Below are 72,089 nucleotides of genomic sequence, written 5' to 3'. Positions count from 1 at the left end.
TGTCTGCGTACTGTGAGCGTGCATTTCTGCGTACTGTGTGTGTATGTCTGTGTACTGTGTGCGTGCATGTCTGCATACTGTGATACTGTGTGTGCGTGCATTTCTGCGTACTGTGTGTGTGCGTGCATGTCTGCATACTGTGTGTGTGCAAGTCTGCGTAATATGTGTGTGTGTGCATGTCTGCGTACTGTGTGTGTGCATGTCTGCGTACTATGTGTGTGCATGTGTATGTCTGTGTACTGTGTGTGTGCATGTCTGCGTACTGTGTGTGTGCGTGCATGTCTGCGTACTGTGTGTGTGCATATCTGCGTACTGTGTGTGTGTGTGCGTGTCTGCGTACTGTGTGTGTGCGTGCATGTCTGCGTACTGTGTGTGCATGTCTGCGTACTGTGTGTGTGCGTGCATGTATGCATACTGTGTGTGTGCGTGCATGTATGCGTACTGTGTGTGTGCGTGCATGTCTGCGTACTGTGTGTGTGCATGTCTGCGTACTGTGTGTGTGTGTGCATGTCTGCGTACTGTGTGTGTGCGTGCATGTCTGCGTACTGTGTGTGCATGTCTGCGTACTGTGTGTGTGCGTGCATGTCTGCGTATTGTGTGTGTGTTCATGTCTGCATATGTGAAAGATGAGGGTGCAGCCTGGGCCCTGTGTTGTATACCTATATTTCTTATCTGTGCATCATGAATGGTGGTATGGATTAAAGGGGCCACTGAGACTTTTTCGCCAGGGGCCCATGAAAACCTGGAGCCGGCCCTAGTTGAAAGCAATGATGGAGGAGAGAGCGTCATGTGACACTCCCCCATCGTTCCTCCTCTGCATCTGACGCGTCATCACACCGCTGTGTCAGACAGTAGACCTGACAGCTGTTGAGGTGATGAGAGAGACGCGCTGCAGAGACTGAAGCAGCCGGGAACGAGAAGCGGTAAGTATGTATTTATTTATTTATTTTTGTAAATCAGTGAGTACTGATAATACTGGAGGGGCTCCATTTTATCCTATGTTGGGGGCGGCTTTTTACCCTATGGGGGGCTGCATTATACTGTGTGCAGGACCATGGGGAGTGCATTATACTGTGTGCAGGACCATGGAGAGTGCATTATACTGTGTGCAGGACCATGGGGAGCGCATTATACTGTGTGCAGGACCATGGGGAGCGCATTATAATGTGTGCAGGACCATGGGGAGGGCATTATACTGCATGGAGGACCATGGGGAGCGCATTATACTGCATGGAGGACAATGGGGAGCGCATTATACTGCATGGAGGACCATGGCGAGTGCATTATACTGCATGGAGGACCATGGCGAGTGCATTATACTGCGTGGAGGACCATGGCGAGTGCATTATACTGTGTGGAGGACCATGGCGAGTGCATTATACTGTGTGCAGGACCATGGGGAGTGCATTATACTGTGTGCAGGACCATAGGGAGTGCTTTATACTGTGTGCTGGACCAAGTGGAGTGCATTATACTGTGTGCAGGACCATGGGGAGTTCATTATACTGTGTGGAGGACCATGGGGATTGCATTATACTGTGTGCAGGACCATGGCGAGTGATTATACTGTGTGGAGGATAATGGCGAGTGCATTATACTGTGTGGAGGACCATAGGGAGTGCATTATACTCTGAGCAGGACCATGGGGAGTGCATTATACTGTGTGCTGGACCAAGTGGAGTACTTTATACTGTGTGCTGGACCAAATTTAGTGCATTATACTGCGTGTATAACCATGGGGAGTGCATTATACTCTGAGCAGGACCATGGGGAGTGCATTATACTGTGTGGAGGACCATGGGGAGTACTTTATACTGTGTGCTGGACCAAGTGGAGTGCATTATACTGTGTGCAGGACCATGGGGATTACATTATACTGTGTGCAGGACCATGGGAATTGCATTATACTGTGTGCAGGACCATTGCGAGTGATTATACTGTGTGGAGGACCATGGCGAGTGCATTATACTGTGTGGAGGACCATGACGAGTGCATTATACTGCGTGGAGGACCATGGCGAGTGCATTATACTGCGTGGAGGACCATGTGGAGTGCATTATACTGTGTGGAGGACCATAGGGAGTGCATTATACTGTGTGAAGGACAATGGGGAGTGCATTATGCTGTATGGTGGACCATAGCGAGTGCATTATACTGTGTGGAGGACCATGGTGAGTGCATTATACTCTGGAGTGTGGAGAGGTGTGGGGAGGGGTCACAGTTGGGGGATCATACTGTGTTGGGGGTCACCATACTTTGCCCTGGGAGTTGAGGTGGGGTACAGTAGGCAGGGCTGTGGATTCAGTAAGACAAACCTCCGACTCAATTTCTATGACACCGACTCCAACTCCAACTCCCTCCAACTCCATACACGGCTCCTGTTTAAGTGATAAATTTACTGTAGCACAGATTCATCTCAGATAAAAGTCTAGACCCTTAGATCAGGAATAGGACAGACATTTATAGGACATTTCAGAACTTTCCCAAATTCTTATGAAAAAAATATTCCCCACAAACTGCATTGAACTACTTTACCCAATGTATTATATATAGTAGGAGTCGGAGTCGGTCCATTTTATGTTGTCTTCGACACCGACTCCACAGCCCTGACAGTAGGTTCATTATACTGTGCATGTAGAGGCTAATGAGGAGGAATGCTCCATGGGGGTATCATACCGTGTTTCGTGTGGGGTGGCACTTTTCTTGGCATCACATTTTATGGGGCAATGAAAGAGGAATCTAGGACTTCAGCAGGAAGAAAATTACTATGTAAAGGCTGGAAAGTTGTGAGATCTGCTCTTCTGTGACCCCGACAATTATTTACATTTTTTTTTTGGAGGGTGGGGGACCCAATTAGAACTTTTGCTATGGGGCCCCATGATTCCTATGTACGCCCCTGACCTTGGGTAATGCAGAACTGGAGATTAGGGGTTGTGTGGAGGGGGCTTGGTCCTGTGCGTAAGGCAGACCTGGGGGGGCAGGGCTTTGTGCAGGGGGCTTGTACCTTGGGTTATGCAGAACTGGAGGGAAGGGGCTGTGAGCAGGGGGTAACACCTGTGGATAATGCACAACTGGAGGGCAGGGACTGTGTGAATGGGGCTTACACCAGTGGATAATGCAGATCTGGGGGGCAGGGGCTGTGGGCAGGGGTTTGTACCTTGGGTAATGCAGAACTGGGAGGCAGGGCTATGTTCAGGGGGGTTGTAACTTGGGTAATGCAGATCTGGGGGCAGTGGCTGTGTGCAGGGGGCTAGTACTTGTGGGTAATGCAGAACTGTGGGCAGGAAGCTTGTACCTTGGGTGACAAGTTCAGGGAGAAGGTCTACAGCTCCGGCCATATTACTCTGCCACTGGATCCAGTTGCAGAATCTTGTTCTCTCTCTTCTGCTTTTTCTCTTCACACACTTCTGACTATGAGGCCTAGTCTGTCTCACTCCCTGTCACTGGCTTCACACTATCCAGAAAGTAACTCTCATCTTACTGCCAAACACACCTCTCATCTGCAGAACGCCCATTCCCAGGAGACTCCACCCATTACATAGATACCACGCCCCCCGAGTTCTCCATGACAACACGTCAGTGACTGTTACAGTGAGAAGCCACGCCCTGCGCACAGTCTTCTCCCATCACCGCGGATGTCACCAAATTGCTGAGGACGGAGGAGCAGAGCCAGCAGCGATATGACCGCTCACACCGGGGGTCTGAGGTGGTGAGCGGGGTCTGTGCTGCCGGGTGGTGGAGCCCCCGGCTGAGGCTGTGCGATGTACGAGCTGTGAGCATTGTGTATGTATGTGTGTCTATAGATAGCAGTGTACATACATACATGGAGGATGGTGGTCTCTGCACTGCTGGGTTATTCTGGGGGATTCAGCTGACACCAAATATATAGATACGATATTACTACTAATGGAATAAATGCCCTTTAACCCCTTCCTGACAGCTCTTATTTCCGCACTGTTATGTTTCCTCCATCGGCCATAACTTTTCCTTCTTCTGTCGGCGGATCCGTACGACGGCTCGTTATCTGCTGAGTGATTTCCTCTTATTAATGACTCCATTCACTTGTCCATATAATGTGCATCCAGGGGCCGAGGAATAAAGGAAAAAAGAACAAATCGTTGTTTTTGGGGGTTTATTGGCCGGTAATAATGTTACCAAACTGATTAGTAGAATTTCCTGCTTTTTCCCTTCACTTCCCGGCGATTATCAGTTCTTGCGTTTTCGCTGTTCTCCTCCCTTCTTCCCAGAGCCATCACTTTCTGATGTTTCCGCTGACATCGCCGTATGACGACTTGTTTATTGGGGGACGAGTTCTGCTATTGAATGTCACCATTTTATCTTCTGATAAATTCCAACTGCAGTGAAAAAAGCGCAATCCCACAACTCTGTATTTATTATTTACAGCGTTCATTATATGGTAACAATGTCCTGACAATATGATTCCCGGGTCAGTACGATTTCAGCAATACCAAACATACATAGTTTTTTTCCTTAACCACTTCGCGCCAGAGCCTGTTTTTGCCTTCGTGACTGGGCCAATTTTTACAATTCTGACCACTGTCACTTTATGAGGTAATTACTCTGGAACGCTTCAACGGATTCCCCTGATTCTGAGAATGTTTTTTCATGACATATTGTACTTCATGATAGTTTAAAATTTCTTCGATATCACTCGCGTTTATTTGTGAAAAAATTGGAAATTTGGTGAAAATTTTGAAAATTTTGCAATTTTCAAACTTTGAATTTTCATGCCCTTAAATCAGAGAGATATGTCACACAAAATAGTTAATAAATAACATTTCCCACATGTCTACTTTACATCAGCACAATTTTGGAACCAAAATTTTTTTTTGATAGGGAGCTATAAAGGTTAAAAGTTTTCCAGCGATTTTTCATTTTTCCAACAAAATTTACAAAAACATTTTTTTTAGGGACCACATCTTATTTGAAGTGACTTTGAGGGGCCTTTATGACAGAAAATACCCAAAAGTGACACCATTCTAAACACTGCACCTCTCAAAGTGCTCAAAACCACATTCACAAAGTTTATTAACCCTTCAGGTGTTTCACGGGAATTTTTGGAATGTGGAAGAAAACAATGAACATTTAATTTTTTTTCACAAAAATGTTACTTTAGACCCAATTTTTTTATTTTCACAAGGGTAACAGGAAAAAATGGAATACACAATTTGTAGTGCAATTTCTCATGAGTGCGCTGATACCCCATATGCGAGGGAAAACCACTGATTGGGCACACAACAAGGTTCGGAAGGGAAGGAGCGCCATTAGACTTTTTGAATGTAAAATTTGTTTGAATAATTAGCAGACGCCATGTTGCGTTTGGAGAGCTCCTGATGTGCCTAAACAGTGGAAACCCCCCAAAAGTGACACAATTTTGGAAACTAGACCCCTCAGGGAACTTATCTAGATGTGTGGTGAGCACCTTGAACCCAAAGGTGCTTCACAGAAGTTTATAATATTGAGCTGTAAAAATAAAATTTTCACATTTTTCCCACAAAAACGTTTTTCATCCCTTAATTTTGCATTATCATAAGGGTAACAGGAGAAATTGCACCATGAAATTTGTTGTGCAATTTCTCCTGAACACGCCGATACCCCATATGTGGAGGCAAACCACTGTTTGGGCGCACAGCAGGGTTTGGAAGGGAAGGAGCGCCATTTGACTTTTTGAATGTAAAATTTGCTTGAATAATTAGCGGACGCCATGTTGCATTTGGGGAGCCCCTGATGTGCCTAAACAGTGGAAACCCCCCACAAGTGACACCATTTTGGAAACTAGACCCCTTAGGGAACTTATCTAGATGTGTGGTGAGCACCTTGCACCCCCAGGTGCTTCACAGAAGTTTATAATATTGAGTCGTAAAAATAAAATTTTCACATTTTTCCCACAAAAAATGTTTTTCATTCCCTAATTTTGCATTATCATAAGCGTAATAGGAGAAATTGCACCATGAAATTTGTTGTGCAATTTCTCCTGAGTACGCCGATACCCCATATATGGGGGAAAACCACTGCTTTGGTGTACGGCAGGGTACGGAAGAGAAAGGAGCGCTATGTTGGCTGAGATAGGTTGCAGACACCATGTCACATTTGAAGAGTCGCTGACATGCCGAAACAGCAGAAACCCCCACAAGTGACCACATTTTGTAAACTACACCTCTCAAGGAATTCATCTAGGGAAGTAGTAAGTATTTTTTAATTTTTAAATTTATACCATTGGGCAGTGAACAAAACATAATTATATTTTTACCACAAAAAAATGTTTTACCCTCAGATTTTACATTTTCACACGGCAATGGGTAAAAATGGTGCCGAAATGTGTCACACAATTTCTTCTAAAAGTGGTAATTGTTATGATCTGCTACAGGGACTAAGGAAAGACAGGAGAACTGTCCCTACAATAGAACTAAACTAGATCCCTACGATGTAACGGGGAACCTGATCCTGCGATCAGACCCGCTAAAGTCCTCGGCTAGTCTGAACGAAGACCTATAGATGTGAGGGAGGGATCCCTACAAGAACTAGGGACTGGGATAAGTTGGACACCTCCTAGCAGAAATAGTAGCAGTCAAAGACAAACACACAACAAAAAGCATAGAGGTCAGAAGACCTAGCAAAACTAACAGAGAACGGCAACAGAGCACCAAGCTAGCTCAAGAGTAGTAAATACAATGAAGTCCAGCAAGACCAGGAGGGCGGAGCCGGATTAAATAGGCAAAAATGGTCATGTGACCAGCAAACTAAAAAAAACCTAACAGGAGAGTTCTAACAGTACCCCCTCTTCTAAGAGGATCCTCCGGATCCCCTAGGCCCAGGCTTACCAGGAAACCTCCTGTGAAACGCTCTGACAAGTCTGGAAGCAGAAACATCATCCGCCCTCACCCATGAGTTATCCTCAGGTCCGAAACCCTTCCAAGCGACGAGATACTGCAAACTCCCTCTATACCGTCTAGAATTTAGGATGTGGGAAATTTCAGATTCCCCGTCCTCCACCACCGGAGGAACAGTGGCAGAGGCGTCACCATCAGACACATCAGCTTTTTTCAACAGAGAAACATGAAACACCGGGTTAATCTTCCAGGACGTAGGAACCTCCAACCTAACAGCAGATTGGTTAACTATCTGAAGCACCTTAAAGGGCCCTACGAACTTGGGACCCAATTTTTTAGAAGGAATCCTCAATCGCAGATTCTTAGAGGACAACCAAACCATGTCACCAACAGCAAACAAAACCTCTTGCCGTTTCCTATCAAAGTACCTCTTAGATTTTTTGTTAGCCTCCTGAAGATTACCACGCACATCCGTCCAAACTCTCTCCAAATCACCGGAAAAACTCTCCTCCTCAGGCACAGCCGAAACCAATTTGGAGAATGACCCAAAAGACGGATGTCTCCCAGAACAACAAAAAAAAGGCGAACACCCAGCAGAAGAGGATGTATGGTTGTTAAGAGCAAATTCAGCAAGTGGCAGAAACTCAGACCACCCCTCTTGATTGTCTGCCACAAAACAACGCAAGAACTGCTCAACATCCTGGTTCTTCCTTTCTGTCTGGCCATTAGACTCAGGATGATATCCAGATGAAAACGACAAATGAACTCCCAACCTGTCACAAAAGGCACGCCAAAAACGAGCCACGAACTGAGGTCCCCTATCAGAAACAATGTCAGTAGGAACACCATGTAGTCTGACAATTTCCTTGACAAAGGCCTTAGCGAGTGTCTTAGCGCAAGGCAGTTTGATGAAGGGAACCAAGTGACACATCTTGCTAAAACGGTCCACGACCACCCAGATGACCGTGAAACCTTCAGAGGGGGGAAGGTCAGTAATAAAGTCCATAGCCAGATGTGTCCAAGGTTCACTAGGAACCTCCAGAGGGCAAAGCAACCCCGCAGCAGGAGCATGCGAAGACTTGGATCTAGCACACACAGTACATTGGTGCACCCACTTAATGACTTCCTTCTGCCATCCAGGCCACCAAAAACTGCGACCCACAAGTCTCTTGGTCTCAGAAATTCCTGGATGACCTGCCAACCGAGACTCATGACACTCAACAAACAAATATCTCCTAAGGGTCCTAGGCACAAACAACCTCCCATTGGGAGTGTTAGATGGGGCATTCTCCTGAGCTTTAAGAATCTCATCCTCCAAAACGGAGTCCAAAGCAGCAATCACAACACCTTCTTGTAAAATGCTCTCCTCTTCCTCCTCAACACCGACCATGGGAGAAAAGCTGCGAGACAAAGCATCCGCTTTAACATTCTTGGTACCCGGGATGTAAGTAACGGAAAAATTAAACCGCGAGAAAAAAAGTGCCCACCTAGCCTGACGGGCATTCAAGCGCTTGGCAGCATCAAGATAGATCAGATTTTTATGATCAGTGAAAACCTGAATGGGAAATTCAGCACCTTCCAAGAGGTGACGCCAGTGTTCAAATGCGAGTTTAATCGCCAGCAATTCCCGATTACCAATATCGTAATTAAGTTCAGTCTCAGAAAATTTTTTTGAAAAAAAGGCACAGGGATGTACTCCATCCTTGTTTTCCTGAGACAACACCGCACCGACCCCCACCGAAGAAGCATCAACCTCAACCAAAAACGGCTTAGTCACATCAGGCTGCATAAGGATGGGAGCAGAGGTGAACCTCTCCTTTAGAAACACAAAAGCTTCAATGGCCTCAGAAGTCCACTGAACAGCATTAGCACCTTTCCTGGTGAGATCGGTCAGCGGTTTGACAATAATAGAAAAAAATTTTACGAATTTTCTGTAATAATTGGCGAAACCCAAAAACCTCTGTATCGATTTCAAACCAATAGGCCTAGGCCATTCCTGCACAGCTTGAACTTTAACCGGGTCCATCTCAAAACCTTCACTGGAGATAATGTAGCCCAAAAAACTAATTCTCTGTACAGCGAACTCACATTTCTCCAGCTTAGCAAAAAGCGAATTGTCCATTAATAACTGTAATACCTCACGTACGCTCCGCCAATGAGACTCCAGATCAGGCGAATAAGTCAGAATGTCATCCAAATACACAACCACATTTTTGCCGATTAAAGGTCTAAGGATGTCATTAATAAGATTCTGAAAAAATGCTGGAGCATTGGTAAGACCAAAAGGCATAACCAGATTCTCAAAATGACCCACAGGAGTGTTAAAAGCAGTCTTCCATTCATCACCCTCCTTCATGCGCAACAAATTGTATGCCCCCCGGAGATCAATTTTAGAGAACCACTTGGCCCCCACTAACTGGTTAAATAAATCAGGAATCAATGGCAGTAGGTAAGGATTGCGTACAGTAATTTTATTAATCTCACGAAAGTCCAGACAAGGACGTAAACCGCCATCTTTTTTTTTTACAAAAAAAAATCCAACAGCCACAGGAGACTTGGAAGGCCTAATGTGACCGGCGGCCAAGCTTGTCTGTATGTATTCCTCCAAAGCCTTTCTCTCAGGAATAGTAAGATTAAATAAACGACTTTTAGGAAGAGTCGCTCCAGGGACAAATTCAATGGTACAATCATAGTCTCTATGGGGAGGCAAAATTTGTGACTCCTCCTCAGAAAAAACTCTCCAAAAATCCTGAATAGGTACAGGCAATTCCCCTTTATCCACAGCAGCAATACGTCCGTTACAACACTTGTCATAACACTTAGGGCTCCAGGACTTAATTTCATTGGTAGACCAATCCAGTACAGGATTGTGCAATTTTAACCAGGGTAACCCCAATATTACTGGAGAAGGCAAATTATCCAATACCACCAAATCCAAATTTTCTTGGTGAATACCATTAATAGTGAGGGGAAATTCACAGACCTTATGAGTAACACTCTTCAAGGGAGAGCCATCAACAGAAACCACAGCAATAGGGGATGACAAAGTTTTAGGTTCTAATCTAAGTTTTTCCAAGAATCCCCCATCAATCACATTCAGAGTAGAACCACAATCCACAAATACCCGAAATTCAATTAATTCATCCTGAGCAGCAGTAGTGGCAGATAGGAATACTCCCTTAGAATTTAAACAGGCAATACGGGCATAACTGACCATTTTTTTTTCTTTCTTCAAACGAAGCACACAGTTCTTAATAAAATGACCAGAATTTCCGCAGTAGAAGCACAAGCCTTCAGAAAGCCTGCGATCTTTTTCCTGAGAGCGGGGTGCCATCGCCCCAATCTCCATCGGCTCTCCATTGTCAGCACAGACCCTCTCAAGACTCGGAGCTGACATAGCAAAGGATTTGCTCTCATTAACCCTTGCACGCAGTCTCCTGTCCACCCGTATAGCTAATTGCATTGCCTCCTGCAAGTTTCCAGGTGTGGGATAAGCAATCAGTAAATCCTTAACCCTTTCACCTAGCCCTGCAAGAAACAAGCTTTTCAAAGCTGAATCGTTCCACCCCACCTGGGCAGACCACCGACGGAAGTGAGAACAATATTTTTCCACATTACCTGATCCCTGCCTCAAACGTCTCAATTCAGACTCAGCAGATGAGAAACGATCAGGATCATCATACAACAAACCCAAAGCAGAAAAAAAACTATCCACTGATCTAAAGCACGGATCACTAGGTTGGAGAGAGAAGGCCCATCCCTGAGGATCTTTGCGCAAAAGTGACATTATGAACCCTATGCGCTGTGATTCATCACCAGAGGATCCGGGTCTCAAACGAAAATACAATAAACAAGCATTTTTAAAAGAAAAAAAATCTTGTTGTTCGCCAAAAAATAAATCAGGCAGACGTACCTTTGGTTCCACAAAATGTGCTCCAGAACAGCTACTCACGTGTTGTTGGAGCTTGGCCACCTCCAGAGAGAGTCCCTGCAAGCGTTGAGCCAAATCTTGAACCGAGACCATGATGGAAATCTGTAGGTCTTTCCTTAGAGAAATTTTTTTTTTTTTTTCTTTTAGGGCTGGACTTACTGTTATGATCTGCTACAGGGACTAAGGAAAGACAGGAGAACTGTCCCTACAATAGAACTAAACTAGATCCCTACGATGTAATGGGGAACCTGATCCTGCGATCAGACCCGCTAAAGTCCTCGGCTAGTCTGAACGAAGACCTATAGATGTGAGGGAGGGATCCCTACAAGAACTAGGGACTGGGATAAGTTGGACACCTCCTAGCAGAAATAGTAGCAGTCAAAGACAAACACACAACAAAAAGCATAGAGGTCAGAAGACCTAGCAAAACTAACAGAGAACGGCAACAGAGCACCAAGCTAGCTCAAGAGTAGTAAATACAATGAAGTCCAGCAAGACCAGGAGGGCGGAGCCGGATTAAATAGGCAAAAATGGTCATGTGACCAGCAAACTAAAAAAAAACTAACAGGAGAGTTCTAACAGCAATACCCCATATGTGGCTGTATCGTACCGCTTAGCCATACGGCGAGATCTGGGAGGGACGGAGCGCTATTTGACAATTGGAGAACAAATTATTGTAGAATAGGCATTTTGATTTGGTAGCACAAAATTTTCTGAATTTCTTTTGGGGGGCAAGGGCCATTTCACTTTTACAGAGCCTTTCTGCTACCAGTAACTTGGAAGTCCCTTATATTTTTAACAGATAACTGACCTAAGTGGGGACTAGCTTTTTTTGAGGACTGAGTTGAAGCTTTTATTGGGAACATTTTACGTAACATTTATCCGGCGCTCTAGGCTGAGCACTTACATCGGGGTTTCCATCTAAATTTCCAAGTGATGTAATTCAGATGAAACCCCTGCGGGATCCATTCACTGTAATGAGGCAGCAGAGTTACTCTGGACTCTGTCTGGCCTCTGTTTAGCGGTGTCCTTTTTTTCAGAAGTGCACAAAACTGTGGCCAACTGCACTTTTATGCACGCCTAAAAAAACTGACACCGTGGGATCACAGGCCAGACGGCATCCACAGTGGCCTATATCTGCCTCATTACAGGGAATCTTCCGTCATGGGTTCCGTCTGAATCATGTATTTCAGAGATTTACACGGAAACTCTGGTGTAAGTGCTCAGCGCAGAGCGCAGGATAAATGTGAGCAGAGCCTTACTGCGATTTTTGGGAGACATAATAAACAAATCTGTAGCAGGTGAAGAATTGGTTTTATTAATTTTTTACGCCGTTCCTCGTGCGGTATAAGTGATGAGATTACTTTATTCTTCGGGTCGGTGCGATTACAGAGATACCAGATTTATATCGGGTTTTTATGATTGACAGCTGTCACACACTAAAAGACGCTTTTTTTGCAAAATCTAGTTTTTGCATCGCCATATTTTGAGAGCTATAATTTTTTCCATATTTCGGCCGACAGAGTCATGTGATGGCTTGTTTTTTGCGGGACGAGCTGACATTTTTATTGGTACCATTTTTGGGTACGTGACATTTTTTGATCGCTTTCTATTCCGTTTTTTGGGAGGTAAAATTAACAAAAACCAACAATTCAAGGAATTGTTTTTTGACGTTTTTTTTTATGCCGTTCTGCTTGTGGTAAAAGTGATAAGGCAGCGTTATTCTTCGGGTCAGTACGTTTACAGCGATACTACACTTACTGTATATTTTTTTATGTTTTGGCGCTTTTACACAAAACAATTTTATAGAAAAAATATTTTTTTTGCATCGCTTTATTCTGAGACCTATAACTTTTTTATTTTTCGGCTGATAGAGCTGTATGGCGGCTTTTTTTTTGTGGAACAAGATGACGTTTTCAGTGGTTCCATTTTTATTTCCATTTTGCTTTTTGATCGCATTTTTTTCCACTTTTTGTTTGGCGATATGATGAAAAAGCATAGTATTTTGTTCCTTTTTTTATTTATTTTTATTACGGTGTGCACAGAAGGAGTAACTTAGTGTGACAGTTTTATAGATCGGGTTGTTTCGGACGCGGTGATACCAAATATGTGTACTTTTTTTGTTTTTGCCTAAATATACGGATTTATTGGTTTAATATTTTATTTATTTATTTTTATTTATTTTGTGATTTTTTTTTAACAGTTTGAAAACATTTTTTAGACTTTTGTTTTACATTTTTACTTAGTCCCTGTATGGGACATTAATTTTTATTTTTCTCATCACTGTTCTCATGCAATGCAATAGACATGTATTGCATTGCATGAGAACTTTGCTGACAGTTTCACAGTCAGTGTCTCCTCCTGCTAGACTTCAGCTGCAGGCTAAGTCTAGCAGGACACCATATATGGCAAATCCGGAGGCGGTCATGTGACCTCCAGCTGCCATGACAACGGCAGGTCCTGTCAGACATCAGGGGGCCGTCGGAGAGGTAAGTGGACGACCCCCTCTCGTCTCACTATCTTCTAAATGCCGCAATCACTATAGATCTTGGCATCTAGAAGATAGCAAAGGGTTAACATCATTGGGACCTGATCCAATCAGATCCCGATGATGTCCCCTGTCAGAGCTGTCGCTCTGCACCGCACCCTCAGCGCTTGCAGGACCCTGGGGGTCCTGAGGGCTGCGGGACCACCGACCGTTCATAAACGTCGGCGCTGCACAGAGCCAAGGCAGCGCCGACGTTTATGTACAGTGGGCGGTCGAGAAGCGGTTAAGTGTAGAAAACAAATCATAAATTTCTAAAAAAAAAAAAAAAAACACTTGTGTTGTCATTTTTTGAGACCCGATAGGTTTTCAAGTGTTGGTGGATGGGGCTGTGCGAGGGATTCGCTTTTTGCGCCTGACTTGATGTTTTTGTTGATACAATTTTGGGGTACATATGATGTTTCAATCGCCTCATGTTGCATTTTTTTCGCATTACGCCGTTACTGATCAGATTAATTTTATATTTTGATACTGAAATCACGATACCACACTATGTGTAAATTTTGATTTTTTTTATTTATTTTTAATGGCGGAAAAGGAGGGTGATTGGAACTTTTATTTTATCTTTTTTTATATTTTTTTCTTTTCATTGTAATTGTTAGTCTGATCTTCTGATCGCTTGTACTTCATACAGCAATGCCGCTATATTGCTGTATATAGAAAAAAATCACTGTCTCCGATCTCCTATGAACGCCAACTAGAATCTGGCGTTAGATCATGGTTAATAGCTATGGGCGGAGCTCTGCTCCATTCCCAGCTGTTAGAGGCAAGTGATGGCTGAATAACACAGCCATCATCTGCTGTCAAAAATATAGGCTCAGCTTGCCCGCGTCAAAGACAGGGAGATGGGGGTTAAGAAAGCCAGAATCTTGTAAAAATAAATTGCCTTGTGTCGCCATTTTCAGAGACCAATTCATTTTTTTTGAGCTGTATGAGGACTTGTTTTTTTTCCAGCGTAAGCTATTGGTTTTAGTAATACCAAGGTGGGCTGCTTACGGCTTGTTGATTGCTTTTTATTCCAATTTTTGGGGCTTTTACATTTTTTTTTTTCATTTACAGGGTTTATCATATGTGTTACAAATGCAACATTACCAAATGTGCTGTTATATATATATATATATATATATATATATACATATATATATATGTATATATATATATAAAATATAATAAGGCAGCACTACTGATAAATTCAAGGCTTGAGAAAGGTTCTATGAACCGAAACGTCGCCATTTGGGCTCAATAAAGTCAATTTTTTCAAAAAATGTAATTTATCTGGAGTGCTGCCTTCTTATATTTTTCTATTAAGATGCAATTTGGACAGGTTGCTTAGAGGCCTGGCACCCACAGTGAGTAAATGTGAAATGGTGCTGTTCCAGTATGTTTCCTATATACAGTACAGACCAAAAGTTTGGACACACCTTCTCATTTAAAGATTTTTCTGTATTTTCATGCCTTTGAAAATTGTACATTCACACTGAAGGCATCAAAACTATGAATTAACACACGTGGAATTATATAGTTAACAAAAAAGCGTGAAACAACTCAAAATATGTCTTATATTCTAGGTTCTTCAAATTAGCCACCTTTTGCTTTGATGACTGCTTTGCACACTCTTGGCATTCTCTTGATGAGCTTCAAGAGGTAGTCACCGGAAATGGTTTTCACTTTACAGGTGTGCCCTGTCAAGTTTAATAAGTGGGATTTCTTGCCTTATAAATGGGATTGGGACCATCAGTTGTGTTGTGCAGAAGTCAGGTGGATACACAGCTGATAGTCCTACTGAATAGACTGTTAGAAATTGTATTATGGCAAGAAAAAAGCAGCTAAGTAAAGAAAAACGAATGGCCATCATTACTTTAAGAAATGAAGATCAGTCAGTGCGAAAAATTGGGAAAACTTTGAAAGTGTCCCCAAGTGCAGTTGCAAAAACCATCAAGCGCTACAAAGAAACTGGCTCACATGAGGACCGCCCCAGGAAAGGAAGACCAAGAGTCACCTCTGCTTCTGAGGATAAGTTTTCCAAGTCACCAGCCTCAGAAATCGCAGGTTAACAGCAGCTCAGATTAGAGACCAGGTCAATGCCACACAGAGTTCTAGCACCAGACACATCTCTACAACAACTGCTAAGAGAAGACTTTGTGCAGCAGGCCTTCATGGTAAAATAGCTGCCAGGAAACCACTGCTAAGGACAGGCAACAAGCAGAAGAGACTTGTTTGGCCTAAAGAACACAAGGAATGGACATTAGACCAGTGGAAATCTGTGCTTTGGTCTGATGAGTCCAAATTTGAGATCTTTGGTTCCAACCACCGTGTCTTTGTGCGACGCAGAAAAGGTGAACGGATGGAATCTACATGGAGCAGGAGGTGTGATGGTGTGGGGGTGCTTAGCTGGTGACACTGTGGGGAATTTATTAAAAATTGAAGGCATACTGAACAGGCATGGCTACCACAGCATCTTGCAGCGGCATGCTATTCCATCCGGTTTGCATTTAGTTGTACCATCATTTATTTTTTAACAGGACAATGACCTCAAACACACCTCCAGGCTGTGTAAGGGCTATTTGACCAAGAAGGAGAGTGATGGGGTGCTACGCCAGATGACCTGACCTCCACAGTCACCAGACCTGAACCCAATCAAGATGGTTTGGGGTGAGCTGGACCGCAGAGTGAAGGCAAAAGGGCCAACAAGTGCTAAGCATCTCTGGGAATTCCTTCAAGATTGTTGGAAGACCATTTCCGGTGACTACCTCTTGAAGCTCATCAAGAGAATGCCAAGAGTGTGCAAAGCAGTCATAAAAGCAAAAGGTGGCTACTTTGAAGAACCTAGAATATAAGACATATTTTCAGTTGTTTCACACTTTTTTGTTAAGTATATAATTCCACATGTGTTAATTCATAGTTTTGATGCCTTCAGTGTGAATGTACAATTTTCATAGTCAAGAAAATACAGAAAAATCTTTAAATGAGAAGGTGTGTCCAAACTTTTTGTCTGTACTGTATATACATATATTTATTTATTTATTTTACATTTCTTTGCTGAAAACGAGGAGACGAGGTTATGATTTGAGTTTTTGATTTTTTTATTCTTTTAATAACTCTTTATTTTTTTAACTTATATATTTTTCCTTTAGGGGATTTCAGCATGCAAATGTTTTGTAATTTGTTTGGTGATATTGAACAATGTCAAAGCCAGTAGCACCCACTATTTTATTGTGCGTGGTGGGGGCTGGTAGCAATAGTCGCCCATAGTTTTTCTCCACACGGTGCTATTTTCAGCAGCACCTGTTCAGAGGCCGGTGCCATCTGTATAACGCAGCCAGCACACACCCTGTAACGAGTGGGCCACGTACACAATCACCCCACGTACGTCGTACAAGTGCGTCAGAAATCTGGAAAGGGAAAAAGTATATATTTTCTTTGGCATTGATCTTTTAAAAATAACAAACAAATGTGCGTCCCCCTGCTATACTCACTCTAGATACAAACGATGACTGAGCCGCCCAGATGTGACCGATGCTGAAGCCTGAGATTGACCGGACAGGCGTCTGAACCAGTGTGTCATTAGATCTTTCCTGACCTGTGCAGTGAATCAGCGATCAAGTAACATCTGGATGACGAAATCATCACTTCCGGATCTGATGCAGACCACCGGAGCGTTCTCCGCTTCATCCATGGGGGTGATGACTGGTATGAACTTTTCCATTTGGTTATTTATATAAAGATCCATGCCTAATTTTTTTTTTGTTTTTTTTTCTGTACAGAGGTACAGAGTTTATAATGCAGTATAGGTAATATATTCTGGTGGATTTTTTTTTAGGGTGAGGCCAAAATGATCAATAATAGCAATTGTGGTGTTATTATTATTATTATTATTATTATGCCATTTTTCAGTCAGGATAAATAATGTGATGGCTTTATAGTTTGGGTAGTTACAGATGCTGCAATATAAATTACCATAGGTTTATATTTTTTTGCTTGATTTTTTTTGTCAAAACACGTTTTAATGTAAAAAAAGTTATTTTTGTGGTTTTCACTTTATTTTTTTTGTACTTCTGAATACACCATTATTGCGCATTTTAGAGATACTGAGAGAAAAGGAGCTCCTCCCTATGTCTATCCACTTAGATACCGTGCTTGTTTTTCACCATTTAAGGAGTTAAGCAACTGTTATCCAACATTTAATGTATGGTGTGAAGATCCAGGGTCTTCAGTGGGCATAATGCTACTCAGACAACACAGGGGTGAGGGTAATACAGCGTGGCAATACTTTATTGAACCACAAAATAGGACAATAAACACATAGAACAGTCCCAGCAAATACCCAAGATGGTACAACATTACCCAGTTTCACCCTTCCGCTCCGCCTGCCTGGGATAGAACAGCTGCGACTTTGAGACTTCCACGGTCAACTACCTCAATCAGTGGGCCCCGGCTACTGGCGGGCCCCCACATAGAAAAGGTAGCGGCAAGCTTAGGAAGTTAGCAGTCCATCAAGGTACAAGGCCAAGAGACCTGAGGGTCACACCCTCGCCTCTCCGAGAGTTTCCATGGGGCCAGATGACTGGTGAGTCCCAATCGGGCTTTTACGAATGTCTCCATAAGTTCCAGGCGACCAATGGGTCCCTCCTGGCAACCCCAAATCTGGCTCTCTTTAGGTAAAGCTATACTACCAAGCTGATGTTCTCAGAGAATCTGAACCTTGACTCTCCCTGTAAAATCTCTTTCTAATTTCTGTTCCAAGTCTCTTTCAATCTCTGTCCCATGTCTCTCCTACTGAAGCACATGTCCCTTAAAATAGTCACAGTTCTCCATGCAAGTACACATTCACAGGTTTGGGGAAAGGGCAGTGCTCAGGTCTAAATGTTTGAGCATTTAATGAATTTGCAAAGTTTGTCCTCCTGTCTTCGGAGTCAACAAGCCACAGTGTCCACACAAAGCTTAATCAACATTCATTGTTCCACAGACTAATAGAAGACAACAATCAGGGTTATACAAATACTGGTCTGCCCTTGACCAGTAACAGAAATGCACATACATAACAAGTCAACAGAAATACAATAGTGTATTTCTCTTGGATTAACAAATCTAATCGTCAGTCTGTGTGGCATTTGTCAGGAATCCAGTATAAATGCTAACATGCCCATCTGTTCTCCATTGCCATTATTATATTACTAATCAAATTGTTGATGCAATTTTTCTGTCCAACAAAAGCATTGGAAACGGGGTATAGGAGGAATATATATATTCTTATATACGTAGATGACCTATATCATGATATTATATTCTGTACCAGTAGATGCTTTGGTGTCACACGGACGTCGGTCCATGTGCTTCGGTGGCATGTGGATGTCGGGCCTGGTGCTTCACTGGCATGCGGAAGCTGAGGCATGTGCTTTGATGGCAAATAAATGCCTGGCCGTGTGCTTCAGCGACATCCAGACATCGGGGCTTGTGCTTAAGTGGCACGTGGATGCCGGATCTTGTGCTTCGGTGGCACTTTGATACAGGACCGTATGCTTTGTGGCACTCAGATATGGAGCCGTGTGCTTCGGTGGCACCGGTACGCAGGGCTTGTTCTTCATAGGCACCCGGACACAGGGCCGTGTGCTTCGGTGGCACCTAGATGCACGGCCATGTGCTTCGTGGCACCCGTATGTGGGGCAGTGTGCTTCAGTGGCACCCGGATGCCAGGCTGTGTGTTTCGGTGGCACCCGTATGTGGAGCCATGTGCTTCGGTGGCACAGTGGCACCCGCCAGTCCGTGTGCTTCGGTGGCACTGAGAAACTGGACTGTGTGCTTCGGTGACACCCGTACGCGGGGCTATGTGCTTTGGTGGCATCCATATGCGGGGCCATATGCTTCGGTGGCACCCGTACTTGGGGGCAAATGCTTCAGTGGCATCCGTATGCAGGACCATGTGCTTCGGTGGCATCAGTAACCGGGGCCGTGTGCTTAAGTGGCACCCAAACACGGGGCCGTGTGCTTCGGTGGCACCCGGACGCGTGCTTCAGTGGCACCCGTATGCGGGGCCTTGTGCTTCTATGGCTCCCAGACGTGGGGTCATGTGCTTTGGTGGCACCCGGACGCCGGACCGTGTGCTTCGGCGGTACCTATACGCAGGGCCATGTGCTTCGGTGGCACCCGAGCACGGGTCTGTGTGCTTCAGTTGCATCTAGACACGGGGCCGTGTGCTTCGGTGGCCCTCGTATGTGGGCCGTGTGCTTCAGTGGCACCTGGACGCGAGGCTGTGTGCTTCGGTGGCACCTAGACACGGGGCTATGTGCTTCAGTGGCACCTGGACGCGGGGCAGAGTGCTTCGGTGGCACAAGAACGGGGGTCTGTATGTTTCGGTGGCACTCAGACACGAGGCCGGGTGTTTCAGGGGCATTTGTACGCGGATCCGTGTGCTTCGTTGGTACCCGGATGCCAGTCTTTGTGCCTCGGTAGCACTGAGAAGCGGGTCCATGTGCTTCGGTGACACTCGGACGCGGGTCTGTGTGCTTTGGTGGCACCCAGACACGAGTCTGTGTGCTTTGGTGGCACTCGTATGTGGGGCCGTGTGCTTCGGTGGCACCTGCACAGGGAGGCTGTGTACTTCGGTGGCACCCGGACGCGGGTTTGTGTGCTTCGGTGGCACCTAGACACAGGGCCATGTGCTTTGGTAGCACCCAGACTCTGGACCATGTGCTTTGGTGGCACACGGACGCGAGTCTCTGTGCTTCGTTGGCACCCTTACAGGGAGGCCGTGTGCTTCAGTGGCACCCGGACTCGGGTTTGTGTGCTTCGGTGGTACTCGTATGTGAAGCCGTGTACTTCGGTGGTGTTAGAACCTTGCTCTTAGGTTTTTTCCTTTGCTGGTCACATGACCTTGTTGGCCTATTTAATCCTGCTCCGCCCTTCTGGCTTTGCTGGACTTCATTGTATAACTACTTTCTAGCTAGCCTGTGCTCTGTATCCAACTCTGTTAGTTTGCTTGGTCTACGGACCTCTATGTTCTATATATTTTGTTTGTTCGTCTGTCTGCTACTATTTCTGTTAGGAGGTGTCCATTTTCCTCCCAGTCCTTAGTACTTGTAGGGATTCCATCCCCACATCTATAGGTCTCCGTACAGACTAGCTTAGGACTTTAGCAGGTCTGATCGCAGGATCAGGTCCCCTGTTACATCGTAGGGATTCAGCTGAGTTCTATCGTAGGGACTGATCTCCTCTCTTTCCTTAGCTCCGGTAGCAGAACATAACAGTAAGTCCAGCCTGCAAATTCTCTTAGGAAAGATTTTTCTGTTCCATCATGGTGTCGGTTCAGGATTTGGCTCATCGCCTGCAGGGACTCTCTCTGGAGGTGGCCGAGCTCCGTCAGCACGTGAGTAACTGTCCTGGAGCACATTTCTTGGAGCCTAAGGTATGTTTGCCGGATTTATTTTTTGGTGAACACCGAGAATTTTTTTCATTTAAAAATGCTTGCTTATTATATTTTCGTTTGAGACCCAAGTCCTCTGGGGATGAATCCCAGCGCATAGGGTTCATAATGTCACTTTTGCGCAAAGAGCCTCAGGAGTGGGCCTTTTCTTTGCAAACTAGTGATACATGCTTCAGATCAGTGGATAGTTTTTTTTCTGCTTTGGGGCTATTATATGATGATCCTGACCGTGTCGCATCAGCTGAGACTGAGTTAAGACGTTTGAGACAGGGATCAGGTAATGTGGAAAAATATTGTACTCATTTCCGTCGATGGTCTACTCAAATAGGGTGGAACGATTCTGCTCTGAAAAGTCTATTTCTTGCTGGGCTCAATGAAAGGGTTAAAGACCTGCTAATTGCTTATCCTACACCTGAAGATTTGCAACAGGCTATGCAATTAGCTATACGGGTGGATAGAAGACTGCGTGCAAGGGTTAATGAGAGCAAATCCTCTGCTATGTCAGTTTTTGGTTATGAGAATGAGTGTACTAACAGTGGTGAACCGATGGAGATTGGATCGGTGGCACCTCGCTCTCAAGAAAAAGACCGTAGACTTTTTGAAGGCTTGTGTTTCTATTGCGGAAAATCTGGTCATTTGATTAAAGGCTGTGAGCTTCATATGAAGAAAGAAAAAAAAATGGTCAGTCATGCCCGTATTGCCTGTTTAAATTCCAAGGGTGTATTTTTAGCTGCTTCCACGATTGCTCAGGAAAAATTAATGGAATTTCGGGTGTTTGTCGATTGTGGGTCTACTCTGAATGTAATTGATGGGGGATTCCTGGAAAGACTCAATTTAAAACCCGAACCTTTATCATCCCCCATTGCTGTGGTTTCTGTGGATGGTTCCCCTTTGAAGAATATTACTCTCAAGGTCTGTGAATTTCCTCTCACTATTAATGGTGTTCACCATGAGAAATTGGATTTGGTAGTGTTGAATAACTTGCCTTCTCCAGTAATATTGGGATTGCCCTGGTTAAAATTTCACAATCCTGTACTGGATTGGTCTACCAGTGAAATTAAATCCTGGAGCCATAAATGTTATGACAAGTGTTGTAACGGGCGTATTGCAGATTTGGATAGGGGAGAATTGCCTGTTCCTATTCAGGATTTCTGGAGAGTTTTTTCTGAGAAGGAATCGCAGGTTTTGCCTCCCCATAGAGACTATGATTGTTCTATTGAATTTGTCCCTGGAGCGACTCTTCCTAAAAGTTGTTTATTTAACCTTACTATTCCTGAGAGGAAGGCTTTGGAGGAATACATACAGACAAGTTTGGCCGCCGGTCACATTAGGCCTTCTAAGTCTCCTGTGGCGGTTGGATTTTTTTTTGTAAAAAAAAAGGACGGCGGTTTACGTCCTTGTCTGGATTTTCGTGAGATTAACAAAATTTCTGTACGCAATCCTTACCCACTGCCATTGATTCCTGATTTATTTAACCAGTTAATGGGGGCCAAGTGGTTCTCTAAAATTGACCTTAAGGGGGCATACAATCTGTTGCGCATGAAGGAGGGTGACGAATTGAAGACTGCTTTTAACACTCCTGTGGGTCATTTTGAGAATCTGGTGATGCCTTTTGGTCTTACCAATGCTCCTGCATTTTTTCAGAATCTTATTAATGACATCCTTAGACCTTTGATCGGCAAAAATGTGGTTGTGTATTTGGATGACATTTTGATTTATTCGCCGGATCTGGAGTCTCATTGGCGGAGCGTACGTGAGGTATTACAGTTGTTAATGGACAATTCGCTTTTTGCTAAGCTGGAGAAATGTGAGTTCGCTGTACAGAGAATTAGTTTTTTGGGTTACATTATCTCCAGCGAAGGTTTTGAGATGGACCCGGTTAAAGTTCAAGCTGTACAGGAATGGCCTAGGCCTATTGGTTTGAAATCGATACAGAGGTTTTTAGGTTTCGCCAATTATTACAGAAAATTCATAAAAAATTTTTCTAGTATTGTCAAACCTCTGACCGATCTCACCAGGAAAGGTGCTGATGCGGTTCAGTGGTCTTCTGAGGCTATTGAAGCTTTTGTGTATCTCAAGGAGAGGTTCACCTCTGCTCCCATCCTTATGCAGCCTGATGTGACTAAGCCGTTTTTGGTTGAGGTTGATGCTTCCTCTGTGGGGGTTGGCGCAGTATTGTCTCAGGATAACGGGGATGGATTACATCCCTGTGCCTTTTTTTCAAAAAAATTTTCGGAGACTGAACTGAATTACGATATTGGTAATCGGGAATTATTGGCTATTAAACTCGCATTTGAACACTGGCGCCACTTCTTGGAAGGTGCGGAATTTCCCGTTCAGGTTCTTACGGATCATAAAAATCTGATATATCTTGATGCTGCCAAGCGCCTGAATGCCCGTCAGGCTAGGTGGGCACTGTTTTTTTCGCGGTTTAATTTCTCCGTTACTTACATCCCTGGTACTAAGAATGTTAAGGCGGATGCCTTGTCTCGCAGTTTTTCTCCCATAGTCGGTGCTGAGAAAGAGGAGAACATTTTACAAGAAGGTGTTGTGATAGCTGCTTTGGACTCCGTTTTGGAAGATGAGATTCTTAAAGCACAGGAGAATGGCCCATCTAACACTCCTCATGGGAGGTTGTTTGTGCCTGGGACCTTTAGGAGAGATTTGTTTGTTGAGTGTCACGAATCTCGGTTGGCAGGTCATCCCGGAATCTCTGAGACCAAGAGACTGGTGGGTCGCAGTTTTTGGTGGCCTGGATGGCAGAAGGAAGTCATTAAGTGGGTGCGTCAATGTACTATATGTGCTAGATCTAAGTCCTCACATACTCCTGCTGCGGGGTTGCTTTGTCCTTTGGAGGTTTCTCAGTGCTCCTTGGACACATTTGGCTATGGACTTTATAACTGACCTTCCCCCCTCTGAGGGTTTTACTGTCATCTGGGTGGTCGTGGACCGTTTTAGCAAGATGTGTCACTTGGTTCCCTTCGTCAAACTGCCCTGCGCTAAAACTCTCGCTAAGGCCTTTGTCAAGGAAATTGTCAGACTTCATGGCGTTCCTACTGACATTGTTTCTGATAGGGGTCCTCAGTTCGTGGCTCGTTTTTGGCGTGCCTTTTGTGACAGGTTGGGAGTTCATTTATCGTTCTCGTCCGGATATCATCCTGAATCTAATGGCCAGACAGAAAGGAAAAACCAGGATGTTGAGCAGTTCTTGCGTTGTTTTGTGGCAGACAATCAAGAGGGGTGGTCTGAGTTTCTGCCACTTGCTGAATTTGCTCTGAACAATCATACATCTTCTTCTGCTGGTTGTTCGCCTTTTTTTTGTTGTTCTGGGAGACATCCGTCGTTTGGGTCGTTCTCCAAGTTGGGATCTGCCGTGCCTGAGGAGGAGAATTTTTTCGGTGATTTGGAGAGAGTTTGGACGGATGTGCGTGGTAATCTTCAGGAGGCCAACAGAAAATCTAAAGACTACTTTGATAGGAAACGACAGGAGGTTTTGTTCGCTGTTGGTGACATGGTTTGGTTGTCCTCTAGGAATCTGCGGTTGAGGATTCCTTCTAAGAAATTGGGTCCCAAGTTTGTAGGGCCCTTTAAGGTGCTTCAGGTTGTCAACCAATCTGCTGTTAGGTTGGAGGTTCCTACCTCCTGGAGAATTAATCCGGTATTTCATGTCTCTCTGTTAAAAAAAGCTGTTGTGTCGGATGGTGACGCCTCTGCCTCTGTTCCTCCGGTGGTGGAGGACGGGGAATATGAAATTTCTCGCATCCTTAACTCTAGACGGTATAGAGGTAGTTTGCAGTATCTTGTGGCCTGGAAAGGTTTCGGACCCGAGGATAACTCTTGGGTGAGGTCAGATGATGTTTCCGCGTCCAGACTTATCAGAGCGTTTCACAGGAGATTTCCTGATAAGCCTGGTCCTAGGGGATCCGGAGGATCCTCTTAGAAGGGGGGGTACTGTTAGAACCTTGCTCTTAGGTTTTTTCCTTTGCTGGTCACATGACCTTGTTGGCCTATTTAATCCTGCTCCGCCCTTCTGGCTTTGCTGGACTTCATTGTATAACTACTTTCTAGCTAGCCTGTGCTCTGTATCCAACTCTGTTAGTTTGCTTGGTCTACGGACCTCTATGTTCTATATATTTTGTTTGTTCGTCTGTCTGCTACTATTTCTGTTAGGAGGTGTCCATTTTCCTCCCAGTCCTTAGTACTTGTAGGGATTCCATGCCCACATCTATAGGTCTCCGTACAGACTAGCTTAGGACTTTAGCAGGTCTGATCGCAGGATCAGGTCCCCTGTTACATCGTAGGGATTCAGCTGAGTTCTATCGTAGGGACAGATCTCCTCTCTTTCCTTAGCTCCGGTAGCAGAACATAACAGGTGGCACCCGGACGCGGGGCAGAGTGCTTTGGCGGCACACGGACGCAGGTCTGTGTGCTTCGGTGGCACCCAGACACGAGGCTGTGTGCTTCAGGGGCACTCGTCCTTGGAGCCGTGTTATTCGGTGGTACCCGGACGCCGATCTTTGTGCTTCGGTAGCACCGAGAAGTGGGGCCACGTGCTTCTGTGGCACCCGGATGCAGGGCCACGTGCTTCTGTAGCACATGGACGCGGGTCTGTGTGCTTCGGTGGCACCTGTACAGGGAGGCCATGTGCTTCGGTGGCACCCAGATGCACCCGGACGTGGGGCCGTGTGCTTAGGTGGCACTCGTATGTGGGCCATGTGCTTTGGCGGCACCCGGACATGGGTCCGTGTGCTTCGGTGGCACTCAGATGCGGGTCTGTGTGCTTTGGAAGCACCTAGACACGGGCCATGTGCTTCAGTGGCACCCAGACGCGGGGCAGAGTGCTTCGGTGGTACACGGACGCGGGTCTGTGTGTTTCGGTGGCATACAGATACAAGGCCTTGTGCTTCAAGGGCACTCGTACGTGGAGCCGTGTGCTTCGGTGGTACCCGGTCGCCGGTCTTTGTGCTTCGGTAGCACCGAGAAGCGGGGCCTTGTGCTTCGGTGGCACCCGGACGCTAGTCTGTGTGCTTCGGTGGCACCCAGACACGGGTCTGTGTGCTTCGGTGGCACTCGTACGTGGGGCGGTGTGCTTCGGTGGCACCTGTACAGGGAGGTCGTGTGCTTCGATGGCACCCGCATGCCGGTTTGTGTGCTTCGGTGGCACCCATTCAACGGGGCCGTGTGCTTCGGTGGCACCCAGACATGAGGCCGTGTTCTTCATGGACATTCGTACGTAGAGCCGTGTGCTTCGGAGGTACCCGGATGCCGGTCTTCGTGTTTTGGTAGCACTGAGAAGCGGTAGCCATGTGCTTCAGTGGAACCCGTACGCAGGGCACTGTGCTTATTTGGCACACAGACGTGGGTCTGTGTGCTTTGGTGGCACCCAGACACGGGGGCGTGTGCTTCAATGGCACTCATGTGGGGCTGTGTGCCTCGCTGACTCCCATTCAGGAGATCGTGTGCTTCGGTGGCACCCGGACGAGGGGCTATGTGCTTCGGTGGCACAAGGACGCGGGTCTGTGTGCTAAGTTGACCTAGATGCGCGGCCGTGTGCTTCAGGGGCACTCGTACGTGGAGCCGTGTACTTAGGAGGTACCCGGACGCCAAGCTTTGTGCTTCGGTAGCACCGAGAAGCGGGACCATGTGCTTCGGTGGCACACAGACACAGGTCTGTGTGCTTCGGTAGCACCTAGACACGGGGCCATGTGCTTCGGTGGCACCTGGACGCGGGGCGGAGTGCTTCGATGGCACACGGACACGGGTATGTGTGTTTCGGTTGCACCCAGACACAAGGCCGTGTGCTTCAGGGGCACTCGTACGTGGAGCCATGTACTGCGGAGGTACCTGGACGCCGGCTTTGTGCTTCGGTAGCACCGAGAAGCGGGGCCACGTGCTTCGGTGGCTCCCGGATGCAGGGCCGTGTGCTTCTATAGCACATGGACGCGGGTCTGTGTGCTTCGGAGGCACCCAGACACGGGTCTGTGTGCTTCGATGGCACCCGTACAGGGAGGCCATGTGCTTCGGTGGCACTTGGACACGATTTTGTGTGCTTCTGTGGCACCTAGACTCGGGGCCATGTGTTACGGTGGCACCCAGATGCAGGGCCATGTGCATCAGTGGCAACCAGACACGGGGCGTGTGTTTCGGTGGCACTCATATGTGGGGCTGTGTGCTTCAGTGGAACCAGAAGCGGAGCCGTGTGCTTCGGTGGCACCCGAATGGGGGTCTGTGTGCTTTGGTGGCAACTAGACAAGGGGCCATGTGCTTCGGTGGCACCCGAATGTGGGGCGGAGTGCTTTGGTGGCTACTAGACGCGGGTTTGTGTGCTTCGGTGGCACCTAGACACGGGCCCTGTGCTTCAGTGGCACCCAGACGAGGGGCCATGTGCTACGGTGGCACACGGACGCGGGTCTGTGTGCTTCGGTGGCACCCAGACACGGGGCCGTGTGCTTCGGTGGTACTCATGTGTGAAGCCATGTGCTTCGGTGGCACCCAGACACGGAGCTGTGTGCTTCGGTGGCACCTGGACGCGGGTCTGTGTGCTTCGGTGGCACCCGAACGCGGGTCTGTGTGCTTCGGTGCCACACGGATGTGGTCTGTGTACTTCGGTGGCACCCAGACATGAGACCGTATGCTTCAGGGGCTCTCATACGTGGAGCCGTGTGCTTCGGTGGTATCTGGACGCGGGGCAGAGTGCTTCGGTGGCACACGGATATGGGTCTGTGTGCTTCAGTGGCACCCAGACACGAGGCAGTGTGCTTCAGGGGCACTCGTACATGGAGCCGTGTTCTTCAATGGTACCTGGATGCCGGTCTTTGTGCTTCGGTAACACTGAGAAGCGGGGCCGTGTGCTTCGGTGGCACCCGGATGCGGGTCTGTTTGCTTCGGTGGCACCCAGACACGAGGTCGTGTGCTACAGGTGCACTCGTACGTGGAGCCGTGTTCTTCAATGGTACAGGGACGCCAGTCTTTGTTTCGGTAACACAGAGAAGCGGGGCCGTGTTCTTTGGTGGCACCCGGACATGGGTCTGTGTGCTTCGATGGCACCTAGACACGGCGCCATGTGCTTCGGTGGCACCCGTACAGGGAGGCTATGTGCTTCAGTGGCACCCGAATGCGGGTCTGTTTGCTACTGTGGCACCTAGACACGGGGCCATGTGCTTCGGTGGCACCCGGACGAAGGGTCATGTGCTTCGGTGGCACACGGATGCGGGTCTGTGTGCTTCGGTGGCACCCAGACACGGGGCCATGTGCTTCGGTGACACTCGTATGTGGAGCTTTGTGCTTCGGTGGCACCCGTTCAGGGGGTCGTGTGCTTCGGTGGCACCCGGACGCGGGGCAGAGTGCTATAGTGGCACATGGACGCGGATCTGTGTGCTTCGGTGGCACATAGACACGAGGCTGTGTGCTTCAGGGGCACTCATACGTGGAGACGTGTGCTTCGGTGGTCCCCGGACGCCGGTCTTTTTGCTTCGATAGCACTGAGAAGCAGGGCCATGTGCTTCGGTGGCACCCGGACGCGAGTCTGTGTGCTTCGGTGGCACCTAGACACGGGGTCATGTGCTTCGGTGGCACTCAGACACGGGGCCGTGTGCTTCCGTGGTACTTGTACGTGCAGCCGTGTGCTTCGGAGTTACCCGGACGCCGGTCTTTGTGCTTCAGTAGCACCGAGAAGTGGGACCATGTTCTTCGGTGACACCCAGATGCGGGTCTGTGTGCTTCTGTCGTACCTAGACACGGGTCCATGTGCTTCGGTGGCACCCGGACTGGGGTCTGTGTGCTTCGGTGGTACACGGATGCGGGTCTTTGTGCTTCGGTGGCACCCAGACATGAGGCCGTGTGCTTCAGGGTCGCCCTACATGAAGCTGTATTCTTTGGTGGCACCCGGACATGGGTCTGTGTGCTTCGATGGCACCTAGACACGGCGCCATGTGCTTCGGTGGCACCCGTACAGGGAGGCTATGTGCTTCAGTGGCACCCGAATGCGGGTCTGTTTGCTACTGTGGCACCTAGACACGGGGCCATGTGCTTCGGTGGCACCCGGACGAAGGGTCATGTGCTTCGGTGGCACACGGATGAGGGTCTGTGTGCTTCGGTGGCACCCAGACACGGGGCCATGTGCTTCGGTGACACTCGTATGTGGAGCTTTGTGCTTCGGTGGCACCCGTTCAGGGGGTCGTGTGCTTCGGTGGCACCCGGACACGGGGCAGAGTGCTATAGTGGCACCCCCAGATGCGGGTCTGTGTGCTTCTGTGGTACCTAGACATGGGGCCATGTGCTTCGGTGGCACCCTGACTGGGGTCTGTGTGCTTCGGTGGTACACGGACGCGGGTCTGTGTGCTTCGGTGGCACCCAGACATGAGGCCGTGTGCTTCAGGGTCACGCTACATGAAGCTGTATTCTTTGGTGGCACCCGGATGTGGGTCTGTGTGCTTCGGTGGCACCTAGACAGGGGGCATGTGCTTCAGTGGCACCCGAACATTTAACCTTGTGCTTCAGTAGCATGCAGACATCGAGCTGTGTGCTTCAGTGGCACCCGGATGATGGGCCTTGTGCTTCAAAGGCACACAAACACGGGGCTGTGTGCTTCGGTGGCACTCGGACATTGGTGCCGTGTGCTTCGGTAGCACAAGAAGGTCAGGCCGTGTGTTTTGGGGGCATCTGGACATCGAGCTGTGTGCTTCAGTTGCACTTGGATATTGGACTTTGTGCTTCAGTGGCACACATATATCGGGATGTGTGCTTCAATGGCACCTGGACATTGAGCCGTGTGCTTCGGTGGACACTGGGCCTTGTTCTTCGCTGGCACGAGGACGTTGGGTCATGTGCTTCAATGGCATGCGAACACGAGGCTATCTGCTTCAGTGGCACCTGAACGTCGAGCCGTGTGCTTTGGTTGCACCTGAAGGTCGGGCCATGTGCTTTGGGGGCACCTGGACATCGAGCTGTGTGCTTCAGTTGCACCTGGATATTGGACCTTGTGCTTCAATAGCACGTATATATTGGGATGTGGGCTTCAATGGCATCTAGATGTCGAGCCATGTGCTTTGGTGGCACGTAGAAACTGGGCCTTGTGCTTTGGTGGCACTCGGACATTGGACCTTGTGCTTCAATGGCATGCAAACATGAGGCTGTCTGCTTCAGTGGGACCTGGCTGTCGATCCGTGTGCTTCAGTGGCACCTGAAGGTCAGGCCATGTGCTTTGGGGGCACCTGGACATTGAGCTGTGTGCTTCAGTTGCACCTGGATATTGTACTTTGTGCTTCAATGGCACCTGGACATTGAGCCATGTGCTTCGGTGGCACGTGGAACTGGGTCTTTTTCTTCGCTGGCACAAGGACGTTGGACCATGTGCTTCGGTGGCACCCTTTTGTTGGATCTTGTGCTTCGGTGGCACCAGGACTGTGGAGTCGGTAAGCCAAACCTCTGACTCCTCAATTTCCATGACACCGACTCTACGACTCCAACTCCCTCATACATGGCTCATGTTTAAGTGATAAATTTACTGTAGCACCGAAGCACACGCGCCATGTGCTTCAGAGGAACATGGAGGTCAGGCCATGTGCTTTGGGGCCACCTTGAAGTCGAGCTGTGTGCTTCAGTGCTACTTAGATGTTAGACCTTGTGCTTCAATTGCAAGTAGATATAGGGACGTGTGCTTCAGTGGCACCTGGATATCGAGCGATGTGCTTTGTTGGCACGCGGAAACTGGGCCTTATGCTTCGCTGGCACAGAGACATCAGGCCATGTGCTTCGATAGCATATGAATGCCGGTCCGTCTGCTTCAGTGGCATGCAGGCATTTGGCTTTGTGCTACAGTAGCACACAGATATCAGTCTTGTGCTCCAGTGGCACCTGGACATCGAGTTGTGTGCTTTGATAGCACCTGGAAGTCGGGCTTAGTGCTTCGGTGGCACCTGGACATCGGGCCCTGTTCTTCTGTGGCACCGTGCCGGGTGCTTCGGTTGCACATGGACACCGAGCTGTGTGCTTCGGTGGCCCCTTGATGTTGGGCCGTGTGCTTCAGTGGCACAGAATGTCGGGCTGTGTTCTCTGGAAGCACCTTGACATCGAGCTGTGTGCTTCAGTGGCACCTGGACATTGGACCTTGTGCTTCAAATGGCACGCAGATGTGTGACGTGTGCTTCGATAGCATCTAGACGTCAAGACGTGTGCTTCAGTGGCCTGTGAAAACTGGGCCTTGTGCTTCGCTGGCATGAGGACATTATGCCATGTGCTTCGGTGGCACCCTGACGTCAGTTCTTCGGCTTTGGTGGCATGCAGATATCAGACAATATGCTTCTGTGGCAGCAGGTCATCGATCCGTGTGCTTGAGTGGCACCCAGACATTGGGTCTTGCGCTTTGGTAGAATGCGGATGTCTTTCTTTCTACTTGGGTTGCATGCAGACATTGGTCCATGTGCTTTGGTTGAAATCGGATGTCGGGGCGTATTCTTCAGTTGAACACGAAAGTCGGTCCATGTGTTTCAGAAGCATGTGGAAACTAGGCCTTGTGTTTTGCTGGCAAGAGGACGTTTGGCCATGTGCTTTGGTGGCACCCTGACATCGGGTCTTGAGCTTCAGTGGCACGAAGATATCAGGCATATGCTTTGAAGGCACCTAGTTGTCGAGCTGGGTGCTTCGGTGGCATGCAGACGGGTCTTGTGCTTCTGTGGCACGCAGATATTAGGCTATAAGCTTCGATGGCACCTGGACATCAAGATGTGTGCCCCGGTAGCACCTGGAAGTCAGGCCTTGTTCTTCAGTGGCACATGGATGTTAGGGCCTGTGCTTTGGTGGCACCGGAAAGGTCATGCTGTCTGATTCAGTGGCACCTGTACATCGAGCTGTGTGATTCGGTGAAACTCGAATTTTGGGCTTTGTGCTACAGTGGCATGCATATATATTTCGGGCCATGTGCTTCGGTGGCACCTGGACGTTTAGCCTGTGCTTTGGTGGCACCTGAAGGTTGGGTCATGTGCTTTTGGTCCACCTGGACATCGAGTGGTGTGCTTCAGTGGCACCTAGATGTTGAACTTTGTGCTTCATTGGCACACAGATATCGGGACTTGTGCTTTGGTGGCACCTGGATATCGAGCCATGTGCTTAGGTGGCACCCAATACTTGGACTGTAAAGTCTTAAGATGTGCCAGATGGTTCATTCTATTTGATAAATCAAGCATATTTTAAGTACAAGATGTGGAGCTGTAAGCAGAGTCACGGGCAACTAGGACATGGCAAGGAGCTGCAACAAGGATCATGGCACTAGGAACACAACCAGGAGCAGAAACTAGGATAAGGTTCATGACCACACGCTATAACTAGAAATAGGCCTTGGACATAACCAGTATATAGCAGGAGCCGACCATGGACTCAGAACTAGGAGATGCAAGGAACAGAGTCCAGGACAAATTCAGGGTGGGAACCAAGGACAGCATCCAGGATTAGGCGAATGGTCATAGGCATAGTACAGGCGCAGAGTACAGGGAGTAATTAGAACAGGCAGGAATTTGTTGCATCCTCTATGAAATCACATGTGAATGCATACTCACCGCACAGTGTCTCATGTTGCAGGGATCAAAGCAGCGAGAAGGTGCAACAAAATGTCAACATTGGGCTGCAAGACCAAGTCACAGCAAGGACACAATCCAAGCAGCACCACAGTAGCAAAGTAAGTTTTATTCTAATTAATCAGATAGGGATGTATGGTCAGATGAAGATGCATGCAGTAAGGAAGGAAATATGTTTGACATGTTAATTAAGTGTTTGAAAGCTGTGAAGAGTAAACAGAAAGAGGTGATCAGTACATGGCTGAAAGCTCAGAACAGTGAGATAGTAGTCACAGCGCAGGGTGTGTTCATTGTCATCCACTTATACACATTTGTAGTAAGATTATTAGGGAAGAAAGTATGTGGGTGTTTTTGGTTTTCCAAGGGAAATTTTGGTAGCTAAGATAGGCTTAGTCAGGTAGAGAGGAAGCAGAGGAGAACAATTGGGGAATGGAATAAGGGTTTATTTTAATCTAAATGAGTGGGTTGGTAAAGGAAAAAAATGCAAAATTAAGACAAAAGAACCATATATGGTCGGTCAATGGGAATCGATCACCAGGTTTTTGCTACCTAATCTGAGAGCATAATGTAGGGGTAGAGACACTAATTCCAGAGAGGTATCACTTACTGGTCTACTTGGTGTAGCTTTTGTGTTAGTTTAGTGTTGGTTTTATCAGCAAGAGATTATCACAAAAGGACTAGTAAACCTGCTGCCATGTAGTCCAACCCACCCCCACCACTGATTTCTGCCTAATCACAGTATACAAAGAAAGCTGCCAATCAGTGGTGTGGGAGGGTTTATAAATGGCTCGGCATTCAGAGAACTGCTGGATCTGCAGCAGAAAAATATATATTCTTAATCAAAACTGCAGCACCCAGTAAAGTAAGTGACACATCTCTGGAATCAGGGTGGCTGCCCCTATGTGACACCCCAGGGGTCTGGTTGCCACAGTAATAGAGATATTATGTCTGAGAGCAAGTGGGAGGTTTCTCTGGTCAGGAGCCCTAAGCATGCAACACGGCCTGCCCAGACCTGGGAGGGGAGGAATCTGCCCTTATAAACTGGGTCTGGGGCGGGATTAGTGAGTGAAGCTGGAGACAGAGCTTGCAGAACAAGCAGAGCAGTCAGAGCCTGGAGAGGGAAAGTGAGAACAGGAGCTCTGTAGGAGCAGCAGCTGAAGGCCAGGAGCTGTGAGCAGAGATATAGCTCGCCCTGGCTGAAGTTACTAAAACCGGACACAGGAGTCCGAGGCTGTGGGGACTGATATATACCCAGCAGCAGAAACCAACCGGCAGGGGATTCCAGGTCCTCTGGCCATAGAAGCCCGGAGGCTCAGTCACAAAGAAGGGACCAGCGCCGCCATCCAGGAGCGGAGGCTAACAGAAGGCCCCAAGTCACCAGCCATACGGGTGAGCACCACACGGTATACTCAGGGACGTGGGCTACTTGTAACTGCTGACAGCAAGGTAGCCAGGAAGAGTGCAGATAAATGGGGAGGCCTACAACTCCACCTGGCCAGGGGAACTCCTGCTTGCTCGCAGACTGACCAGGCCCCTTATACTAGCCAGTACTCCCGGGAGGGTCTGCCTTGTACCATCAGTAAAGACCCTGAACTGCACCTCACGTCTCTGTGATTCCTTGCCGCACCAGCACCATTAGCACTGGGACACTCACACCATCACTCCCATCATCTCTCACATTAGCTGCCCTGAGGCAATACTTCTCCCGTGGGGAGTTATCCCATACTCGGCTGCGCAAACAACATCAGCCTCAGCGGTCGGCAGCGCAGCGGCGGTCCCCACTGACCGCAATCCACGGGTGGCGTAGTCGGACATTTGCTATACATTAAGACTGCCACTGGTTTGACCACCCTGGGCACGGACCGGGTCACTGCCACACGGAGACTACAACCCCCAGCATTCTACAACAGGCCCGGTTCCGGGTTCCCCTGCACAACACAGGCCCAGGGGGCGCGTCAACTTTGGCGTAGTCGGCAGGATTTCGTGCCCGCAACCACCGGGTACTGCGTGCCTGAAAAAGAGACTTTTATACTTACCTGTGGTGAAGTTTCCCGCCGTCCGGAGTCGTTTCCCGCCGTCCAGAGCCGATTCCCGCCATCAGACGCCATCTTGGACCGTTTCCAGCCGTCTTCTGCCTTCTTCCCGCCATCCGCAGCTGCTTCCCGCCTTCGGACGCCATCTTCGGGCCGCCGCACGGGAAGAAAAGGGGCGTGGACGCCGAAAGTGCGCGAGATCCGAAGCTCCGCCCCACGCTCTGACGCTGCGCAAGGTCCTGGAAGGGAGGAAGAGCGACGCTGACGTCATCGGAGCGCGACGCCAGGTCCTCAACCCCGACAATCGACTGCGGAGCCATGGCCTACGGAAGAAGAGCATCGCAAGGTAGGCCACGGTCCACTAGGGGGGAGGAGGATGCCGGATACCGAGGGGAGCTCCACTGCCACAGCCACCGCCAGCGCAACCGCTGCAGCAGTCATGCCATTCACCATGCCCTATATCCCGGGGGCAACCTGGCTACCCCAGTACTCAGGGGAGTCACATACTCTAAATGACTTTAGAGAAAGACTGGATAGCCTCTTCCAGGTGTACCCCCTCACAGAAGAGCAAAAAGTGAGCATCCTGGTGGCCCAATTAATCGGGGCAGCCCAAAGGGAGGTAAAGTCCTGGCCACCTGGGAGGAAGAGGACTGTCAGAGAAATACTAGCCCGGCTGAAAGACACATTTGATACCCGTACCTCAGCCGAAATAAAGCTCAGATTTTACGGGTGTAAACAGCGGGCACATGAGAGTATAAGAGACTATGCTCTAAACCTACAAGAGGCCCTGAGAGCCATTAAGCAGGCAGACCCTGACAGCGTGGGAAATGAAGATAAGCTGTTGACTGAACAATTTATTGAGGGTCTACTGTGCAATGCCCACCGAACCCAGTTGCGGGCAATAGCCTTACAGGACCCTGACCTGGACTTTGCACAGTTCAAGGACAGAGCCATCCGGGTGCTCCGAGAACCGGCACCAGGTGGCGCTGTGACCCACAGGCGCCCTGCTATCACTTACCACCAGGAGACGGCGCCCTTGTCTGCAGGGCCTGTGGGAGCTGATGCGCAGGCTTTAAACAGTGACCCGGCTACAGACCTGCACCATCAGGTCCAAGAGCTGACTAAGAGCGTTGCCGCGCTAACCAGAACTGTGCAGTCTTTATAGGTCTCTTCTCCAGGAAAGATCCAGCTGGCATCCGGACCGGAGGACGTCCCGTGGCACCGACTGAGGAGGACCCCACCGGCCAGAGGAAGACCCAGCGACAGATACAACAAGGACGGACGACCCATCTGCCGCCGCTGCAATCAACCCGGACATGTGGCAAGGTACTGTCATTTAAACGGGCACAACCTGGGGTAGAGGGCCAACCCCCAGGCATAAGACCATCAGGCCCATCAAACTGGCGTGATAAATACGTAGGGGGACGTCCAATCTTGCCTGTGGTACTGGATGGCATTCCTATGAGTGCCCTACTAGACACTGGGTCACAGGTGACCACCATCCCGTACGTGCTCTTTAAACAGTACTGGAATGACTCGGACATAACCCGCTACCCAGATGACGACCTGAGTATCATCGCCAGCAATGGTCAGCCCGTGCCGCAGGTGGGATTCAAAGAGGTGACCATTAAGATCGGTAAAGTCGAACTGGCGGCACAAGGACTGATTATAGTGGACATAGACCGTCATGAGAGTCACCCTAGAATAACCTTGGGAACTAATGTGATTGAAAATTGTCTTGCAGAGGTGATTCTCATTTTACAGCAGGTTGCCAAGAACGCCAGTTCCGGCCAGCAGCGTGTGCTCCAAAAAGAGATCCGGGCACTGATGAAGCGGCAACAGGTGGAACTATCTGGTGGTGAGATAGGTAGCGTGAGAATGTGTGACCCGTTCCCTATTGCCATGCCCCCAAAAAGTGAGATGATGATTTGGTGCCGGGCAGCTATTGGTCTAAGAGGTACAGACTACCAAGCAATGGTAGAACCCGTCTACTCAGACAGTAGGCCCTCTATTTTGACAGCACGGGGGGTGGTCGATGTACGCCATGGGAGGGTGCCTGTTCGCATCATAAATATCGGGGAGAGAGAAGTATACCTGCCCCGGTATGCCACGCTAGCCAAATTGTTCACCATAAACCAGAATTCTGTACAGGCCGTGGAACCCTTGCCTCCATCTCAACCAGAGGAAGGTAACGGCTCTAAGAAACCAATGGAGGACTGGTGTCAGCAACTGCATTTGGGTACTGACTCCACTCCCTCACACCAGAAACAGGGAGTCTATCGGGTGGTTCGAGAGTACGAGAGAGTGTTTAGTAAACACCCGCTAGACTTCGGGCGAGTAAAGGGGGTAGAACACCACATCCCCACGGGAGACCATCCTCCCATAAAGGAGAGATACCGACCCGTACCCCCGGCACACTACCAACACGCCAAGGGGATGCTTAGAGACATGAAGGAGGCTGGGGTAATCAGGGACAGCTGTAGCCCCTGGGCAGCTCCACTAGTCTTAGTGAAAAAGAAAGACAACACCATGAAAATGTGTGTAGACTACAGGAAGGTCAACCGTATCACACACAAAGATGCGTACCCGTTACCAAGGATAGAAGAGTCCTTAGCTGCATTAAAATCTGCTAACTTCTTCTCTACTTTGGATCTCACTAGCGGGTACTGGCAGGTTCCTGTAGCAGAGGCGGACCGGGAGAAGACCGCATTCACCACCCCGATGGGTCTCAGCGAATTTAACTGTATGCCGTTCGGGCTCTGCAACGCACCAGGAACCTTCCAACGGTTGATGGAATGCTGTCTGGGACACCGGAACTTCGAGACGGTCCTGTTATACCTGGACGATGTCATCGTCTATTCCAAGACCTACGAGGACCACCTGAAACACCTGGCAGAAGTGTTCGAAGCTCTGGCAAACTACGGCCTAAAGGTGAAACCCTCCAAGTGTCACCTCCTGAAACCAAAGGTGCAATACCTGGGACACGTGGTGAGTGCTGACGGAGTGGCTCCTGACCCTGATAAGATCACCGTGATTAAGGACTGGCCAAGACCCTCCAGCATAAAGGAAGTGCGGCAGTTCCTCGGGTTGGTAGGCTACTACCGAAGATTCATTCCCGGTTTCACCAAAATGGCAGCCCCTATGCAGGACCTCCTGATAGGTCAATCTCGGAAAGCCAAAAACCAGAAGCCGCCCTTTATGTGGGAAAAGCTGGAAGAGGAGTCCTTCTGCCAGCTGAAGATGGCCCTCACGGGGGATGAAATCCTGGCATATCCAGACTACAGCCAGCCCTTTATCCTCCACACGGACGCAAGCAACATCGGGCTAGGAGCCGTACTGTCCCAGATCCAGCAAGGGAAAGAACGGGTAATCGCTTACGCCAGCCGAAAGCTACGGCCCACGGAGAGGAACCCTGAGAATAATAGCTCATTCAAGCTGGAGTACCTGGCAGTAGTGTGGGCAGTGACCGAACGTTTCAAGCATTACCTTGCCTCCTCCAAATTCACCGTGTACACGGATAACAACCCGTTGACACAGCTGGACACTGCAAGGCTCAGTGCCCTGGAACAGAGATGGATGGCCCGCCTGTCCAACTTTGAATTCACCATCAAATACCGGGCAGGACGCTCAAATGCCAACGCGGATGCCCTGTCTAGAATGCCGAACTTACTGGACGTAGGGGAAGATCCAGAAGATCTGGAAGAAGTTGAGCTCCCTGCGTTCCACCGTCATGGGATTACCCTGTATTCCCACCGTGTGAAGGACAGGCGCTCCGTGACGTTCAATCCCTTGCCCCACTACAACTGGGCGGAGATGCAAGACAGTGATCCCGCAGTCCATTTGGTGAAGGAAATGCTGACCCAGGCCGATGCCCGTCTTGACCCAGATGCTCCGGAGGAGACCAAGCAACTGTGGAAGGAGAAAAGTAAGCTGTTCCTCTACAGGGAGAAGCTGTGCCGGAGAATGGTTAACTCTTGAACACATGAGTTGACCTGGCAGGTAGTGGTCCCAAGACGAGACGCGGCTATGGTTCTGGAGGCATACCACAACGGAGCAGGGCATTTCGGATGGAAGAAGCTGGAGTTCTTGTTGCGTGAACGGTTCTACTGGGTAGGCATGAGAGGAGCCATCGAGAGGTGGTGCAGAGACTGTGGCCCGTGCCACCTGAGAAGAAAAGACCGAGCCAGCCAGAAGACTCCCCTGCAGCCCATCATCACCAGACAGCCACTGGAACTGGTAGCCCTGGACCATGTGAAACTGGCTCCAAGCAGATCTGGGTATGTCTACGCCCTCACAATCGTAGATCATTACTCCCGGTTCCTGGTGGTGGTCCCGGTCAAGGACTTAACGGCTCAAACAGCAGCTAGAGCCTTCCAGCAGCACTTCTGCCGTCCACACGGGTACCCGGACCAAGTGTTGACAGACCAAGGACCAGCCTTCGAAGCGGAGGTCTTCCAAGAGTTCTGCAACCTGTATGGCTGCAAGAAGATAAGAACAACGCCCTATCACCCTCAAACCAATGGACTCTGCGAGAAGATGAACCAGGTGGTGATAGATCTGCTAAAAACATTGCCCCTGGAAGAACGCAGTCTGTGGCCTGAGAAACTGCCCGATCTGGTGGACCTGTATAACCACATCCCTGTAGGTTCCACCAACTGTACCCCGGCTTACCTAATGAGAGCAAGACCTGGTAAGCTGCCTATTGACCTGGATATGGGAGTCCTGACGCCTGAGGACACCTCGCCAGAGGCAGACTGGGATACAGAACGGCAGCAGCAGTATCGGAAAGTACAGGAGAGCGTCGAGCGAAGTCTGTCTCAAGCTAGAGAAAGGCAAGAGAAGGCTTATAACCAGTATGCTCCCGCTGTTCCCCTGTTACCTGGAGAGCAGGTCTTGAAGAGGAAGAGGCGGCTCCACAAGTTGGACGACCAGTGGGAGAAGGACCCGTACACCGTACTGCCATCAAGCCATGAGAACCCAAAAATCTGCGTAATGAGTAAGGATGGAGGAGAAACCACAGCCATTGTCTCCAGAGACCACCTGAAGAAGTGTCTCGAGCAGCTGCAAAGCCCTGAAGAAGATCAAGGAAACCCTCAACCCGCTGAGGAAAGGGAAGAAATGATCAGTACCGTACTCGGAGACTTCCCCCGGTCTTGGACACAAGTAAACGGCGCTGTCGTGGTACCCGTCCTCACCTTTCTCCAGCCAGCCCCGCAAGTGCCTACAGAGGAACCGGTAGAGCTGGAAGAGCAGCCGGCCCAAGAGGCAGAAGAGTCCACACCAGCAGTACAGGAGGATCAACCCTCTGCTAGTAGTGAGCCTGCCGTGCCCCTAGTGAGCCAAAGAGTGCGCAGACAGCTGCCCAGCTTACCCATAACACCTCCTACACCCTGTAGTGCAGAACCAGTTAGTGAGCTCCGTAGGTCCACTAGAGTCACTAGAGGTCAGATGCCCGCTCGCTGGAGAATCTAAACTAATGCACTGTGAATTTATCTGTTAACTGTTTATGGTTTATGTTTGTTGCCTGTTATTAATTATGTTTCTCAGTTACCCTGCAGATTTTTATGGACTAACAGGTTATGGACGCTGGATAACCGGAACAGTTTTGTAGATAGTTGCACCTTGGTGCCTCTTGCGAAGACGGCCGCGGAAGAGAAAACCTGTCTGGCGTGGCCTCCTTGCGGCCCAAAGTAGTTAGTCTACCCTTGCAGCCACGCCCAAGGCCAACGCAAGGGGTTTGCTTTGGACAGGTCCCCTACTTCGCTTAAAGTTTCACCTTGGGTGACATGGACACCCTCTTGTTTCAAAAACTTCACCTTGGGTGATATGGACACCCGGTTGCGGACACGCCGTGACCTTTAAAGAACTAAAGCTTCTTGTAAATATGTTATCATATTATTGTTTATACCCTGTTATTATGTTTTAAAAATGTGTTTAGTCCCTGAGTACTAAAATTTACTAGGGGGGAATGTGACACCCCAGGGGTCTGGTTGCCACAGTAATAGAGATATTATGTCTGAGAGCAAGTGGGAGGTTTCTCTGGTCAGGAGCCCTAAGCATGCAACACGGCCCACCCAGACCTGGGAGGGGAGGAATCTGCCCTTATAAACTGGGTCTGGGGCGGGATTAGTGAGTGAAGCTGGAGACAGAGCCTGCAGAACAAGCAGAGCAGTCAGAGCCTGGAGAGGGAAAGTGAGAACAGGAGCTCTGTAGGAGCAGCAGCTGAAGGCCAGGGGCTGTGAGCAGAGATATAGCTCGCCCTGGCTGAAGTTACTAAAACCGGACACAGGAGTCCGAGGCTGTGGGGAGGCCTACAACTCCACCTGGCCAGGGGAACTCCTGCTTGCTCGCAGACTGACCAGGCCCCTTATACTAGCCAGTACTCCCGGGAGGGTCTGCCTTGTACCATCAGTAAAGACCCTGAACTGCACCTCACGTCTCTGTGATTCCTTGCCGCACCAGCACCATTAGCACTGGGACCCTCACACCATCACTCCCATCATCTCTCACATTAGCTGCCCTGAGGCAATACTTCTCCCGTGGGGAGTTATCCCATACTCGGCTGCGCAAACAACATCAGCCTCAGCGGTCGGCAGCGCAGCGGCGGTCCCCACTGACCGCAATCCACGGGTGGCGTAGTCGGACATTTGCTATACATTAAGACTGCCACTGGTTTGACCACCCTGGGCACGGACCGGGTCACTGCCACACGGAGACTACAACCCCCAGCATTCTACAACAGGCCCGGTTCCGGGTTCCCCTGCACAACACAGGCCCAGGGGGCGCGTCAACTTCACTATGCTGCTCTCAGATGAGGTAGTAAAAACCTGGTGACAGATTCCCTTTAAGGTAGGATGGTATGTTTGGCGTGTAATGAAAAAAACTATAGTCAAGAGTTTGCTTGCAAATTCAAACAGACGTGTGGGGCAGGTCATCTATGGGCAGTGCCCAGGGTCCTTTTCTGCCTTGTTTTTTATGGATAAATATTAGTATTAAGCGAGCATGCTCGACACTATTCGGCACTCGCCCCAGCATCTCAATACTCGGGATGTTCGGCGAGCACCGAGCATTTCCGGGTTACTCGGGCGCAGTGGCGTACCACCCATAGAGGCAGACCACGCGACTGCTATGGGGCCCCAGCGTTCAGGGGGCCTGGAGCCGGCTGCTCTGTCCATAGACACACCCCTCTAGATCACTACGCTGCGTGCACAGCAAAGAGGAGCTGAGCACCCGGAGCGGAGCGTGGTGATCATTGGAGCCGGGCTAATGGAGACAGAGGGAGCCGTCCTGGATGCAGGGGTGACACTCAGCTGACACTGCAGGTTAGCAAGGGCAGCGCTGGGCTCTCTGTGTGAAATGACTCAGTCAGATGAGTTTCCACCTGCATGCTGATTGTTGGATGTGCGGGTGTTAAGGCAGGGGGAGGGGTCGTAAATAGAATTACAGGTTTATGGGGAGGAGGGCTGTGATTGTGCACAAAGAGAGTCAGGAAGCCTCCTTCACACCGAGATAGAGCTACTGTCACACTGTCCTGTGTCGATCACCAAAAGGCTTGAGGAGGAACTTCTGGGACCAGAGGGGATTACAGCTGAACATTAATAAATTGTATAAATTACTGCTTTACACACAGCTCATGCTCTCCTAGTCAGGACTTGTAAGGGTCTGTGGGGTCTTATACTGTGATGGGGACTACTGAAAGGGGGTCATCATATGATGTGGGGGGGGCTTGTGGCGACCATCATATTGTGGTGGGGACTACTGTGGGGGCCAATATTATTTATTTTATTTTACTCACCGTATTTTTCGGATTATAAGAAACACTTTTTCCCCCGAAATTTGGGAGGAAAAAGGGTGTGCGTCTTATAATGAAAAGTTATGGTTACTTGGGGGGCGGCGTCGGATAGGGGTGCCAAACACAGGAGGTTGGCGGCGGCTGCAACAGTAGCGGGGTGATTCTTAGGCCCCGCCCTCAGAAGAAATGTCAGTGATTCAAGGCGGTGGTGGTGGCGGCGGGAGCTGGCCGAGTTCTCTAGTGATCTCGATCTGCGCATGCTCCGGCGGCCATTTTACAAAAGCACAGCGCAGGGCTATGTACAGGATAGGGAACCTCGCCTCCCCTCACCGCTGACTTCTGAGGACAGGGCCGCAGCATCGCCTCGCTGAACTAACCTAGCTCCCGCTGCCACCACCACCGCCTTGAATCACTGACATTTCTTCTGAGGGCGGGGCCGCAGCATCGCTCGTCTCCTGCCGCAGCCTCATTTGCCGCCAGTCTCCGGTATGTGTGAGCCTGGCTCCTGTGACCCCCCCTCCACTACCACTGCCTCCAGGTAAAAAGGATTATAAGGCGCACCATTTTAGTAAAAAAAAAAAAAACAAATATTTTTTCCTATTTTGCAGCCCAAAATTTGGGGTGCGTCTTATAATCCGCAAAATATGGTGTATATATATTTATTTTACTCACTTATATAGCACCATTAATTCCACAGCGCTTTACAGACATTATCGGCACTGTCCCCATTGGGGCTCACAATTTACATTCCCTATCAGTATGTCTTTGGAGTGTGGAAGGAAACCAGAGAACCCAAATGAAACCCACACAAACATGGGGAGAACATACAAACTCCTTGCAGATGTTGTCCTTGGTGGGATTTGAACCCAGGACCCCAGTGCTGCTAGGCTGCAGTGCTAACCACTGAGACACCATACAGTGCTAACCGCTGAGCCACCGTGCTGCTTACTGTGTGTGGGGGAAATGTGCTGACCATCATACTGTGGGTACCTTCATCATATTGTTTGGAGGTCCTGTGGAGGGCCTATGGGGCCATCAAACTGTGTGAGGATCATCATGCAATGTGGGTCTGTGGGGATCATCATACTTTGCGGGGACCTTCATACTGTGTGAGGGGGGGTTGCTGTGGGGTGTGTGTGTGGACCATCATATTGTGTTTGGGTGCTGTCAGAGCTATCATATTGTGTGGGTGGTTGTGTGGACATCATACTTTGCTGGGGGGGACTATGGAGTCATCATACTGTGCATGTGGGGGTTACAGTAGGGGAATTTACTGTAGGGGTTATCATACAGTGTGTTGGATGCATTTTTGGGGGTATTTAAATCTATAGGGCGATAAAAGGGTTGAGAACACTAAAAGGCTTCAGTATGGGCACATTTACTATGTATATGCTACAAGACATGTCCATTTCCCTGTATTCAAAAGTAGATAGCTATGTCCTTTTGTGACTGCGCCTATACACTGTGATTCCAGTTACGTTGCAGATTTTTTTTTACGGGGAAGGGGGGCCTAATTTGGACTTTTGCTATGGGGCCCCATGATTTCTATGTACGCCCCTGCTCGGGCGGGAGCTTTGGTCTCCGCCCTGCACATTTGGCTCTCTTTACAGAGCCAATGAACATGCAGGGATTGCCAGCCATTCACTGTAATGCCGCAGCCTTGTTTTTTGTGGCCATTACAGTGATTGGCTGGCCGCACAACGTCACCTCGAGTATTTAAAACCGGGCGCCGCCATCTTGGACACAGTCGCTCCGGATCAGCCAGTGTAGGGAGAGTGCTGCTGAGTTAGGGAGAGATATATAGTGCGAAATAGTTAGTGCAGGGTCTCTAAAGCCTGCCAAATCAAACAAACAGTCCTTCTCAGGACTAATATCCATCCCAGATATTAGGCAAGCAGGCAGGCAGGCTGTATAGAAGATGCAGTGGTTATACCAACAAACAATGCATTACAGTCCTGTGTGCTCCTGTTGGTCAAATTGCTAGACTTATCCCCCGGTCTCAGGGGCCAGGAAAAATCCTTTTTTTGTCATCTAAATCCTGTATTTTTTTTTCCCCTCAGTCAGACTGTACAAATACGCATCTTATTAACCTTTTGGTATCCCCTCCCCCCCCCCAAAAAAAATAAAAATTTAGTGTGTCTGTGACTGTTCAGACACCAATATATCTGTTTAAAAGAGTCTGGTGTAGGCCAGAGAAATAGAACTGTGGTTTTGCAGTTCTACGGGCCAAATCTCTGTATTATCCTGCTTTTGGCATTTTTTGCCTTAAAAAAAACTGTAATAGTGTCTCCCTGACTGGTCAGACACCAATATATCTGTTTAAAAGAGTCTGGTGTAGGCCAGAGAAATAAAACTGTGGTTTTACAGTTCCACTGGTCAAATCTCTGTATTATCCTGCTTTTGGCATTTTTTGCCGTAAAAAAAACTGTAATAGTGTCTCCCTGACTGGTCAAACACCAATATATCTGTTTAAAAGAGTCTGGTGTAGGCCAGAGAAATAGAACTGTGGTTTTGCAGTTCCACGGGTCAAATCTCTGTATTATCCTGCTTTTGGCATTTTTTGCCGTAAAAAAACTGTAATAGTGTCTCCCTGACTGGTCAGACACCAATATATCTGTTTAAAAGAGTCTGGTGTAGGCCAGAGAAATAGAACTGTGATTTTGCAGTTCCACGGGTCAAATCTCTGTATTATCCTGCTTTTGGCATTTTTTGCCGTAAAAAAAAACTGTAATAGTGTCTCCCTGACTGGTCAGACACCAATATATCTGTTTAAAAGCGTCTGGTGTAGGCCAGAGAAATAGAACTGTGGTTTTCCTCTTCCACGGTTCTAATCTTTTTATTACCCTTTTTCCATTGATAGTGCGAGTGTAAACTATTTTACTTCATTTACAATGGGCAAGGCGCGTGGCCAGGGACGTGGAACTGGACGTTCTGTTGATGGTGCATGTAGAGGACGGGGTCGTGGCCAAGATGAAAATGTGCCACAACCAACAGCCACATCTTCTCGCTCACACTTCTTGACCGAATTACTAGGGAACCACACTACAACACCAGTATTGCGAACTGATCAGTGTGAACAGGTTATTAATTCGATAGCAGATAATACTTCCTGTTACCTGGGCACCACCACCTCCGGTCTGTCTTCCACACGGTTAAGTTTTAGTAGCCGTGAGTCTCGACCGCATACTCCTCCTCACCCTGATGCTCCTTCCTCCCACCATGCCGAGTGTCGTCAAACAGCAACTGATCCCACACTTGGACACTCTGAAGAGCTGTTCACTGGTCCATTTCCATATTTGTGCCCCTCGCCTGCTCCGCTTGAAGTGGTGGAAGAGGAGATCCCATGTAGCGATGCCCAAATATTTGAACAGCCACAGGAAGTCGACGCTGGCAATTTGTCACAAGAGGTGAACGATGACAAGACACAATTGCCACGAAGTGAGGAGGAGGATCGTGGTGCACAAGTGGAAGAGGAGGAGGTGGTGGATGATCTAGTAACTGACCCAACGTGGCAGGAGGACACGCAGAGCGAGGCCAGCAGCAGACAGGGGGAGGGAGGCAGAGTACCCCAACAGGCAGGAAGAAGCAGTGTGGTGGCCGCACCCAGAAGGCGGGCAACAGTTCCCCATAACACCAACACGAGGGACGTTGCCAGTACATCCGGTAGGTCTTCCAGAGTCTGGAATTTTTTTAAAGACTCTGCTGATAACCCCAAAAAGGCCATTTGTACCACCTGCCAGGCCAGCATCAGCAGGGGTGACAAAACTACCAGCCTGACCACCACCAGCATGATCAGGTACATGTCAGCAAAGCACCCAACTTTGTGGGGGGAACCCCAGGGTCCACGACCAGTGTCAGCGGGTGTCACCACTGCTTCTTCCGCTGTTGTGCGTGTAATAGAACCCCCTGCTGTGCGTGCAAGGCAATCCCCTGTCCATACTGCATGCAAAGATGCCCCCTCCTCTCAGTCTTCACTTGTTATGGCAGTTTCTCAAGAAACAGCATCAACGTCCACGTCCCACCGCAGCGTTCAATTGTCCATATCCCAGAGCTTTGAACGAAAGCGCAAATTCGCAGCCAATGCCCCACAGGCCACAGTCTTAAATTCGCACATTTCACGACAGCTTGCGCTGGAAATGCTGCCTTTTAGGCTGGTGGAGACGGAATCCTTCCGCAACCTTATGGCGGTTGCCGTCCCTTGGTACTCGGTCCCCAGCCGACACTATTTTGCCAGGTGTGCCATCTCCGCACTACACAAGCACGTGTACATAGACATCTGCCGTGCCCTCAACAACGCAGTTACTGGGAGAGTCCACCTGACAACGGACAAGTGCTTATGGCCAGGGACGGTACATCTCCCTGACAGCACACTGGGTAAACATAGTGGAAGCCGGAACCCAGTCGGACCTTGGAACGGAACACATCCTCCCCACACCGAGGATTGCGGGCCCTATGTCAGTCAGCGTTTCTCCCACAGTGTACAGCTCCTGCGCATCATCCTCCTCCTCCTCCTCATGTTCAGCCTCCATCTCAGATATCACCACATCAGTTACAAGCTGGAATCACTAGAGTACTGCCAAGCGGCAACAGGCTGTGCTGAAACTCATAAGCTTAGGTGACAAACCTCACACTGCTTGTGAGTTGTGGACAGCTGTGAAAGAGCAGGCAGATCTGTGGCTGAGACCGCTGAACCTACATCCAGGCATGGTCTTGTGTGACAATGGCCATAACCTGGTGGCGGCTCTGAGGCGAGGCGAGATCACACACGTACCATGCCTGGCTCATGTGCTTAACCTCGTGGTTCAGCGGTTTCTTAAATCGTACCCGGAGATGCCAGATCTCCTCGTCAAAGTATGCCGCCTGTCAGCTCATTTTCGCAAGTCGGCTACAGCTTCCGCCGCCCTTGCTGTGTTGCAGCAGCGTTTGCAGCTTCCGGCACACCGACTGGTGTGTGATGTCCCCACACGTTGGAACTCTACCCTCCACATGTTGCAAAGGATTTGTGAGCAGAAGAGAGCAGTTGTGGAGTACCAGCTGCAACAAGGCCGTCGATATTCAGGTCAGACTCCACACATAAGACCTCAGGAGTGGACCTGGATGTCTGACATATGTACCATCCTGACAAACTTTGAGGAGTCCACCAAGATGGTGAGTGGCGATGACACCATCATTAGTTTCAGCATCCCACTTGTCTGTCTTTTGCAACGCTCTCTGCAGAGAATTAAAGATGAGCCATTGCAGCCAGAGTATGATGAGATGGATCAAGAAGCTGTAGCGGGCAATTACACACAGCCCAGCCTCATCTCATCCCAACGTGCATTGGGGGACAATTAGGGAGAGGAGGAGGCGGAAGAACAGGAGCTGGTATCATGCGCTGTAGACGGTAGTACCTGTACAACTGTCATACAGTCTGTTCAGCGTGGGTGGCCTGAGGACAGGGGGGAGGAGGAGGAGGAGAGCATGGTCAGTCGTCATCTTGGTGAGGACACGGAGGTCTTGCCCGTTACCAGTCTGGCACGCATGCCTGACTTTATGTTACGCTGCCTTAACTGTGACCCTCGCGTTGTCAAAATGTTGGGCGACAGTCATTACTGGTTGGTGACACTTTTAGACCCCCACTACAAGGAGAACTTTCACTCTCTTATTCCTGAGGTGGAGAGGTCTACAAAAATGTTGCAGTACCAGACGGCCCTTGCTGCAGAACTGTTAAAAAAATTCCCATCTGAACACGCTAGCGGCAGAGGTCACAGTTCTTTGACCAACCAAGGCGTACAGGCGAGAGAGACACAACGCCAATCCAGCAGAGGCAGGGGAACACTCTCAACATTCTGGGACAGTTTTCTGAGACCCGCCCAGCTTACAGGCCCTGAGGCGCGGGGTACTCTCACAAGGAGTGGAAAGTTTCAAAAGATGGTGAGGGAGTACCGTGCCGACCGTACCAGCGTCCTCCATGATTCCTGTGTGTCTTTTAATTATTGGGTATCCAAGCTGGACACTTGGAATGAACTCGCTCTGTATGCCTTGGAGGTCCTGGCCTGTCCTGTCGCTAGCGTGTTATCGGAGCGTGTTTTTAGTGCCGCTGGGGTTATTATAACTGATAAGCGCACTCGCCTGTCAACTGACAATGCTGACAAGCTGACCCTTATCAAAATGAACAAGGGCTGGATTGGGCCAGACTTCTCATCACCACCAAATGACAGCGGAGTAACATAAAGTCAAATCCACTTTGTTATTTCGGGAGGTGTATTCCCATGCACCGCATCACACCCACACATGGGTATACGCCTCCTCTTTCCGGCTGTATTTTGCTCTTCTCCTTATCCTCAGCATCCACCACCACTATACCACCAGGGTGACCGTGGTCCGTGTTGCCAGTATTGCAAGTTCCTCCGTCCTAATTTTTGGCAGCTTTTGCTTGGAAGGCATAGGCAAAGACTATGGGAGACCCACTTCCCAATAGTGTGAATAATGTTTTTAATATGCTGTACTGCATGGCTCTTGTAAAGGGAATGAAAACCGTCTTGTTAAGCTACTCTGAACTCCACGTCTCCTCCAAGGGGCATTAAAACCATCTTGTTAAGCTACTGCGACCTCCACCACTTTTCCAAGGGGCATTAAAACTGTCTTGTTAAGCTACTGTGACCTCCACGTCTCTTCCAAGGGGCATTACAACCGTCTTGTTAAGCTACTGCGACCTCCACCACTTTTCCAAGGGGCATTAAAACTGTCTTGTGAAGCTACTGCGACCTCCACGTCTCTTTCAAGGGACATTAAAACCGTCTTGTTAAGCTACTGCGACCTCCACCATTCTTCCAAGGGGCATTAAAACCGTCTTGTTAAGCTACTGCGACCTCCACCACTTCTCCAAGGGGCATTAAAACCGTCTTGTTAAGCTACTGCGACCTCCACCACTTTTCAAAGGGGCATTGATATTGTCTTTTTATTCCACTGCGACCTCCACCATTCTTCCAAGGGGCATTAAAACCGTCTTGTTAAGGTACTGCGACCTCCACCACTTCTCCAAGGGGCATTGATATTGTCTTTTTATTCCACTGCGACCTCCACCATTCTTCCAAGGGACATTAAAACCGTTTTGTTAAGCTACTGCGACCTCCACATCTCTTCCAAAGGGCATTAAAACCATCTTGTTAAGCTACTGCGACCTCCACCATTCTTCCAAGGGGCATTAAAACCATCTTGTTAAGCTACTGCGACCTCCACCACTTTTCCAAGGGCATTAAAACCGTCTTGTTAAGCTACTGCGACCTCCACCACTTTTCCATGGGTCATTGATATTTTCTTTTTATTCCACTGCGACCTCCACCATTCTTCCAAGGGGCATTAAAACCGTCTTGTTAAGCTACTGCGACCTCCACGTCTCTTCCAAGGGGCATTAAGACTGTCTTGTTAAGCTACTCCGACCTCCATGTCTCTTCCAAGGGGCATTAAAACTGTCTTGTTAAGCTACTGCGACCTCCACCACTTTCCCAAGGGGCATTAAAACCATCTTGTTAAGCTACTGCGACCTCCACCACTTTTCCAAGGGGCATTAAAGCCGTCTTGTTAAGCTACTGCGACCTCCACCACTTTTCCAAGGGGCAATGATATTGTCTTTATATTCCACTGCGACCTCCACCATTCTTCCAAGGGGCATTGAAACCGTGTTGTTAAGCTACTGTGACCTCCACGTCTCTTCCAAGGGGCATTAAAACCGTCTTGTTAAGCTACTGCGACCTCCACATCTCTTCCAAGGGGCATTAAAACCATCTTGTTAAGCTACTGCGACCTCCACCATTCTTCCAAGGGGCATTAAAACCATCTTGTTAAGCTACTGCGACCTCCACCACTTTTCCAAGGGGCATTAAAACCGTCTTGTTAAGCTACTGCGACCTCCATGTCTCTTCCAAGGGGCATTAAAACTGTCTTGTTAAGCTACTCCCACCTCCATGTCTCTTCCAAGGGGCATTAAAACTGTCTTGTTAAGCTACTGCGACCTCCACTACTTTCCCAAGGGGCATTAAAACCATCTTGTTAAGCTACTGCGACCTCCACCACTTTTCCAAGGGGCATTAAAACCGTCTTGTTAAGCTACTGCGACCTCCACCACTTTTCCAAGGGGTCATTGATATTGTCTTTTTATTCCACTGTGACCTCCACCATTCTTCCAAGGGGCATTAAAACCGTCTTGTTAAGCTACTGCGACCTCCACTTCTCTTCCAAGGGGCATTAAAACTGTCTTGTTAAACCACTCTGAACTTCACAGCTCTTCCAAGGGGCATTGAAATGTTGTTTTTAATTAACGCTAACCTCCACGACTCTTCCAACGGGCATTATATTTCCTCCTAATTTTAGTCAGCTTTTGCTTTTCAATGCATAGGCGAACACTAAGGGAGACCCACTCCCCAATAATGGGTAGAAGGTTTTTAGTATGCTGTAATCCACGTCTGTTTCAAGGGGCATTGCAGTTCCTCATAATTTTTGGAATGCCTTCCATTCACTGCTTAGGCCAACAGTGCACAGGAGACCCAATTGCTATAAATGGAAAAAACTGTTTAGTTAAGGCCCTCTGACCTCCATGTCACTTCCAAGGGGCATTGGAGTGCCTCGAAATTTTTGGTAGGCATTGCACTCACTGTATGCCCTATTTCTGTGTAGCCGAACCGCTCCTTTTGGTACAGAAACATATCCTACAAGACATGTGTGGTTGACTGGCCTGATATTGATGTGAATGGTCCCTGTTCCTCCTGCTCTTTCTCCTTTGCCACCACCTCATCCATCATTCATCACCTGAAGCTTTGTTTTAACGGGAGTCATAGAACTGGGATAGTAGCAGGAAAACATCCAGCAATCCTCGGAGGAGGTAGGATATGCGCCAAAACGCTGACCACCTCAGGCCAAGCCGCTACTACATACATGCGCTTGCATTCCAAGAAAACAAAGCAGATGCTAACTTCTATCATCATCATCATGCTGCTCACCTTGGCACTCTCAACTCCCCTGATGGAGAAGCCAGTGCCAACTGGAAGAGTCTGGTTCTCTGGTGGGCTCGTCCAATGCTGCCCTAAAGCAGGCCAGGCTAAGAAAAGTGTGGGGGAAGTTGACAGGAGAAATAGGGGCGGCTGGGGACCATTTATGGACACCCGGCCGCCCCCAGGCGGCTGGGGACCGTGTGTGGACACCCGGCCGCGAGGCGGCTGGGGACCGAGTATAGACACCCGGCCGCCCCCTGGCAGCTGGGGACCGAGCGTGGACACCCAGCCGTCGGGCGGCTGGGGACTGAGTATGGATACAAGGCCGCCGACGCAGCCATGACATGGTGGCCGGCGTCTGCCTCCACATGCCTAAAAGGCCCAATTTGAAGTGCAAGCAAGCTAGCAGTATGGTATTTCAGCCTGGGGGTGGGTGGGTGGCAGGTTGCACACTTATGCTTGCATTCCAAGAAAACAAAGCAGATGCTAACTTCTATCATCATCATCATGCTCCTCACCTTAGCACTCTCAACTCCCCTGATGGAGAAGCCAGGGCCCACCGGAGGAGTCTAGTTCTCTGGTGGGCTTGTCCAATGCTGCCCTAAAGCAGGCCAGGCTAAGAAAAGTGTGGGGGAAGTTGACAGGAGAAATAGGGGCGGATGGGGACCGTTTATGGACACCCGGCCGCCCCCAGGCGGCTGGGGACCGTGTGTGGACACCCGGCCGAGAGGCGGCTGGGGACCGAGTATGGACACCCGGCCTCCCCCTGGCGGCTGGGGACCGAGCGTGGACACCTGGCTGCCGGGCGGCTGGGGACTGAGTATGGATACCAGGCCGCCGACGCAGCCATGACATGGTGGCAGGCGTCTGCCTCCACATGCCTAAAAGGCCCAATTTCAAGTGCAAGCAAGCTAGCAGTATGGTATTGCAGCCTGGGGGTGGGTGGGTGGCAGGTTGCACACTTACGCTTGCATTCCAAGAAAACAAAGCAGATGCTAAATTCTATCATCATCATGCTCCTCACCTTGGCACTCTCAACTCCCCTGATGGAGAAGCCAGAGCCCACCGGAGGAGTCTGGTTCTCTGGTGGGCTCGTCCAATGCTGCCCTAAAGCAGGCCAGGCTAAGAAAAGTGTGGGGGAAGTTGACAGGAGAAATAGGGGCGGCTGGGGACCATTTATGGACACCCGGCCGCCCCCAGGCGGCTGGGGACCGTGTGTGAACACCCGGCCGCGGGGCGGCTGGGGACCGAGTATGGACACCTCGCTGCCGAAGCAGCCATGAGGTAGTGGCCAGCTTCGGCCTCCTCCAAACTAAAAGGCCCCATTTCAAGTGCAAGCTAGCAGTATGGTATTGCAGCCTGGGGGTGGGTGGGTGGCAGGCTGCATACTTGCGCTTGCATTGCAAGGAATGGGGGAGGTACAATTGAACACTGCCCTGGGACAAGGACTTGCACGGGGATAGTTGCAAGTCTGCATCTTCTGATGCGGCAAGGATCACTTCTGATGGGCACACTTTTAGACTGTGACCTGGGTGTCAAAGATGCTTCCAGGGGTCTTCCCCATGCTGTTCCCATGTCTTTTCAGCCCTGTATGCATGTGTCACACAGCACATGGCCAGATAAGATTGTAAAATGTTAAAATGACATTTCCCGGTGAATGCATTTGTCATGGTTGAAAGCAATACAAAAGTGCAAAAACGCATAAAAAATGCTACTTGTGAACGTAGCCCAAGGTGTGGAGGAGTATTTTTCTTTTTGGTTATTTATTTTACCTTATGCACAAGTCTTTACCCTGGAAAGGAAGTTCCTTAACATATTTCACAGGAAAACCTTTTCAGTTTCGTTTTTGAACGTTTTATTGTGAGCCCGTAAAAGTGGTTTAATACCTCTGACCACGTTGTTGACAGCAGTGACCTGGGGGTCAGAAATGCTTCCTGGGGCGATCCCCATGCTGTCCCCATGTCATTTGAACACTGTCACTATCGTTTTGGGCACCTTTTAGGCTTTCTACAGACTGCCGGGGGTGCCGCCGCAAAAATGTTCGGGTCTCCCATAGACTAACATTGGGCTCATTGCTCTGCTCGAGCACCCGAGTATCACGGTGAGCTCGGCCCGAGCTTCGAGCACCCGAGCATTTTAGTGCTCGCTCAACACTAATAAATATGTTCCCACAGGTTGTGCAGTGTCCCGTGCATCCTCTAAGTCATTTAGTGTACATTTTTGCATTGGCACTTGTCAGTATTAGATAGGGAATCAATCAATTTTGTTGTTTTCCTTTTGGTGGGGCCAGCAGGGTCAGGGAATCGTGAGGATCTGTTGGAAATGATTCATGGAATTATTAATGGAGTTGGGGATTCCGGTAGCTCATGGAAAAAAATATTTTTCTAGTTTCAAGATTGTCCTATTTAGGAGTAGAAGTGTAGGCTACCGGCTGACGAGGTGATTAGCATATTAGTGGAAGTTTAGGAGGTGAAGATGGTGTGATGTGATGGTGACGGTCAGAAATTTTTAGTCTTTGTTGGGTTCCCCGAACTTCACATGTAGAGTGATTCTGATGCTGTGGATCTTTTTCAGTCATATGGTTTCATAAGATCAGAGTTATGGAATACTTGAATGAAGATTTGGCTGTTATTCCCCTGAAGTTGTTTTGGTTAAAAAAAAATACATATTTATGGCAAATGACTGCTTCTCTTTAAATCATGCATTTTGTATGATCTTTAAAGGGAACTAGTGATGAGCGAACATGCTCGGATAAGGGGTTATCTGAGTACGCTAGGGAGCTAACCAAGTATCTTTTGCATGCTCGTCAAATAGGTTTGCGTTTCTGCGGCTGTTCGACAGCTGGAACACAAGCAGGGATTGCCTGTTTGTTGGGAAATCCCTGTATATGTTGCGGCTGTCTAACAGCTGCGAGACATGCAGCTGCGGCGACCTGAACCTATTTTTCGAGCACTGCTAAGATACTCGGTTAGCACCCGAGCGTGCTCAGATAACTCCTTATCTGAGTACGTTCACTCATCACTAAAGGGAACCTGTCACTAGAAAAAACGCTATTGCCTGCATATCTGGGGGTTAATCTGCAGGTTAATAGCATTATTAACCTGCTCATCGCCCGCACTTACCTGAACGCTGCGGGGAGAAAATGAACTTTATTCTCCCTGGCAGCATTCTGATTTCAGTCTTGGGGGCTGTGCTGGTTCAGTCACTGCTCTGAGCATACAGAGCAGTGGCTCTAACCGTGGCCCCGGTCATGACTGATAGCCGGCGCCAATGCAGATCCAGTATCAGTCAGTGCTGGGGGCGCGGGTTACCGCCGCTGCTCTCTATACTTAAAGCAATGACTAGAGATGGGCGAACCCGAACAGTAAAGTTCAGGGTCGATACCGAACACCTAGTGTTCAGGCATGGACCCCGAACATGGACTTCCTCAGGAAGCCTGTGTTACTGTTCGGGGTCGGCAACCCGAACATCAGGTGTTTCCTGCGCTGTCATCTGCGTGTCAGAACGGGAAACACGGGCTCTGATCAGCGATAATTGCGTGATCGCTCCTGCAGTGTCTAGCGCTGAGCTGCCATGAGAAAGTTCACAGGAGTTATTAATATCAGCCCGCAGATGTATTTTTAGCCTTTGCTGGTTAGTGAGTATAGGGGGGACCCCACATCAATTTTTTGGGGGGGTCTCACATATAATATCCAGTAAAGGCTAAGCAAACAGCTGTCATCTGATATTAATAGCCTGGGAACCTTTAGGGCTATTGGTCCGTTCCCAGAATATTCTGTTTGCTTATCCTTTACTGGCTACTATTGGGGAGACCCCCCCAAAAAATTGTTGTGGGGTCCCCCTTATATTCACTAACTAACAAAGGCTAAACAGACAGATGTAGGCTGATATTAGTAGCCTAGGAAGGGGCCTTTAGGCCAACATGTTCCCTGATTATTAATAACAGCTCACAGCTGTTTGATTACCGTTTACTAGCTAGTTTACAGGGGACCCCAGAAAATTTTTTAAGTAGGGTTCCCCTATAAAATCCAACCAGCAAAGGCTAGCCAAAAAGCTGTGGGTTGATATTAATAGCCAGGGAAGTGGCCATGGATAGTAGCCCTCTCCAAGGCTAATAACATCAGCCCTCAGCCAAATATGGCACTTATCCTAGGCTCTTCCCACTTGCCCTGGTCTGGTCGCAAGTAGGGTAATAGGATTGGGGTTCATGTCAGGCTTGTATTGGCAGCTGACATGAAGCCCATGGGTTAGTAATGGAGAGGCATCTATAAACTGAAGGCTACATATACATATTTATGACAAATGACAGCTTCTCTTTAAATCTTTAAAATGAGGGACATATATACCAGGATGGACCACATATCTATATCAGCGGGGGCTCCAGTCCATATCCTGTACCATAGCCCATCAGACTCTAGTTACGCCACTGGTGAGCGTGTTGTAATCAATCCCTGGTATATCCTCTTCTGTAGTATTCTTGCAGCATTTACGAGTAGAGCAAGCTGTCAATCAAAGTGTTGGGGAGTTATTACAGCTGCCCTCATTGTATAATGAGTGATGACTGTAACCACCCCCTGCACTGCTCCGATAACCTGAAGTGAGCAGCCGGAGAGAGGAGGGAGATAATAAACTCATTTTCTCCCTGTAGCCGCTGCTCCAGTAGGGCAACCTAGCATGATTTTAAAGCTCTAGATTGACCCTATACCTGCAGCTAAATAGAATTTCTGGATGTAACAGGTTCCCTTTAAGCTGACTTTATTTGCTTGGTCTCATCTGTTTTTTTGTTTCACAATGTGGACGTGGGTTTGGTTATCCAGATGTTTTAACCTAATTCATCATTTACGACTTTTCAAAATCTTGCAAAATGCGCAATTGTACCTACTGGAATACAAAATGTAATTTTATTTTTGCATAGTTGAAGACTACCGTATAACATTTTTAAAGCTCATTCAACATTATTCTGTAAAATTGCGCAAAAACGTAAAGGACAAAAAAAGGAACTTCTTTGATTCTGTACAACATTCAACAAATCGCGTGCTCCATTTTAAAGAATTTGGAGCAGAAAATGCCAACGAAAACACCACACAACAAAAAAGAAGGGCCTGATTCATCATTTCTGTTTATTTTAAATTAACCTTTTTTTTTGTCTTAGGGCATTCGTTCCCATTTTGGCTTAATTTTTTTTAATTTAGCGCACATGTTTATTCATTTTGTACAAAATTAAAAATTCTCTTTACTTCTGTCTTATAAATATATCAACATGGCTCACACAGTACATGAATTTTACACAAAATATTACAAAAATTAGCCTGTTTTGCGAAGTTTTTAATGAAAAACTGTTGCTAAATTTGCACCAAAGTTTTAGACATGTATAAAATCACTCTAGAGAAGAGGATTGGAGTACATTTGTGACAAAAGATGAAAAATCAGGCAAATACCGTACATCTGGAAAACCTAAACTTTGTCCACAGTGGCAAACTGAAAAAAAAATAGACGAACATATAAAAAAGTGACTTTAAAAGAGGTGCAATTAGAACGATGAATATGGTGAAAACAAAAAAAAGACAAAACACTTTATTTGTTCTGGTTTTTTTTCTTTAGTTCGCTACTGTAGACAAACTCCAGTCCCCCAGGAGAGATTTTATGTACGACAGTTATTTTAGTGCAACTTTTTGCGCTAAACAAGTCTCAAAAATGGTTAACCTCTTTCCAATTCTACCAATTTGCGTTTTCGTTTTTTCCTCCCCTTCTTCCCACAACCATAACTTTTTTTATTTTTGTGTTCACATAGACATGTGAGGGCTTATTTTTTGCAGGATGAGTTGTACTTTTGAATGACACGGTTCATTTTACCACATAATGTACTGGAAAACGGGAACAAAATTCCAAGTGCGATGAAATAACGAAAAAAAAACGCAATTCTGACCTTGATTTTTGGGAATTGTTGTTACAGTCTACATTGTGTGGTAAAATTGACCTCGCAATATGATTCTGATCATCATTACATTTTCGGCAATACCAAACATCTTCAGTTGTGTCACCATTTTCCGAGACCCGTAACGTTTTCATTTTTCGGTCAATGGAGCTGTGTGAGGGCTTATTTTTTAGGAGGTGAGACAAAGTTTTAATTGATACTATTTTGAAATATATATGATGTTTAGATCACTTGTTACAGCAGTTTTTGTGGTATTGCAGCGACCAAAAAAATTTAATTTTGTAGTTTTTTGTAATTTTTTCCACTTATGGAGTTTACTGATTGGGTTAATTATTTTTATATTTTGATAGATCGAACTTTTCTGAAAGCGGCGATACCTCATGTGTATTTTTTTATTTTTATTATCTTTATTTTTAATGGGGGATAAGGGTGATGATTTGAACTTTTATGAATTTTTGTTTCCATATTTTTTAGAATTTTTTTTCACTTTTCACTGTTCTTGTTAGTCCCCTTAGGGTACTATAACTTGCGATCGTCTGATCGCTTATGCTATAGGCAGCAATACCACAGCATTGCTGCATATGGTAAAAATCACGGTCTCCAATCAAGCCCAGCTACAGGCAGGGTTTCAAAGGAGCTCTGTGATGACAAGTATGGAGGTCTTCAACAGGCCCCCTGCTGTCATGCCAGCCCGCTGTAAATACTGCTGTCAGAATTTGACAGCTGCATTTAACAGGTTAACAATCGCGGAGACTACTGGTTGTTAGAAGCAGGTCCTGGCTATAACACACAGCCATTATTTGCTGAGTATGGGGCGAGCACACCCTGTGAGTCCGCTCCATACACCTGCTACTGACTTGCGCCGTACATATTCGGCAGATTTCGGTAAGGGGTTAAAGGAAAAAAAACATTTGCCTAGAGTAATATTTCTGGTGGATTTTTCAATTTGGCGACTTTTAAAGGATTTTGTGACTTTTTGAGCTAAAAAGTTGAAAAAATGGTTAAAGGCTTAATGAGGGGCACGCAGAAATAATTTGTGGCAAATTCATTAATGAATTTGGGGATCTATCAGTGTTTTGCGACTCCGTGCGTCTCACCCCGGGGACTGGAGTAACATTTCTGGAATAAGAAACGCTGCCCCTTTTGATGAAACTGATGGGTGAGTTGAGATACACCATTGCACCCCAGCTCCACCTATTTTGGAAGAGCTGCCCAAAACTGGCATGAAAACACCAAAACTTACAAAACTTTTGCACAACTTTATGCTACGCAAAAATCTTTTTACTTTTCAAAATGTTTTATGCCAGTTTTCTGGTGTAAACACTTTGATGGATCGGCCCTATAGTCTTTACCTAAGGCCATGGCTCCACTATCAGTATTTGGTCAGTATTCTATCAGTATTTTTTTTCAGCAGTGGGAGCCAAAACCAGGAGTGGGTGATAAATGCAGAATTGGTGACTTGTTTCTATTAGGCTGTGTGCCCACTATGCGTTTTTTAAGCGTTTCCGCAGCGGTAATTCCACTGCAAAAAACGCTTAAAAAACGCTTGGTAGAAGGTCTGCCATGTTCCCCAATGATAATCCGCATGTGCTGTGCACATGCTGCGGAAATTTCCACAGCGGATTATCATTGCGGAAAAATCTGCAGCACTACCAATTATTTTGCGGTAGCACAGCATTTTTGCCGCCATTGACTTGCATTGGAACGCATGGAATCTGCATCACTGGATCTGTACATGCGGATTCCATGTGTTTCAATGTGCGGATGGTACCCGGGTTTGGAGAAGAGGAGACTCTCCTCCGGACCCGGGTACCATAGAACCTGTAAAAGAAATAATAAAATAAAAAATAAATATACGGTATACTTACCTTCTGATGGCCCCCGGCGTCCTTGTCTCGGCTTGCCGGCAGCTCGCGGTGGACTCAAGGACCTGCGGTGACGTCATTTAGTCATGTGACGGGTCACGCGAACGCTGACGTTGGCAGGTCCTTAAATCTACCGGGAGCTGCCGGCAAGCCGAGACAAGGACACCGGGGGCCATCAGAAGGTAAGTATATATTTATTTTTTATTTTTTGGCATTCTCTCGGGTCACACTATATAAATGCATGCCGTTTGCATGGATTTATATAGTGTGACCAAGTTGTCAAGCACTTTCCAAGTGATGCTAAAATCGCTTGGAAAGCTCTTGTCAACCCGCATGCGGAAATGCATGTGAAGAACGCTTCACATCCGCATGTCCCTGGCAGGAAAAACGCATGTACAATCCGCATGTACAATCCACATGTACAATCCGCATGCATTTTTTCTGCCAGGGAGATGCAGAAACGCTCAGGAAAAATCCGGAGCATTTCTGCATCGTGGGCACATAGTCTTATACCTTTTCTCTGATTGTTCCTCACCTGGTTTTGGCTCCTACTCCTGGGAAAAAATACTGACCGAATACTGATCAAATACTGATAGTGGGGCCGTGGCCTTAGGGTAGGTTCACACGAGCATATAAAAAATTGTTTAGAATTTCATCCAGAAAAGTGGGACCATTTTTTTCTCACTTGTCTGATTTTTTTACACTAGCAGTTATTAATCATTTCCAGTTTCCTATGCAACAGAATTGCACTTGCTATACTATGGCTCTTTATGGCATCTGATTTTTTTTACGCACCCAGACTTGAATGTGCGATTCTCATCTGATTTATAGAAGAAACCAGAGCACGCTGCACTATTTTTCTCACACAAGTTCAGTCAGCGAGAAAAAAAAAGTCTCATCTGCACTGTGCCACTGAATAACAATGGTCCGAGTGTGGTCCGTTATTTCAACAGACAGCACCCGGACCAAAAATACGATCATGTGAATGAGCCCCAATCCTGGCTAGAAATCAGACATGAATTGCAGCAGCTGCTTACTGATGGTCTCCTGGCCAATCTCCTGCCAGCCTCCAGGATTTAAATCACAGAGAGGAAGCAGTCAGCAGATTGTGTGCTGTGAGGAGAGCTTTTGTGTGAGGGTGTATAGATGGCAGCTGTGATGACCAGGGTAAGTGGAAGGGCTCTGGTGGGTGCAAGGGTTAAGTTACTTGCATGTTGTCTGGTTATAGGTAAATTCCACTTTGTGCTGCTGTTTTATGGGATTTGGATTGCTGGTTTCTTCATGGTTTGTGGAGGCATGTCATTGTATGACCCCCCCCCCCCCCCACCCCCTCCTGAAAACTTTATATAAAAAAAAAAAAGACGAAAAAAAAACTTTGGGGGGGGGGGGGACTTATGCTGATTAAATTACATGGTCCCCCTATATTCCCACATTACAACTATGACACTTAATTTGCTGAAGAACAGTCTGGACACCTGACTATTTCTGCCTTGTTGTTTCCAGAGCATGCGTATTAATGCGAACATTGCTGCTGCAGTCGCTGGGAAGAAGGCGACTACCAGACAGCGGCAAAGAAATGCTCTGGGTGATATTGGAAACTGCATGAAACCTAAAATGGCTGTGAAGAAGGTAAGGGGGGTGGTGACCATGACCACTGGGAGTCTTCAGTTATTTAAATGCTTTAGGCTATGTTCACACTAGGTGTATGTTCAGTGTGTTTTTCTGCTGCAAAAACTTGATCTCTTGGCAGGAAAGAAGCTGTCAATTGCAGGTCTTGATGTGTCTTTCAGGATCTCAAAGTTCAGCTTTGTTTCCACCTGAACACAAGTCACCAATGCAAGACTTATTTGAAACCATGTTAATGAGAATTGTAACTAACAGCAGGTGGAGGTGAATTGCCCAGGAATAGCTTTTCTAAGATATTGACAGCGCATTGTTTGTAGGACACAATTTTCACACTATGGTCTGCCATTGAGTTGATCAGTGTTCCATTTCACCCCTCCGTGGGCCACATGTATTGTTCAATCTCGCATCTAGCTCAGCTGATGTTTATATTGTAGGCATCACTAATTTAATTAAACTGTTCTAATCTAAACTGCCATCTCAGGTGACAGACAAAATGGTAATCGCAAACTAGTTTCACATATTGCACTTGCTTTTTTTTTTTTCACTAAAAAAGCAGCAAAACCTGATGGCTATGTTCACTTTTTTTTTTTTTTTTTTTTTTTTCCTCTTCCAGCACCCATTAATTTCAGTGGGTGTAAAATGCTGAAAGTGACATGCTGCAAAGCACAATATACTAATGAGACAAACCATTTCTCAGACTTTGCTGGTACTATAAAATGCAGCTGAAAATTTGCATGAAAGGCTAAAATGCCTAGTGTGAACATGGCCTTAATCCTACAGCGCATGCACTAGATTACTTCATGAGTTGTCCTTGAAGACTTCAGAGTTGGTGTAAGGACCTGTGATTACTAATTTGGAGCATGAAGTCAATATCCATGTGCTAATAACTTTTCTTGGGCCCCTGTCTTCCCAGGAACTGCATCTCACCTGCTGTATTATCCCAGACCTGCAGGCCTCAATCCAGATGGAATGAGGTTTGCTATGTTCAGTACTGTCCTGATTTTGCATTGTGAAGTCATGGTGTAGAGCAATGGCTGTCAGACTTCATGCCCAAGTGTCTGCTTATTGAAATTGACTCCCAACCCTCCCCCTTCATATTTTAAGTTTGTTTTTGGGGTACTGTAATAGCCCAGTAGCTGCACAGTCAGTTTATGTTCACATGTTGTGTTAACTTTCATTTAATTTTTACTACTTTACGGTCTCAACATCTTTGGTTAGTCTGGCTACCACTGCTAGACAGCAGAACATGATGCTTCCAAGCTGTTTTCTAATGAGCGGTAAAACAAGCGCTGTTGAACCTGGCTGGGATCGCTGGTGCACAGCTGCCTCCTAATCATGGCTGGCTTTAGAGCAATGCTTATAGTAGACTGTGGTCGGTCTCCTTGGCAAAAAGCTGTAAACTGAGTGTTCTCTTATTAAACCGTACTGGTGTGAATAGATTCACAGGACCTGGTCCACTGATCCCTGAGAACAGCCTCTTGCCTAATGGCATCCTCCACTCCCCTTGCTTAGCCAGTGCAATGTTGTTCCACACCAGCTAATCAAGAGGAGCTGCAGAGGCCATTGACCGGGCTTCATACAAAGGCCACAGATAACTAACATTGCTGCTGGACCAGGTCCTAAACATTGACTTCCACCAACTAAACTGACAAGTGCTCTATTAATATGGGAATAACTATATAAATGCTGACATTCTATCCCTGCATTAACTGTCCTTGTAGGAAGTTAAGGGTCCTCAAAGCAACGTTACTGAGAAGGTAGTGAAACCACCATTTATAGAAGCCTCTAAGGAGGAGGAAAAGATGGTAAGTGTTTTTGCCTTTTACTCATTGTAGGTGGAGTGTGCCGCACTAGTACTGCTGGGCAAGAGTTTGGCTTCTAATGGCTCAACAAACTTTTCAGTTTTAAGCCAGTGCACTAAATGACAAAACATGAACAGGTTTTTATCAATTTTAGAACTTTGTTCATGGTTAACAGTAGGGGCTCATAGGTGTTTGTGATGGAACAGATTTCCCTGCCTGGTTTATAACAAGTTAGTTTCTGTTATGTCTCTAGTCCTGTGAGCTCATCAATAAAGTCAGTAAGCTAAGCAGCTGCTACAGCGCCCACATCACTGACCTGATTTATGAGCTCACAGAACTTTGAATGTGGCAGAAACTCACTCCTGTGATAAAATAGGCAGGGAAATGTGGTAGCTGTGGGCCCTGCTGTTTTCTGTACTCATCTTAAGTGACTTGTGCCTTGTCCCCTGGACAGGAGATCTAGTATGTGCTGATCATAAACTGGAGCAGCTCTACACACTGCCCAGTAGATGCTACAGCTCTCAGGCTTGAAGTCTTGACAGCAGGATTGAGGAGCTGTCAACTGAGAGAATATTTTCCTCTGCATTAGGCTACACTCCCACAATGAGCTTCTAGTGCGTTGTTTTTTTTTTTTTGTTTTTTTTTTCTTGCAGTTCTAGAAATCTCATGCCCACTGAGCTTCTTAGTGCTGCATAAACTCACCTGTGTTGCATTTCTTTCAAATCCACAGCTGGTCAATTTTTCTTGCCGGTAAAGTTTTCTGTGAAATTCTCCATAGACTTGCATTAGATACAGAAATTCTGCCGGTAAAAAAAACATGTTTGCATGGTGGAAATGCATGTAATCCCCACATGTCAAGGCAGCTTTTTGCATGGCACTCCAATCAGACACTACACTAAACAAAAGTAGCCTAATTTAACCCCTTCACTCCAAAGCAACTTTTTTTTCCCTTCCAAGAACCATAACTTTTACTTTTCCATCAATATAGCCTTTTTGCAGGATTTGTAATTTTGTGACATAATAGAATTTTTTTTTCTTCCAGTAACTAAGTGCAGTGATATCTCAAAATGACATTTTTATTCATCATAAATAGGATTTGGGTCAGTGCAAGTACAGATGCCAAACGTAGTATTTAAGTGCAATAAAAGCTACTTGTGGGAACATGGCCTTAGTTTTATTCTTTTATGACCTAAACTTAAAGGGGTATTCCCATCTCCAAGATCCTATCCCAATATGCTGTAGGTATAATATTAGCCAATACTAACAATTAGAAATGTAGTGTAGCAGTTTTGATTTGCTATGTCTTTCCTCAAGTGCAGGCTTTGCAGTTGCAGGACCTTAGGTATCATGGTTACATCCACTGATAGTGACAGTTAGCTAGCTGCTAGTGGTCGTAACCGCAGATACCTAGGGTCCTGTATTGCCTGCACATGAGGTAAGTGGCACAGTGAGTGAAAAATACTTCACTACATTTCTAATTGGTGGTATTTTCTAATGTTTATTACACCTACTTAATATTGGGATCGGATCTTGTAGATTAGAAAACCCCTCTAAGTTTATCCTTTCAAATAGTGTTTAACCATTAAGATATATTTTCAGAGTAGGTACACAGCCTCATCAGGTTTAAGATCTATTTAATGTATAGTTTCGATCATGACATTTGACAGACTAAATTTAATGGCTTTAAGGCTCTGGTCACACCTCCATGACTTCCATTCATATCAGTCATACCATGGTGCTGCTAACACGACTGTTGGTGCCTGACAAACTCAATGAACTGAGCATGGCTTTAAAATGGTCAGTTTACCTTCCGGTTTAGTGTAAATCTTTACCATATGTTGGGTCTAATGCTATGTTCACATGTCAAGTAATCATCCAGTAGCAATCTTGGCAAAAGTTGTGCAGGTACAACTTATTTTTGCCTGTTTAAGAACAAATTTAGGTTATATATAATTTATTTTTTTTTTTACACTGAAGTCTATGGAAAATCCATTAATTATCCATCCATTCTCCCATTTGAAACAGATCTGTTTTTGCTTACTGAAGGTGGAAAAATAACATACTACTGGACATGTGAACTTTCAAGTAATCATCTATTTAAAACTGATCCAGTAAGAAGAGGGAAGAAGAAAAAAAAAAAGATCCACTTTAAATGAGAGAATAGATGGCTAACAGATCCATTTTAACATAAATTTCAATGTTAAAGTAACTGTCGTCAGTACTTGTGTAAACTGACAAAGGTGTGTCTGCATAACTTTTTGCCTATGGATTGCTGCTGAATCCATTTTAATGGGATTACTGGACATATGAACATAGCCTAAGACTGACTTGGGAGCAGTACTTGGCATACTTATTCTTAGCAGGCCTCTCCAAGTCCAGTGGAAACACCTGGGGCTTCTCCTATGGAAGAACAGAGCCAGGCCTTCTCAGATGCACTCCTTGAGATAAAGGATGTGGATGAAGAGGACTCTGACAACCCCATGCTCTGCAGTGACTATGTGAAGGACATCTACTGCTATCTGATGGACCTAGAGGTGGGTGCTGATCAGCATTGTACCTGTGGAGTTGCTTATGAACTGGTTGCTGTAAAACTGATAGAAAAATGGATTTCCAGAACAACCAGGTCCTGTTGGCCTCAGACTTGACTGCTCTCCTCCCCTTATATATGGAAAAGGGGCTTGTATAAACTTTCCCACCCCCAGAGGACTCTAACATGTAGTAACTTCAACACTAATACTGCAGTATATCTTAATCAGTGTACAAACATGAGGTAGGTGTTCCTCCAAATGATTGTTGAGGTGAAATGACAAATCAGCACTCTGCAGTCATGTGGGCCTCACCAGAAATTCCAGCCTCTTGACTCCTGCTGTCTCAATGGGGATAGATGCCTGTCTTCAAATCAGGTGCCAAGTGTATCTTAGCTGGCACCTGCTGCACTGTATAGTGGGCTGAGCTTATGTGCCTGCTCCATGTAGGCAGTGCACATCTGGCCAACACTTATGGCAGAAGTTTCAAAGTGGAACTAGGTAGAGTGGACAACTAGTTTATACCAACTTGGTAGATGCTTGTGACGCGCCCCCTGGGACATATTCCTTTTTGAGGGGAATACCCGGCACCGGATCAGATGGGGGGGTTGTAGTCTCTGAGCGGCTGTGACCCGGCCCGTGCCCAGGGCGTCAAGCTCAGTGTTATGTGGCAGTCCTACAGATGTTATTAAGAGTTCTTTTGTGTCGACTACGCCACCCATTGTGATGCGGTCACTGTGGCCGCCGCTGCAGCAGGGTCCGCTGAGGCTGATGGTGGGTGCGCAGCTTGGTGAGAGAACCCCCAACGGGAGGGGTATAGCCTCAGGGGGATCAGGTGCAGAGGATGGGAGTTGTGGTGATGCAGTGTAGACGGCAATCAGAGACAGAGTCGGGTTATGCAGTTTAGGATGTTTACTCACTGCTGATGTTCTGGTCACTCCAGCTTCGAGTGACCTCCCGAGCCGTGCTGCGTCCACCAGGTTCTGGATCCAGCCAACTCCCAAATAAGTCCGGAGCGTGACCCTGAGCTCTCCTTCTGTCCTTTCTCTGGCCGTCCCCACTATTGATCCACCCAGGTCCAGCTCCCTCGGGCCTTCTGTTGGGAGACCCTTGGCCTTGGGTTCCCTGACCCTCCTCGTGGTATGCCTTCGTGGTGGATGTGGTGGGTGACCGTGGCAAACGCTGCCCACGGTCTCCGGTCTCTGGCTGGGGAGTGTTTTTGCCCCCACCAGCTTGGGTTCCGGTACCCTGTGCCGACTCTTCACCCGGGGATTTAAGTTGGGTTCTTGGAGTCCTTTTCTTCTGTTTCCCCCTCTGGGTCTCTCTCTCTTCTCCTCTCTCACTCTGGGTCTCTCTTCTCCTCTGCTCGCTGACTTTCTCTCTGCAACTGACCCTGTTCTTAGTTGGTGCCCACCTTATATACACCCTCTATGTGTGAGCTCAGGTGACCAGCACCCAATGAGCTCCTATCTTTACCCAGGCTGCTCCCCCTATCTGCCCCTACACTACTTGGGATGTACCACCACCCTCCCACTCCAGCCAGGAACAGACTCGGTCGTACCTGCACATTTCTAAGTGGGAGTACCGTCGGCCTGTTCCCCGGAAATGGGATGTGTGTAGTGCATGCAGCCTACCGAGCTCAGTCCCACACTCCATCCTTACCCGGGAGTGGAATATCACACCTCTGGGTTGAGGTGCAATACCCCTGTAGCAGCCAAATCCTCAGGGTGCTACACTTGTATTATAGGTAATATGCATACAGACCAATTTAAGGTCCCATGAAACACTTTATATAACGTACTTTACAGGCATATTGCAGTCTAGGCAACTTTTGGCTTCTGCTCTTCCAGCATGCTGCCCCAAAGCAATGATGTGGCTATAAAGCACATCCTTATTATGCAGGGAGGCTGTGTTGGCATTTCTTTCTTGGCATATGCTAAGTAAGTCTCTTTCCACAGGCTAAACAACCAATAAAGATGAACTACCTGCAGGGGCAGGAAATCAATGGTAACATGAGGGCTATCCTGGTTGACTGGCTAGTGCAAGTGCACATCCGCTTTAAGCTGCTGCAGGAGACTATGTTTATGACTGTTTCTCTTCTGGATCGCTTCTTGCAGGTAAGAACTGGTGTTAATGTTCCCATAACATATGAGTAACCTACAAATGTAGCTGGAGGGCTGAGCCCCAGCTCAGTGCAAAATCTGCTCACTCTTGGACATCAGAGGTGGGTGCCACTAGTATCTCGGAACTCATAGTTGTAGCCACTGACCATAATTAGTTTGTCCACTAGTCTGTCTTTGACCAGACATTGATGACCCGGCACCCCCGTTGATCAGCTGTTCTCGGTGTCAGCAGCCGCCAGCTGTAACTGCTCGATTGTGGAGCTGCTGTCTTCTGATAGTGGCAGTGTACTACACACCCACCTACTCAAATCAATGGGAGGCAGATGTACAGAACCCTGCCACAATCAGAAGACAGGGCAGTTCTGACCACCAACACGAGAACAGCTGATTGGCACCCCCCCCTCCTACCAATTAGACATATGAAGGATTGATCATGAATGGGGAAAATGGTGGACAACTTTAAAGTGAATTCTGGGGTATAATGCAATATCTTGTATTTACTATGTCATAGGAGAATCGTGTGGCAAAGAATCTCTTGCAGTTAGCTGGAGTAACTGCCTTGTTTGTTGCATGTAAATATGAAGAAATCTATTGCCCAGCAATTGGTGACTTCTCATTTGTGACCGATAACACCTACACAAAGGCTCAGATCAGGAACATGGAAATGCAGATCCTCCGTGCACTCAAATTTGATATTGGAAGACCCCTACCTCTGCACTTCTTGAGAAGAGCATCAAAGATTAGTGAGGCAAGTGAAAATGTAGACACACGACCTACTGATGTAGGATCCAGAACACATCAGTGATGTAATGCCTTAAAATAAAACTGGTGTAACTACATATGTATTCTGAACTTTCACCTGGTCCTGAAACTCTAGGTGGAAGCCCCACTGCACACATTGGCCAAGTATCTGATGGAACTGGCAATGCTAGACTATGACATGGTTCACTTTCCACCCTCGCAAGTGGCAGCGGCAGCTTTCCGTCTGTCCCAGAAGGTTCTTGATGGTGGTGACTGGGTGAGTTTACCAGTTGTAAAGTAGAATAACCTAATTCTAGATTGCATGCTAATGTCAGAGCTCCATGCTTTATGGAAGTAAATGAACTCGATGCAGTATACAGCTGGTAAAGCTTGAAGGTGTCCTGATATGCAATAGTTGCACCTGGTCACACAAATCAATATGGTACACTAATCCAATCTCACTGGCTTATCTATCTTTACAAGACTCCAACTCTACAGCATTACATGGTCTACACAGAAGGTTCTCTGGTCCCAGTCATGGAACACTTGGCAAAGAATGTTCTGAAAGTTAACCGAGGGCTCACAAAGTTCATGGTAAGCACACAAGTTGTCAAGAAGCTATGGCTGTCTGGGCTAGAGGTTTGTACAGAAGTTGTAATGGACACATTTTGCATCTCACTTCTAGCACCAGCCCAACCTAATATCCATCCTGGTGATGTACCCCACCTTCCTAATGTGGCTCAAGCAATAATGGCAATTTACTACTTATGCCCTCCAAGTAAAAATCCTACTAACATGTTCCCTTCTCTCCCACCCAAAAAAAGCTTTCACTTGACTAATCTGGTCCCTTAACAGACTTCTGAGTGGGGCAGTACTCTAAACTGCTGGCCATGAGGTGCAGTAAGCGTCTGCTTGGTCTGAAAAGTAATCTTGTTAACCCTCCTTAAGACCTCATTTAAAACTAGAGGGCATGACTAGATAAGTAGAGAAAGGGGCAACAAACTGGGAATCTAGGTTTATGCCTAATGCAGGACACTCTTATGCTATAATAAACATTTGTCAGAAGCTCATGTCCCATTCAGTTTGAAGGACCTTTCACTCTTTCAAAACACCACCTATTGGCAATTGGGTGTTAAGTTGCTATGACCCCTGGAGACCTGTGAAAGGCCTGCCATACTACAGCTATTCAGTGTTAGGTGGCAATTGAGACCACCCAACAGGATACTCCATGAATTAGTGTATTAATGTAGTGATGACATATTCAAGTCCCCTTGGTTTATTTTACTGCTTTGTTCTCCTCCCCACCCAGGTATTTGCAGATGGCAACATCCACACCACTTTACTAGTCCTGTGAACTGACCACACTTTTGGCATGGTTAATTTTGGGCATTCTGATTCAAAGAATGTAAGACATCAAACCTGATGCCAATTAACTGCTGCTCATTATGCAAAAAGTCATCACGGCTGTGTATGCAAAATAAAATGGTAACTGTATTTTGTGCAAATTGGCATGGCAGTGATCAAATCAACCCATGCTATAGTTATATCACTTTTTCTTCAGTGCTGAAATGAAAACTAAGCCATACCAGAATTGTGTACAAAGCTGGATTCCTCCCTAAAGTGACTTGTTTTGGTACTTTAAGAGAAAATTGAACTAAAACTACATAGAATTTTGCATTAGCAGAATAAAGTTACCAATATCAATTAACTTAAATCCCCATTTATCTTCTATATGCCACCTGGTTAATGTGGCTTCAAGGTGACAGGTCCTGAAACAACATTAAAAGGATGTACCAGCACATGCTATAAAGCCGGGCTTCTCTGACTCTTTCTACTCGTGTCCCACTAGCTGCACTGGAAGCCAATGCAGATTTGGAGGGGGGGGGGGGGGGGGGTGGTTGGGGAGTGAACCTCCAAGCCTGGAGCATCTGACAAGTGGCATGTGCCTTGCCACAAATCTTACTTCATTTCTCACTAGTAAGATGTGTGGTATGGCTAACAATGCCACACTCCACCCATCTTATCAGAGCTGGGTAATGTGAACACCAAGATGCAACACTTTAACACTGTGTCAAGGTGCCTAAAGTTGTAGTGTTTCAAAGGCTTTTTTTTTTTTTTTTAAAGTTGAATCCAGCCCCACCTTGTATAGAGAACTTATCCACTGTAACCTGCATACTGGTACTTTACTGTTAGTCCATATGCAGAAATAAAACAAATTACACAATATGATTGTGGATTGTAAGCTTGAGTGAGGACCTCAATCCTAATGTAAGGCTATGTGCCCACGATGCAGAAATGCTCCAGATTTTTCCTGAGCATTTCTGCATCTCCCTGGCAGAAAAAACGCATGCAGACTTTACATGTGTTTTTCCTGCCAGGAACAAGCGGAAGTGATGTGTTTATTCACATGTGGGTTTTTTTTTTTTTTTTTCTCTCAGGTACTATGGTACCTGGGTCTGGATGAGTCTCCTCTTCTCCAGACCCAGGTACCATCTGCACATTGAATCGCTTAATAGCTGCATGTGCACATAGTCATGCGGATATTATGCAAGTCAATGGCGGCAAAAAAACACCACGTTTAAGCAAAATAATTAGTAGTGCTGTGGATTTTTCCACAATGATCCGCAGCAAAAATTTCCACATGTGCACATGCGGATTATCACTTTGGAACATGGCAGGCCTTCTACCAAGCATTTGTAAGTGTGGAATTGCCACTGCAGAAATGCTTAGTGTGCACACAGCCTGTGTTTAACGGTTTAAACTGTCTTGCATTGAATTCAATGTCTGTACATGTCCCCGCTTAATTGTAAAGTGCTGCAGAATATGTTGGCACTATTTAAATAAAAATTATTCAGTAACTTGTAATCCCTTTCTTGCAGTCTGTCAGAGACAAATACGCCAGGAGTCAACAGATGAGGATCAGCTGCCTGCCACAACTTAATGGGGAGCTCGTGGTAACCTTGGCCAAGAATGTCTTGTAGCTGTAGCAAATTGCCTTAAGATGTAAACTGATACTCTGTAATATATGTTCTTAATAGATTTTATTTTTTTTACCATTTTAATAAAACTTTGCATTCTTTTGTAACATGTCTAAAGTCTTAATGCATGAGGTGTGGTATTGCCTCTCCAAGGTAAGGATGGAGTACTCCCACCCCCCCCCCCCCCCCCCCCCAACCACACACTCAACACTACACAACTCCAGTTCTGAAGGGGGCCTAAAGCACTATAGTGCTGCCCTAGGCCTGAATGGAGGAGTTAGGGGGAAACAAGTAGTGAGGGAGCACTTTACTTTAGCACTTAATAGAATCATATATAACTGGAGGCCATTTTGATAACCGGGTCTTTAGTCGTGGGTCTTTGGGACGGCAGGTCAGTACAAAGCTGCTGCCAGCTTAGGGTCCACTGTTCCTGGTCTCAGGCCTCGAGATGTGGGGGATTGGGGCAGAGTTATAACCGGCTGTGTCCCCAGGCAGAGTCCAACCAAGAAGGCCCAGGAGGGGAGCAGAGGAGTTAGGCTCCACAGGCGAAAGGATCTCAGGGGGTGTGGATGGAGCAGAGTCGCCACCTGCATACCTTATTCTGGCCTTGCCAGAGAGACCCTGCCACAAGAGGGGGTACCGGTCCCCGGATTATCTGACTTTGCACTTCACATCTGTCGGAAAAGTCTGGAGGCTTATGTGGATCCCAGGGGGATACGGACGGAGCGGAGTTGCCACTTGTATGCCCTAATCTGAGTTCATCCAGAGGGACCCGGCCTTACGCCACGTTCTCACCATTAGTCACCATGAAGGGCACCCAGTCGGTCTGGGAGCTACACGCTACCCATCAAGGACATCGCAGTACCTGTTGGGAACACAAGGCTGGAGAAGTTCACCAGGAGAGTAACACTTTAGTAGGGGGGGTGTGTGTCCTGTCAAGCACTCCACCCCACCCTGGCAGCAGCAGCTTGCCGTGTGACAACAGAGAAGCTCTGAGCTGAGAAAGCGCCACCGTGAGTAGATGTGGATGACTTCAAACATTGCCTCTGTCAGTTCTTTCCTTCGTGGCTCTGCACCCGCCAATGCTCTATTCTGCATCCCTTCCCTACATTGCCCTGAGGCCCCACTCCACCTGTGGGGAGCCACACCAACTAAGCTGCCTGAACACCGGCCTCAGAGGACTGTCGCAGCGCTTGTGATCCTCACCACACACCACGGGTGGCATCATGAACAATTTCCCCTTTCCCATACACCTTTCCCCCATTCCTTAATTTTAAGTGACACCCTCCCCCAGGGTATGGGCCTGGGAGCTGGCCACCCCCAAAACAAACAGCTGGGCGCCGAGTAGTCGTCCCCATCCCCTGGGTGCATCACATATAGTGA

General features: G+C 47.6%; 1 protein-coding gene across 1 annotated transcript; it reads left to right on the top strand.

The window, feature by feature from the left end:
* Nucleotides 1-41,556: 41,556 nt before the first annotated feature.
* On the top strand, nucleotides 41,557-70,727 carry CCNB1 (cyclin B1). Its single transcript, XM_073655054.1, has 9 exons — nucleotides 41,557-41,672; nucleotides 60,415-60,540; nucleotides 62,259-62,342; nucleotides 64,700-64,873; nucleotides 66,823-66,981; nucleotides 67,499-67,735; nucleotides 67,865-68,005; nucleotides 68,212-68,322; nucleotides 70,608-70,727. Exons 2-9 carry the CDS (start codon nucleotides 60,418-60,420, stop codon nucleotides 70,707-70,709), a joined length of 1,131 nt encoding a protein of 376 aa, XP_073511155.1. The 5' UTR covers nucleotides 41,557-41,672; nucleotides 60,415-60,417; the 3' UTR covers nucleotides 70,710-70,727.
* The last annotated feature ends 1,362 nt before the right edge of the window (nucleotides 70,728-72,089 follow it).

Source organism: Phyllobates terribilis, unplaced genomic scaffold, assembly GCF_046119375.1.
Source record: "Phyllobates terribilis strain yellow unplaced genomic scaffold, ASM4611937v1 Scaffold_1__5_contigs__length_1240528914, whole genome shotgun sequence".
In the NCBI taxonomy this organism is placed as follows: Eukaryota; Metazoa; Chordata; class Amphibia; order Anura; family Dendrobatidae; genus Phyllobates; species Phyllobates terribilis.
The sequence above is the reverse complement of the archived record's forward strand: the minus strand, read 5'-3'. Positions and strand labels throughout refer to the sequence as shown.

What these genes read in the sequence shown, in the direction of transcription:
- CCNB1 (XM_073655054.1), top strand. Translation starts at nt 60,418, where the DNA reads ATGCGTATTAATGCGAACATTGCTGCTGCAGTCGCTGGGAAGAAGGCG. An exon ending in CTAAGGAGGAGGAAAAGATG is followed by an intron (nt 62,343 to 64,699) that starts GTAAGTGTTTTT and finishes ACTTATTCTTAG; the next exon opens with CAGGCCTCTCCAAGTCCAGT. An exon ending in GAGCATCAAAGATTAGTGAG is followed by an intron (nt 67,736 to 67,864) that starts GCAAGTGAAAAT and finishes CTGAAACTCTAG; the next exon opens with GTGGAAGCCCCACTGCACAC.